Genomic DNA, 72,089 nt, shown 5'->3' on the forward strand with positions numbered 1-72,089 from the left:
GGGATAAGACATGATGCAAGAAATCACATTCAGAGGTGCAAGAACCATACAATTGCGCAAAACCTACATAAGCCACCCTCTGTGGCAGTCCCTAGGCCAACTGGCCTCGTTGGGGCTAGAACGCCCTGAGTCTCAATGTCAGGGGCCTAAACGATGCAGGGGCCCACTACTTGCTGGGCCCCTGGGAACACTCACAAGGGCCTAAACGCTGCAGCTGGCACTAAGTGCTGCGCAGCTGGGAAGGCCTGGCACCACGGTGCCCTCGCTGTCCCACACAGGGACTCTCTCCTGAAATTGCGCCTAAACGGTGCAGCTGCCCACTAACTGCTGGGCAGCTGGAGACAAACTGCGACCGGGCTCTCGCTAGCCCTTAGGAGACAAAACTGCGCCAAACTGTAGGAGCCACACAGGCTCTGGGCAACACTACACAGACGTTGGAGCCACACAGGCTCTGGGCACCCCATGCCCCCCATGCGGGGGCCACACAGGCTCTGCAGGCAATGCCCCCATGTTGGAGCCACACAGGCTCGGCGTCACGTTGGGGCGACCCGCTGCCAACCGGGGTCGCCCTTGAAGCCCTCGGGGCTTCCTCCTGGCGATGCTCGCACTACTGGGGGCGGGGAGTCCCTCTCGGGGGACTCAGAACACAATGCCCCTTGATGCGGCCGCTGGGCTGGCAACCCAATGCCCCCTGGACGTTGGAGCCTCGCTGGCTCAAAGCCCGCAATGCCCCATAACCCTTCTGGGGCTCCATCCTACGTTGGGGCGGCCCACTGCCAACCGGGGCCGCCCTTCCCGTACCTCCATCTCTACGTGGGAGCGGTCCACTGCCATTCGGGACCGCTCTGGACCTGGTGCCCCCCCACCGGCACCGCCAGCAGCCTCACGGAGCCCCCAGCCCTCTCACTCACCGGGCTGTCTTCGGCGGGGCTCCTCTGCTGGGCTCTCCTTCGCCGGCGCTGCTCTCCCGGCTCCTCTCCTCGGCCGGACTTCCTGTCTCTGCAGGGCTCCCTCAGCACACGGGAGCCCTGCCAACCGGCCGCCTCGTCTCCCTGGGGCTCCCTCAGCCGAGAGGAGCCCCGTCCACCGCCGCCATCTCCCGCGCCTTCTTCCTCCCCTTCCCGCCGACTGCGGGGGGGGGGGGCGGGGCTTCCGGCCGGCCGCGACAGGATTGGCCGGCCGGTCAGTCACTTCCGGGTCACCGCGGGTAGCGCGGCGGCCCGATCCTTAGGCAGGCAGGCGGGGGCTGATTCCTTCTATGGGCCAGATACCGGGTGGGCACCGGCCATGGGAATAGAGCGCTTCTAAGCGCTAGGGAAAATGAGCAGAGCGCTACCAGCGCTATAATCGAAAATGGAGCGCTCCTCAGCGCTAGGAAAAGTCCAGACAAAGCGCTCTCAAGCGCTTGGGGAAAATGAAGCGCTCCAAAGCGCTAGACAACAGGCAGAGCACTCCCAGGCGCTCAGGGGGAAGCACAGCGCCTCCAGGCGCTAGGAGTACAGCTCCCGCGCCCCTCCCCAGGAAAATGCAGCTTCTCCATGCTGCCAAAGCCCCAGAGCTTCCCAGGGGGGGCAAAGCCAGGTCCCCCCATCAGCCCAGGCAGGCAGAGGGGTCCCCCAGGAGTCCAGGAAAGTCCATCAGGAGTCCAGGGGCTGGGCAGGACTCAGGGATTCCCCTGAGCTCAAGCAGCAGCACGCCCCTGGCAGATTCAAGTCAGAAAACAAGAACAAATTGGAAGGGAACACAGCCCCTTCTTATACACAGAAAAGGCTTTGAAGTCTTTTGAAGTCTTTGTGTAAGCGAGCCCTAAGCCCTGGGTGTATCTGGTTTCCCTCTCCTGTCAGCCTCAGGTCAGAGGTGACAGGGGGCCATCCGGAGGGAGAGGCAGCAGGGTGGGCTGACAGGCACAGCCTGGCACCCCCAGAGCTCTTCCCTCCCATCCGTGACAGCAGATGGGGGCCTTTCATCTACGGCTGACTCAGACCCCCTCCTCCGGGGCCCTGCAGACCACGTCCTACTCACCAGACAGTCCATCTACCAGCAGGCCCAGGCATGCCTGGGCCAGGCCCATCAGCCAATCACGCGCCAGCAGACTCACTACACAATTATGCCTACTTCTAAAAGTAGCGCTTCTAGACTAGACACAGCCATGCCACATATACCATTCTGCAGCATTCATTCTCACAAGTTTACACATATCAAACTCGACCCTGCACTCCCCATGCATCAGGAATCTACCATGGGCATACATATTCCCCATTCATTCCTATGGGAGGGCAGGTCCCTCACCATCCATACACAGAGAGCACACGCACTTTACACTGTACCACAGTGAAAAAGTGCGCAGAGGCCTAAAATCACCAATCCAGGTTCCGAAAACAGGCTAGGAAAAAGCAAAAAGTCACGGGGTGAACCTGCCCAAAGGACCGGGTCCAACAACGCACTAGCACTATAAATCGAAACATTCTCTTTTAATTACCCCCCGAAATAACTATTGTACTTATAACTCATTGAGTTTATTTAATGTTTTTAATGTATGTATATGTTTTTATTTGCACTTTTATGGTTTCCCAAAAATTAAGGCAACCGAATAAAGAAATTTGAACGAATGAACGTTGCCGGTGACAATTTTCCATTTTCAGTATTGCTTGAAAAACATACCAGCAGGCCTGTATGAAAGGTTGGGTAAAGAATACATTAAGTCAACCTAGAATTTACCATATACACACAAATGTTGGAGTGGGGGAAAATAAGTATTTCTTAGTGGTACACAATGTAACAGCGCACTAGGCGGTACACTTTTATGTCAGAGTATTAATTTACACAGAGCCTGTGATGGTTCTTAAACCAACTTATCCTGCTAACTGCAAGGTTCTCCGGCAGCAGTGATAGATCCAATTTTTAGGCAGCTTTCCAATGGGAGCTACATATTGTTAAATGATCACAGCTGTTGTGGAATGATGCCAGGAATTGCCTATCTCCTAAGTGTGTCAGCCAGGGTCACTTGTTGTATGCAAGTATTGTTTCCTAAAGCAAAGACAGACGGGGAGTCGCCGCTATGGCCTTCACTGAGCATCTTTTCTATTTGAATTGATACTTTAAGCAGAATGGAAGCCATTCTTTTACAAAAAACTGTGCCACTGACCTCGTCCAAAGAGACGTATTATCTGCAGGTTGCAAGGACTTCTGCAGAGACACATGCCCTTTTATCCACAAACTGTCCAATACATTTTGTAGAAATGTTAGGTCGTATCTTAAACATGTCTGATACCAGTGGTATTGTATATGTATTTAAGATGATTTTTTTCGGGACTGTTAGCACCTTTTGAAGCAGTCCTCGGCATATTTCCAAACTTCGTGCTCTCGGTGTTTGGCGGACTGCCTCTTGTTTTGGGACTCGCAGCAGGTATATTATTTTTACGACTTCTGCTTTGATATGGCAAGCCAATCCACCAATGACGCCCAGATTACCATCGAGAACACTCTCCTGGAAATGAAGTGTCGTGAGCGCACAATCCAAATTTTGGGCTAGGCATGTTTAAGAGATCTGAATACCACATGGTTTCTATCATTCAGACCAATCTGGCAAGATGGCATCTTACCTGTTCTACGATGCCTGCTATGTGGAGAAGAATGCGTGCTAGACATCTGTCTAACACTTCCATCACCACATCCAATGAATGTTGACACTTTGCTTGGTTCGGTAACGGCTCATGCATTGTGTTGTCCCCAACGGCTACCAATCCTGATGACGGCATTCATGGAGGTCTCACCGGCACAACCAGCTGACGGTGAGATACGTGGACCAACGGGTGCATAGGTACCATCTACTGCGAACATTGCTAATGCGACTGACGCTGACAGTGATGCTTCTCATCTGTGTACAATTGATCTGCTTAACGAGGTAGTCCAAATTGAACCTACAATAGTAGACAAATTATTTTCAAACTTAGATTTGATGTTTTCTCCCAACAGCGAGAGTGATTTTTGAGTTGGCACACAGCGTTCTGCTGAACTCTGAATTCTAGCTTCACTTTTCAAAACAAAACTTCTAACTTTAGAACTCTATTTTTCTTTGATTTAACTTTTTCCAAATCGAACCTTTTTTTGTGGCACAAAGTAATCTGCTTAACGTAAGGCTATTCTTAGAGAACAAGAATTTTTTGAACACTTTCAAGAGACAATATTTGACATCGCTCACAACCAAAACAGTTTTTATATTCTGCCATGGAATGGTCTTGACTTTTTTCTGTATTTAAGAGCCATTTCATAAATGTAATTTCATAATTAATTCTGCTAAGCATTTTCCACTACATGCTTTGAATGCAAATATTTCTTTTTTAAAATGCGTACAGCACAAATGTTCATTTTCGTGTACAACCATTTCGAATGCATTTTATGTATTTTGGGTGGGATTGTAACCACATGCTTTAGATATGTTTTTGCTTAGTATTTAGTAATATCGAACATAATAAAGTGGAGTGGGTGTTGTATAGCATTTTAGGACCCTAGTGTAATTTTCCAGATTCATGCCCTCATATAGGTATAATTCACATTACCCTTATATAGGCATAGAAATCATACCCATATTTGGACATAACCTATTCAGTCCAAATACGGCATGGCTATTTCCACTAGTTCCAAAAAGCCACAACGATTTCTTGGAAAACTCGGCTTCAGCAGTCAGGAACATCCCCTTTCTTGAATATTGACTTGTCCTAGAAATCATGGCATTTTCAAAGAACTACCATTCCCTTGGGGTTCTTTGGTGATGTTAATATGTCCGACTTTATGTTAAACCAGGCACCTTCAAGGCATACATATGCCCACACTTGCCCTAGCAAGGACACGGTGGTTTGGAGCAGTTCGACTATCTACTTGCCCGAGGCAGCTCGCTACAGCAAGTGCCGAAGGAAGCCGGCCCTCCAGCTGACGCACTGACAGAGAGGTGGCTTTTCTCTTGCTGCGGGGTGTTGGGAAATCAAGTCCCGAGACAGAGTTACCAGACCTCCTTCATTCTAAACCAAGGCACGGAGCTGATTAGACCCTAAGAGAAATCTTGGATAGATTCTTGGCAAAGAAACTAAACCTATGCTACACCACACTTACTTCTTCCCTCGTACTAGACTTAGGTTAGGTACATCAGGGTAGGCGTATTTTAGAAGCAGCAGTTGAGTACTTTTGGTCTTTGTTATTTATGTATGTATTTTATGGCTTAGAAACCATACCATGCTTTTACAGTATTATTTTATAATACTCTTTTTGCTGTACGCATTATACTTTACAGCCAGTAATACGATTGTAGCAGTTCATTTCTTCTGCATGAGAAAGACTGTTCAATAAATACTTTTATTGAAAACGCCCGTAACTCTATTTCTCTGCACCTCTGATGAAACAAAGCATGCATGATTGACTGAGTGAAATATCTATCTACTGTTTCCACGACTCTGAAGATACGTTTTATCTTGGGGAAACAAAGTTGTCATGTTTATGCGGTTGTCAGAAACAAATCCCTTCTTGTGTATTCGAGAAAGTTTCTAGTGACCTCTGAGCTAGCTGGCACTCACAATTAAGTCTAATATATTCGATAGAGACCTAGTCGACTTAAGTCCTACGTCACATGTATAGGATATGTTATTAGATTGTGCAGAGCCTATTGGGAGTATAGGAACTACACTACACTTGTAGTTTGTTTTCTTGTCCAAATTGGAATCATTGCATATGCCTACCGCTGTTTGTACTGGATTACATTGGGGACAGTGAAATTGCAGGTAATATCTTGCCAACTACTACGGGACATGATGGACATGCTGGGGCTTCTACTAACATTTTAGATGCCTCATGCTATGGCACGCACATTCAAATATGGTGGACATGGATAGGAAATATCTTATAGATTGTTTCAGCTGACGGGATCGTTGATATTTGTACTTGTTGTTCAGGTCATGACCATTAAGGCGGGATATGCAGTGGACCTAATGCATTGTATATGTCTAAGTAATAATAGTTGGCTTTTGGACTTGGTTTAGACTGTTTATTGGGGCATACCAGATCATGATTTGTTGTGCATATTTTTGTCAGTGACGGATATACTGATATTTATGGGAGATTCTTAACAAAATCGAGAAGGTTACAAATACGATATTTACAAGCGACTTATCTTCTCTGATCTATGGTTGTTTCTACATGCAGGGGGCTTATCATGGCCCTTCCTCTCCTTTATAAATGCTAACAATTTACAAAAGTGGGCCAAAATCTGATTCCCTGAAAGAACGGTTTTCATGTTCCTGGGTGACAGTGAGATGATTCCTAGGATACATCTGTCTTCAACTACTGCAAACTGTAGGCAATGGGTCACCAACAATGGGAAATGTGTTGAGGTGATGAGGGATACAGGAGTCAGTGTGACTATGGTAAGGAGTCAGCTGGTTTCCTCAGAGCAGAACATTCATAATGCATTCCACCAGGTTGTGGTGGCTGACAATAGAGAGGGTCACTTTCTTATGGTCCTGGTTCCATTAGAGTGGGGGGAGGTTACAGATCTTCTGAAAGTTGCTCTGAGTCCTGCCAAGCCTGCAGAATGCTTGTTGAGTAATGATCACTATTAGGAAAGAGGTGGAAGCTCAAGGCTCACGTGGAGATGTTGGGGTTACTTTATTAGATCTGTGCAACAACAAAGTCCATGGCTGCCCAGATGAAAGTCAAAAAGGACTGGAGCCTGAAACAATGGCACAGTCAGCTGCTAAAATGGGTAAATGTGGAGTGTGTGGTAACCCAGCCCCTGAGTGTCTTTCTACTTAGGTGGATGGGGCAACTGTGATGGAAACCTTGGAGTTCCTTGAGGAGGCCCCTGCTTACCTTGGTGACCTGCCTACACTTGCTGAATAGCTTGAAGAAGGAGGACCCACCAAAAAGGAGTTCTGTAGGACACAGAGGGAGTTATTGATATGAAGACATGTAAGTAGAGTACTTACAAGTCAACAAAGTGTAATAAGGGATTGGTTGATCTTGAAATTGGGCCCTGTTGAAGCCTTGGACCCTCCTGGGTAGCAAAAGGCCGAAACATGTTGACCGTATACGTGTGATGCTGAGGACAACTTACATGTCTGAAAAACATCACCACCTCACCTTTTAATCTTACTCCTATATACTTCACCTATTTTAAATGGCAATTTGTAGATGTAGGAGGTCATTTTATATATTCCCACATGGATCCCACCATTACTTTCCCCCGGAAGGAGTCGGAGCTCACCTATGGAAGTGAGTACCTAGGTGTAAAACCCAATCATGACACCACCCGATACTGCACAATAGTGGTAATTACTTTACGCCACAAATAGCAACTGTTGTTTGAGGGCTTGGGTCAAGAACTGGTACACCTAGACACATGAAAATCATCAAGTTCGCTCTCTTTTGATTAAGATAGGTTGCATCTGTGGAAGCTGAGTGAACTCTCCACATGCTTCACCCCATTTTAATTTTTGCCGCATGAGGAAACAGGCTGAAGCCCAAGCAACAAGTTACATATCTGGAAGTTATCACATTTCCTGGGAGGCCAACCTTCTTTTCACTGAGCCTAAGCTTCCTGCGCCTTGGACAGCAAGGGCCCTGATGCCCCAGCCAGAATTATAGGGCATTCCTATAGGAGCTGGCTCATGCAAAACCCCTAGCCGTACACTTGGGCCAAAACAGGCTTGTCCCACATTTCTTTTGGCCCAAGATCAGGTCATCCTCAGAAGCATTCTGCAGTACATGTGTAACCTGCAAGGCTAGTGGGAAGACAGGGAAAAGTCTTAAAGCCCCCCCTTAGCCCAATGTCAGTTGTAGGCACATCATTTGAAAAGGTGGGCATCAACATTGTATGGCCTATTGATCCCCAGACTACGTCAGACAACAGGTTCTGGTGGATCATGGCACTAGGAACCCTGAGGCAATCCCTCTGAGGACCATGACTGCACTTGCAGTGGCTCAGGCTCTGATGGAAATTTTTACCGAGTGGGTTTACAAAGAAGTTGTGTCTGCCAGGGGCACACACTTCACATCTGCTTATATGCAGTAAAAGTGGAAGGAATGTGAAATAACTGATATGTTCTCCACTCCTTACCATCCCCAAACGAATGGGCTTGTTGAGTGATTCAACAAGACTCTGAAAGGCATGATTAAAGGCCTTTATGATGCCATGAGGAGTAGGTGAGACATCCTCTTACCTGCCCTGTGGTTTGTCTAAAGGGAGGTACCCCAGAAGGGAGTGGGCTCCAGCCTCGTTGAGTTTCTGTACGGGTACCTTTCAGAGGACTTTTGAGTCTAGTGAAGAAATGATAGGAGCACTACTCTCCAGGATGTAGTGGGCTACATGCTGGTCTTCAGAAGCCAGATGGATAAGTTGTAAAAGAAAGCTTCTGACAACTTAGAAGCCTATCAGGCTGTGATGAAAGAATTTCAGAGGTAGACTGAATAATTCCACTGGATACATAAACCACACTTTATGCCCAGGGCACTTCAGAACCATTGGACTGGGTCTTATAAGGTTATTGAGAAGAATAGTAAGGCTACATACCTGGTGGACTATAAGACCCCCTAGCAACCCCACAGGATGCTTCATATCAATCGCCTCAAACCCTACTTTGAGATGTTGGTGCTCACCATGCTGTTGCTGACAGATAGACAGATGGAAGAGGAGAGTGAAACTCCCCCTGACCTCTTGGACGTCAAGGAGAAGGATGGGTCTGTGGATGTAGTGATCCCTTCCCCCACTCTAACTCCAGAACAGCAGATTGACTGCCACTAAGTGTTGAGGCAGTACTCGTCTCTTTTATTCCTTAACCCTGGGACTACCCACCTGTGCAACCATGATGTGAACACAGAGTACAACCTCCTTGTTAGAAAATAATCTTGCAGGTGGTTGGATAACGTGAAGGCCAGCATCAAGAGTGAAGATTCTAAGATGTTGGAGTTGGGGTGGATGAAACATCCAGTAGCCCCTGGTCCAGACCAGTGGTTCTGGTTACCATAAGATGCCCCAGCGGGTACCACACCTGAACTGAGGTTCTGTGTGGAATATAGAGGGCTAAGCTCTGTGACAAAGATAGATGCTCATCGCATACCGAGGGTGGAATGCAGATTGACAGATTAGGGCCTGCCCAGTACTTAAGTACATTTGATTTTACATTAGGGTACTGGCAGATCACACTAACAGGAGGTACCTAGGAGAGGTCAGCATTCTCCATTTCAGAGAGCCACTATCAGTTTAGAGTGATGCCCCTTGCACTCAAGAATGCCCCTGCCACCTTCCAGAGGTTAGTGAATCAGGTACTCATTGGTATGGAGTCCTTCTCTTCTGCTATCTGCATGACATATCTGTCTCAGTAGTAGTTGAAAGGGCCACCTTTTTCACCTAAAGGAAGTGCTTCAGGCTCTTCAACAGGCAGGCCTATAAAGCCCAGTAAGTGCAAGATAGGGCGGGGGCCGGTGGTGTACGTGGGATACATGGCGGTCAGGGGTAAGGTGTGGCCCCTCCAGCCATGTTGGAAATTATCATGGCCAGGGAGCCCCTCATAAACCAGACTGACTATTCTTGGGCTTCCCTGGGTACTACAGGAGGTTGTTCAAGGGATATGGCACCATTGTTGCCCCCTTGACAGAGCTGATGTCTAAGAAGCAGCCCAGAAATGTGATTTGGACGGAGGCATGCAAAACTGTATTTGACTCCCTGAAGCATGCCATGTGTATGACCCCTATGCTCAGGGCCTCCGACTTCTCCAAGGAGTTTATCATTGTAGCATATGCCTCAGAACATGTCATAACTAAATGAAGTGGGCCTGGATCAACCAGCAGCCTTCATCTCCAGGAGATTACTCCCCAGGGAACCGACGTAGAAAGCTTTCACTGTGGTGTGGGCACTAAAGAAGTTGAGGCCATACCTGTTTGGCACTCACTTCCTGATTCAGCCTGACCACAGTCAACTCAGGTGGCTCATGCAAATGAGGGGTGGGAATCCAAAATTGCTTTCTTTACAGTGTATGAACTTCAAGGTGGAACACAACCAGGAGTAGACCACACCAATGCCATGGTCGGTCAAGGTTTTTCCACCTTAGTGATGAGATCTCCCTAGAGGTTGGGTAGATCTCTCCACTTTTGGCTAGGGCAGGGGACATGCTTTAGACCTGTGATCCTTAGGGTGGTCTTCCTTTAACATTTTACCTGCTTACCTCTACTTTTTGCTGTATCTTTTTGTTTGCCTTAAGCCTCTGAGCACTTTACCACTGCTAACCAGTGCTAAAGTGCATGTGCGTCTTCCCTAGACACAGTGACACTGGAATATATCATAATGCCATATTTTGTTTACTGATAGGTCCCTTGTGAAGTGGTGTACCATATACCCAAGGTCTGCAATCGAAATGCTACCAGTGAACCAGAAAAACTGATAATGCCACCTACACAAGCATCCTTTCAAATCTGTCTCAGGTCTACCATAGCAAGATCTGTGTGTGCATTTACTATCACTTTGACTTGGTAATTAAAGCTACATGTCAAGCCTTAAACTCTCATTTTATTACACATTCTCAAGCTTAAGCTAGGCCCTTGGTAATCGTATGGGCAGGGTGCTGTGTAGCTAAAAGGTAGGTCATGTAGTTTTAAGTTTTACATATCCTGGTATTGCCAAAAAGCTAAGTTCATCTTTCACTACTGTGAGGTGTACTCCTCTCATAGGCTAACATTGGGAATTCATTAAAACACTTTTAAGGTGTAATTCCTGATTAGAAAGAAATGGTTAAATAGTTTTTCATAATTTTGGAATAGTAGTGATCCATCTTCTTTTTTTACCAAGTTTTATTTGACATTACTTTTTTTTAGAAATGCCACTTTAGAAAGTGGCACAACATTTATGTCCTCACATTGCTATCAATCTATTTTTAATCTTCCAACACACCATCCACTTGAATCCAGTGTGTTAAGGAATTATCTCATGATTTATTTTCCATTCATTTGTATCAAGAAACTTTTTTTCATTTTCCCATTGGTAACTTCATCTGCCATATATGTACAACATCAAATCGAATACATTAAACCACAAATAATTGTAAAACTTATATACAAAAAAGGAAAAAATAGGAAGAAAAAATCATAACAATTACAGATAACGTATTTAGCATGATCCAAAATTCTCATGAAAATTGGGAAGATGTACAGTGTCCATATTATTTTCAGTTCACTACATCTCATGTGTTTCCCCTCTGGGGATGAAAGAACATTTTTCGGATTGCTTCTCTAGTTATGAACTCTGTTTCATTCTAAGTGACTTATATCTCTGTTTTATATCAGCAAGTGGTGAATTGCACTTATGTATAGAGGAGGATCTCCAAATTATTCCCCAGATCTCGTGCCAAAGCGTTTCAACCTCTGTGAGGATCGAGGATACATGGGCTTTTATGTCGAGGTCATCATCAGGGCGTAAACTTCAATCTTGACCATACTAAAGAGAGTAAATGAGAATTTGGATAACAGTCCTATTTAAGGAAAAAAAATTGTGTATATGCAGACATTTTTTCTGGTGATTATATAGCAAGCATTATCCTTTTTGGTGCTGTACCTTTTTCTTTTCTTTGATTTTTACTTTTAGAAAGTGAACATTTCTTTGCTCTAATCTTTGCTCTGCGTGCCTGCAATATATCTCCAATACACATTTGGGCCGAGTGACAGCTACACTGTATGCAATCCACAAGCACAGGAAGGTGAGACTATTCCACATTCATCTGCATTCTGGTGGGTCTTCCTGGGCAGGGAGGAATGGGAAGGGGCAGACACATACACACACAAAGCACTGATTCAGCCGCCCCCCTGACTCCTCCAAGAATAGCCTGGCATACAGAGCTGGATTGAAAGGGACCCTTATGCAGGAAGGGTTTTGGGGGCCCTGGGCCAAATGTACTTTGGGGCCCTTATTCGTAGCATACTTGAATTGATGATCAAATTTTAGCTTTTTAATGCCCTGTTTGGCCAAGTATCTGACAGTGCACACACACACTCACCCAAATTCTAAATGTGTTTAAATCTAATATTCAGGGGTAGTGACGTGAGTTTTCAGCATTGTAACACAGCAGCAGCTCACTAATATTATTGGAAATATACTTTGTGACAACCTCCCATTTCTCATATGTCTGGTCCTGTTTTAATCTAAAAGAATAATTTTTATGGGTGTTACATAACGTATAAATACAACATTTCTTTGCAAAATATCTGCAATAGACTCTCACACATCACCCGCATTGAAAATAAATGAAAGGAAAGTGATATTTAAAACAATCTGTTTAAAAATTATTCAAGGTTATTGGGCAAGACTCTGCAGAAAAGAGATGGCACTATCGAGGGGCCCCCTGAAAGGCTGGGGCCCTGGGCAAAAGACCACTTTGCCCATGCCTTAAAATATCTCTGAGAGATAGAAGTATAGAAGATATTTTCACCCAACTTCCAATCGTAACCAAAAAGGAATCAAAAGGGAGTGAGTAATTCTTCGACAAAAATCTATGGGGATTGGCTTGCCTCAAGGAAAACTAATCCAGCTTGGAATCCCTTAAGGTTATTTAAGAGACCGTCAGCCACTGTTCTACTTTAGTAGCATGCTTCATCATTGGTCAGCCCTCAGCAATATAATGTGGCTGAGTGGGCTCAACCTCCTCACAGTGGGAACGTTTCTAAACTAGATTACTGCCTCTCCCCTTAGGTTTCTTTGTAGTAGTTTTTTGTGTAGTAGAATTACCCACTCTCGTTTGATTCATTTGTGGCATTTTATACCTGTCACTTGGTTATTACCACCTGCTTCTATCCAGTTGTAATTTTACAAGTACGATTTGCCTTTTATGCATACATTAGCAATATGCATATGCGTTCTGCATTGAAACAGCAATTCACAAAATGAGAATCCAATTTTAAAATAATAAAAGTGGTCGTTATTTTGATTTTCCTTTCCAGTTTCATAAGGAGAATTAGGAAATCCTACTTTTTCGACACTTTAGTTTATTAGAAACCAGCATTTTACCATTTGCTAACTGATTTGCAACTGATTTTCAAATTGCTACTGCTTTGTACATGCCAACCCTAATTTTAAAATGGTATTTAACCTTATAACATACTACCTTAAACATGTATTTTGAAATTTGGGCCACTTGTATTAATTTTCCATGAGCACCAAATAATTGCAGATTTTGCACCAGCATTTTGCAATTTGAATAGGAAATTGAGCACCAATCCTTGTACAAAATACCAAATCAGAGGAGGTCGCAAAACAACCTGCCTAAGTAATATTCATTAGACAGGTTACAATTTGCAATACCCAGTGAATGACTGAGCTCACAGGGCTATTGGCCTGAAAGGGACAGTGGACGACCATTTGTGTGATTAAAATTTAAAATGAAAAACATGTTTTATTTACAAACAGCCTGTCTTCCTTGAAAGAACCAGTGTGCTTTTAAAAAAAGTCTTCTATTTTGGAAAACTTCAGGAGAAGAAGGCAGTGCTCCAAGTCTTCTTCCTGCAAGGCCCCTAAAATTACTCCTAAAGGGAAGGATGTTCTTAAGGAACCACTGACCCTTTGCAATTCAGTTAGCACACCATCTTGGGGTCTTACAGCCTGATTCATGTACGGGCCGTTTTGCGTGGCCCTAATAGCTAATCATAGCGACTCGCTATTGAGGACACGCAAAACGGAATTCATGTAGGAATTGCTAAATCAATAGCGATTCCTACATGTTCTCTATTGGCGAGTAGCAATTTGCTACTCGCAAAAATAGGAATAACTCCCCATTCATTCCTATGGGCCAAAAGGCCAATAGGAATGAATGGGGAGTATCCCTCATTTGCGAGTAGCAATTTGCTACTCGCAAATCAGATAGCGATTTTAAGGGTGCCAGGGGTGTCCAAAGGACACCCTGTAGCACCCCTAAAATGCACAATTGAACAGGTGTTGCGCACACACATGTCCAAAGGACATGTGTGTGTGCAACATGCAACTTAGAAAAATGCTTTTAAAAGCATTTTTCTGAGTTTTTGCTATTTACCGAGAGGTCTGACCTCTCGGTAAATAGCGGCCCAAAAGTGCTAAATCGCAATTTTTTTTTGTGTCATGAATAGCATTTGAGGAATCTCTATTAGAGATTCCTTAAATGCCATTCCTCGCAAATATGCGAATTCTTAAATAGCGATTTTTGCATTTGGGATGATGAATACCAAATGCAAAAATCGCACTCGCAAAGGGCCAGATTCTCAGAATCTGGCCCTTTTGCGAGCGCTTTTAGCTACATGAATCAGGCTGTTAGTGGCTCATCAATGGTTTGCGACTCCCGTTGAATTCATAAAACACTCATATATTCCTTTCTGAACCAGAAAAAGGAGTGGGAACCCCATTTACCCCCCCCTTATAAGAAAATATAGCAAAAAACAATTTTTGAGTTCTAATCAATTTTTTGACTCATGAAAGGGCTTTTGTACATAAAAAATTCCTTTTGCATTTCCAAACCCAGTGATTCTGAGAATCTCAAGGTTTGCAAAAGAATTCTTTGTACGTGAGACCCATTGTCCTTAAATTATCACCTGTCTTGCTTACTGAATAACTGCAAACGAAATCATGTAGACTGGCATTTTTAATATGTCTTATAGTGGTTGTAGGAGTGTTCCGAAGTGCAAAAGAAGTAATGCTTTATTTTAATTTTGATTTATGGGATGTGCAATAAATGTATGATAATTTATTTGACAAAATATGCTAAATTGCCCAAAAAAGATTTTACTCCACTTTATTGCTTTTTCTCTACTTCCAATCTCCCATTCTCAAATTTAAGTTGGCCATTGAACTAAAAGTTAATTTCCACATTGTGCAAATAATTACAGAGATCAACTATGATCTCCTCACAGGAAACCTAAAGTAAATCAGAATTAACTAACATGATTATTTCAATAACATTATAATACTTATTCAATGTAAACCTAGAACTCAAGTACATGTATGTAATTTAAATAATAACCCGTATCATGAGATACATTTGAGTTATTGAGATGTCTCAACTTACCAAAACTAAGGGGCCATTTACATTAGTACAGTCAGTATGCTAGGCTGCAAGGTCACCGGAGGTCATTGCCTCTGCTTTACAGTCAAAGATTACCAACCAAACTTAAAGATCTGTGGCAGGGAGGTAGATATCTCCCTGCCTTCGGTGGGACTACCACTGTGGCTCTGCATTGACGTCAGTGAAGCAATATTTTTACAAAATTAGACTTCCATAGTAGAAGTTTATCCTTGAAAAAATACAAATCAATGAGCTCTAGGCAAAAGAAGATTTCTCCTTGGGGCCGTTGGATAATTTCCCTGCTGAAGAATGTCATTCATAGGGGTGTTGTCTCAGCACCTATCAAGATGGCAGCGCTGCGTTGAGCTCTGATGGACGCTGGAGCCTTCAGCTGTTTTTGGACCGCACTGGCGCTCACTTGGCATGTGAGACTACCATGCATCTTCCTCTGAAGAGTCAGTGAGTCGCTGGGGCCCCTTTACAAGCTCCATTCTTAACATACTCCCGGCCCCTGGGGATTTTATCACAAAGTCAGAGGTCACGCCTGCCATTTTGGATGTTGTTCTCAGAGCTGTCTTGCTCCGTTAAGTAACTCTTCATATCACCGGCTGCATTCAGGAGCACCAATCTCCATTTACCTCATTTTGTTTTTGCTGCAATAAATATGCAGATATTTTTTAATATTTCCATCAACATCAGCTTGTTGTCTCAATGCAGTGCCTCATTTTCTCAACTGGTTAATGGACCATCTTTTTTAATGTTTTTTTATCTCAAATGGATTGCGGACCATCTTTTTTAATGTCATTCATCTCAACTGCTCTTATGCAGGAATATGTAATATCACTTTTCAATACTTTATACGATTATGTTTTATTTAGTACAGCGCCTTGGCTACAGGTTTTCAGTGTGTAACTAATATTTCAGCTGTACTGAGCTCTTTGCCTCCGGTGATTGTAAAGAGTCAGTACTTTCCAGGAACTTACTCCCTCTGGTCCTTTTATTGTATATGGGGTAAATAAAAAACTTTAGGTTTTCTGTTGCCTTCAGCAAAGTTACTCTGTCAGACTGAGATTCTAATCACAGCGATATGGATGGCATTGTCACTCCGAAGTCTGAGTCTCCCTCAGGTACCATCCCTAAGAATCCCTCATTAAGTAAAATGCCAGTGGACCGAAGATCTAAAAGAGATCTTCCTTCTCCACTAAAGTATCTCCTGGCCTCCTTTTTTATATTGTCTACAGGTCTATGCCTTTATCATTTTATATTTTATAAAATGTAGTTACATTATTGCTTCCTTCCCTCCTGTACCCCTCCCCATATCCATATCTATTTATACAGTTATGAACAGCATACTATGTATATTTTCTTAGTCTTATAGATATCTTTAGTAAAATTTCTCTCATGTATTGTATTTATGCCTACGCCCCATGTTTCTAATTTTCAATAGTACGACCTATACTAATTGTTGTATGGCTGTATTTTGCTGTTATTAATAAACTCAACTTAAAAAAAAGAATGTCATCCATAGTGTTCCCACCAGGGAAATTCAAGTTACAGTCTCCCTGCCCTAAATAAGGAAGGACAACTTTCAGTATGGCCTGAATACATATCAGAGGTTTGTAACAATGGAGACAGCAGGGTTTCCTCCACTGCAAATCCAGTACTTGTTCTCACTCTTGATAGAAAGTGATTACCACAGATTTGACTGGGATGGACTACTGATTATCTACAAAGGTCCTCCAGCTCCATCAAACTCCTAAGTGAACCAATGAGTCAAGGGTTTGTTTGCATTGCACCTTGGAAACTTACCTTCCATTTAGAAATTAAACTATACCCTTTAAATGGCAACATATTAACATATATTTGGAACTTTGATCCAGCATAAAAGATAAAAGCAATTTATCAAAGCATACTTAACATACCAAATTGCATAACTCCCCAACTTAAAGTTTTCATTGTAATACCCTTCTCCTTTCCAAGGCAAATGCTTTCCTCCCCTCAAAATTGGCCTATTAGGTGAAGGAAGCTTTGAACAAGTTGCTGCTGCCCGGAAGGTTGTTCACAGCCAGAAACATACTTTGGCTGACTCATTTAATAGGGTCATTTCTTTTTGTATCTACACTTAATTTGCAAAGTGTGTACAGTTCATAATCAACTATATTAAAGGTTCTGTGTGTGACAGGCTATCACAGATATTGGGTTCAGTGGGACTGTAGTACCACTGATTCAGCCCACACCTTGCTACACAAGAACATGCACACTTGAATACGCGTAACCAGTGCACATCCTCTTACTCAAACTGCAAGTAGCAGACCTTGTTTTAAAAGGTGAGCACTGGTGGTAAACACTGTAGTTCATTTTACAAAAACTTACAGTGAGTCAATTAGTGAGACTCATCGAAAAAATGGGTTGTCCAAAATGAAACAATCTAAGGCTATTGAAGCATGTCTGATAGAAAGTGCTATTTTGTGTGGTCACTCCCATGTATGTGTGGAATTAGCCTGTTCGGTTTTTGACTCTGTGCATTGGAACACTGGCCCCAGTGCATGTGCTTCAATGCCTAAAACATGTTGAAATAGGCTTATTCTAATTGGCCAATTTAACTTTTCTATAAAGTCAGTATATGATGTTCTAAAATTCACCGATGACATGCACAATTAAATGTCACCTATGAACTAAACCACTATTGTCACATCCACTAATTTACCAAGGCAAATATGTCTTCAGCCCTGCCAATGTAACCTGACTGCTGTAGTTTTAATACTGCAACCCAACTTGCAAAATGACCCTTTTTGTTAAGAGCACACTCATTTAAATAATAATACCCAAATGTTAGGGTGCATGGTATCTAAAAGTAGTACAAGTAGACTTTTAAAGTTAACTTGTCTTTATAGTGACTATCCATCGATAGTCACTATATAGTGACTAGCTATAAAGAAGTACTGGAAAGCAATAGTACCTATTGATTCTCCTATCTCTGGCCAGGGACCAGCTAGTAAAATGATTAAACAACAATTTTTAATGTTTAATAAGAGCCCGATTTAATGGAGAAACCAGATTTTTGATAAATACGAAGAAAAGGGGACAATTGTAAAGTTACCTGTCCCCTGACTGAAGTTCTTAAAGGCAAATTTGCATTCTCCTACAACTGGTCAATAGTCTTGATGGGATGTGAAAAGTGCTCCCAGAGCAGAGACAACAGCCTGGGTATTGGGAGGTGTTTTTGTCACCCTGGTAGAAAAGATCAGTTGGTCTGTGCCAAGGAATTTAATTTACTTCATAGGATCTGGCCCTGTCATGAGTAGATGTCAGATGGAAACAGGCCCCATTCTTTTTTTTATTTTTTATCTCAGTAAGGCTGGCAATAAACCCAGTGGGGGAACCTCCACAAATAACTCATTTATGTGACCAGAGAGGAGGGTCTGCTCATAACCCTGGGCACACCTCTGGGTGGCACACATGCACTGCTCAAGAGTAGAAGTGCTTCTCCATCTTGGATTTAGCGACTGAGGGGCATTGCAGGATTTTTTGCAGTATGGCCCACAGGAACTGCTCCAAATGTATGTACAGTTACCCCTGGGACCCTTTACCTCATTGGTTAAGATGGGCAGAAGACACCCTCACCCACAAGCCAGTCCCAGATATAAATGTGGTGCCCAAGACACCTTTCTCAGAATGCTTTGGAGCTGTCAAAGAACAAAGGACTGCACATGCTATTTGAGGCCTGTGAGGAGACCTCAATACCTGACCTGCTCCATGCTGTACTCAGAACAATAAATGAAAAATGTAATCTTATTTAGCACTTGATAAACAGCAAGTGCTACGCTGCTGCACCATTGCCCAAAAGTTTTTTCAAATCTGTTTGACCTGTTTGTGATTAATTAGAATAAGGAGTGTGCTTCCAACCCTTCTCATTTATAGGTACTCAGAACAATGACATAAATGTAAAGGGTCAGTTAGCTGACATCCTGATTGGCTACAGGGACACACCAAGCTACAAGAGTCCTATTTTGTGAAGTTACCAGTTTACCAGTACCAACTGAACCTGACCTGGACGATGATGTGGCCTGTGCTGAAGTGAGTCTTGATCACCAAGTACTCTTCCTGCCATAATTTGTGTGCCTTTTGCTTTCTCACTCTAAGTGCGCCATATATGCCCAGACATGGGTCCCGGGCTCACTGTGCCACTGGTTTCAATCTAGCCTGGCTGATGAGGGCTGATTCCCCTAAACCGATCCCAGGATGCTGGTTTCTGGTCCAAGGATGACCTGGCTTGGCAGTTCGGGCTGGACTATTCCCATGATGAGCAGGGTCATACTGGGGTGGCATGGTGAACAATAAAATGATGGCTTTAACCCAGACGCTTGACTTATCTCAATGTTTGGTTTGTTCTGCATTTTGTCCGTCATTTGTGTGTCTTTTGCATTCTCGCTCTATGTGCGCCAGGTACGCCCAGATGTGGGTCCAGGGCTCACTGTGCCACTGGATTCAAGCTAGCCTGGCTGATGAGGGGTGATATCATGAAACCGATCCCAGGGTGCTTATTTCTTGTCCAAGGAGGACTTTGCTTGGCAGTACAGGCTGGACAATTTCCAGGAGGAACAGGGTCAACACCAGTCGCAGCAGGTGCAGGTAAGAGCGGTGGGCATGATGGGGGGGTAGGGCAGGGGGGAAGTCGACAGACAGAATAGGACCAACACCCACATTTCTCACAGTGTGAAACTCAAATTAGCTCTTTGAGTGCTTTTGCTGCCAACACCCGTAGCTAGACCAGTACTTCATCCAACACTTATCTGAAGTTGGGGAGCCTTCTTTAGATACAGCCTGCTGCTTTGCCCCGCTACTAGATTTTGACTTCCAAAAGAAAAGGATGAGACTTCTGACCAGGTCAAGTTTGGTTGGTGTCTCTGATTCAGACTGAAATCTGTCTACCGCGACCATCAGCTACCATTGGCACTCCAATCTTTTAGCAATATTTTTACTTAAATATATGAAAATTCATATCACTGGCTCCCCTTATTTGATCTGCATCATCTTGATATCATTTTGCTCAGTACATTATTCTCTATTTTTTTAATTGAAGTTGGATTTCTTTGTTCTGTATTTTACATTTTTTAATTGTTTTGTGGTGGGTCTGGAGAGGCGAGACTGTGCAGGGGCGGGGGGTGCCTCGTGGGTCTCAGAAAGTTGCAGGCCCGCGCCACCCCGCGTATTCGAGTGAGGCGGAGTGGGGCCTTTCCTCGCGCAGTGGTGATGTCTTTCTCACACGCCTGACCCTAAGATGGCGGCATGGCGGGTCCCGAGGTTGATGGCGGCAGTTGGGGATGAGAGGCGGAATTATAGATTTGATTCCACCAGGGAGGTGAGGAGCCAGCATAAGATGACGTGCCATGGATTATACAACCTTGTGTTCTGTCTGCAGTGGTGCCTAGGCGTTGGAGAGGGCTTGGGTGGGGCTCGTCCTCTCTGGGGGACCCCCTCTTGCGGTCCTTGTTTGAGGGCTTCCGGGGCAGCATTGCACCCTTTGGCTGTTGAGAGTCCTCCTCACAGGAAGGGCTGAGGTTAGTCCTGGTCGCTGTTTAGCCTGGGCGTTCACAGAGCACTGCGCAGGTCGATGGGGGGCCCTATGCCTCCTAAGAAGCAATCCAGCAAGGTTTCTCAATACTTCAGGGCTGCTGAGAAGTCAGCCTCCGTGGGGGATGCAGCACCCTTGCCCGACATGTCGCTGACGCGTGAAGACCTGGTGGCCACCCTCCGGGACCTTAAAGTAGAGCTTTGCTGAGAATTCAAGCAGGACTTGCGCACCTCTGTGGATCAACTGAAGGCTGATCTCACTGAAAATCTCACTACCGTTCGGCAAGATGTGGATGCAGTGGGATCTCGAGTGTTGGAGGTGGAGGGGCAAGCACAGAGTCTGGCGGCAGTTCAGACCACGATGCAGGATCAGCAACAATCCCTTCACACGCAGCTCCAACAGGCCTTACTCAAAGCGGAGGACCTGGACAACAGGACCCGGAGGGAAAATATCCGCGTCCGTAATCTGGAGGAGGGGGCGGAAAGGCCAGACTTGGAGGCCTTTGTGGCTTGTGTCTCCGCTGAGATTCTAGCACCTCAGCAACTCAAAGGACCTAACAGGATAGTGTGTGGGGCCACTACCTGCTCTGAAAAATATTTGTTTTACCATTCCCAAATGGAAAGGGGTACCATGGGGAGCCCTTCCAATTTGCAAATGGTTACCTTTACCTTTCATTAGTCTGTTAAAAATTAATGTTTTGCATACGTAACTCGCTCGCAAAACATGAATACATACTACTGCAAATTATTATTTGGAAGGGACGCCCTAAACATGCCTCTTCCAAATATCAATTCACAAACCCAAACTGCGATTCTGTAGAATCGTAGTTTGGTGTTTGTACATACCAAAAGCCTTTTTCTGGTCACAAATGGCCCAAATCTACAAATCAGGCTGTTTGTAACCTCAAAATTCAAGCACTAAATTCAACATAATGCAAAACTAAGCAGGGTATATAGGCTATGGTGCTTATAAATGATAGAATACCAACATGATTTAATACGTTCTCATATCTGATCGTTAAATAATGCAAATCTATCTTCATTATACTTTCATTCAGTATATGGTATTTTGCAGTTTCACAGGATCATGGAGTCATGGTTGGCTCCAGGAACACAGGTACAGCAGTGGTTATTCAACAGATTTGCATCACTCACCATCCACATATTGAGGCTATGTGTATGCACCTGTCTCTGTAACCTTCTGGTACTGAAATATCCTTGTCACAATTGTTAACATTGTGTCCTAATTATCATCTAGAAACATATTGCCTCATTGGGGTTGACAATATGAAATGTACACACAAGGGGACAATATTGTTATCAACAATATTTAGGATGCAATGTTTATGTCAAATGATATTCTGAAATACAGCCTTTTGTAAATTGCTCCATGACACTGGGATCCTCAGCAGCACATATAGTAGTTTCATGGTGTGGTCAGCACTGATTCGAGAATTAGTAATGTAATTGCCGAGAAGCATTCAGGAGATGCTGGTTGGTGCGAATGTAGACATTTCATATGGGATAACTTACCAGCTGCCGTACATTATAAGGATATTGCAAGTCACCAAGAAGTTCCATAACCATATAGAGGAACGAGGCAGAAGGTTATAAAACTCCGAGGTGACATGCAACATTCTTATCATGAACGCCAATGTTGGATTTTATCCCATATGATGCATGGTCACACCATCACCTTTCCCACAAACCACTTAAAACTTTGGTGCACACCTGATTCTTATGAAGAGTGAGCATGTTTGCACACATGAATAATAAGAAATCTAACACCTAGTTCAAAATTAAACACATTGAAAACCTGTTAAACGTTTGTTGCAAACAGATATGAGAAATCAGTTCAATACAAGTCAGTTTTGAAAATAAAAATCTGCAGTAGCTCAAAATGCGTAGCAACATGCATAGAGATTCCAGCAGGAAATAAACATATCCTCAGTGCTTGTCAATGCAAGCTTTTAAAATAGAGCAAAAGATAGAAAAGAAAAGTTTCCTATAGCTTTTAACATCTACTTTAATTATGCTCTGTGACATACCTGCCTTTCACATTGGCTGCTGGCTCTGGCAGCAGGCTATGTAATGTCATAACTCGACTTTATTAACCCAATAATAGTCAAGATCTGACCTCTTATCTTTATTACTAGTAACCTGGTGAGACACAAGTCGCCCATTATAAAGAAATGAGTGACTGCCTTTTATAAAGCTACTAGCAGCCCATCCCGACGTTGTGCGGGAAGGCTTTGCGAGGTGAAAGGTACTCACCAGCATCGCGCACCCCGGACACGGGCACTCCAGCAGCATTTTTGCAACCCTGGGAATGTGGATGTCGACGCTCCTCCCTGCGCTCGTGTCCGCTACTAAATGTTTGTTATTAATATACCCTTTTTTTAAACTATAATGTTCCCTGTGTACCCGCACTTGACAAAAGCAGTTGTGGCCGAAGTAATGTGTTTTGCACAAGTGTTAAGGTCCGGCACCATGTATTTGCAAACATATCAATCCGTGACTGATAGCTGTAACTTCCCTCCATTGCTACTGCGTCCGCTCCTCAATGTGCTGCGTGGGGCCGACAGGCTGTGTGAGTTAGCTCTCGCCATCGGCCACACGCCTCCGTCAGGTGTCGGCTCTGCTTCCGCACTCCTGTCCGCTCCTCCCCACGGTCCTGTCCGCTCTTACCTCTGGACAGGTCCCATGTAGCCTCTACGCCCTGATGCCATTGGCCACAAGTCTCCGTCAGATGTCGGTTCCGCGCTCCTGGCCGCGTTGTATACAGACACCAATGACGCCAAACGCCGCGTTTACCTAACGCCGCGCCCACACGCCATTGCGCCTCTCGCAAGCTGCGTTCATATCACTGTATGCATACGCCCATGCCCCAACAGACTACTTTTCCCCTAACGTTCTTTCCCCCCCTAATGTATATGGTGTGGTGCTCTATAGCCTATGTCCATCTCCTGGACCTCCCCTTTCCAACGCTGTATTGGGTGTTGTGATTGGTGGTGTACTTCTGGAGTTTACCGGCCTCAAATGTTCACAGTTCTCGCTTTATAATAGTAGTATAGATAACTGAATCCATCTATACTACTATTATAAAGCAAGAACTTTGGACCTTTGAGGCGGGTAAACTCGGGAACCACAGCGCCAATCCACACACCCGATACATCATTGTAATCGTCAGGGTGTGCAGATGGACATAGGGTATATAAATAAATTAAAAAAACGTTATTTAAAAAATTGACGATAAAAAAAAGTAGTCCCTTGCAAGTAGCGCCGGCTGCGACCTGTGTGGTGACATCAGGAGCGCAGGGAAGAGCGGCGTGCAGGAGCGGAAGAGGAGTGGCGGACATCAGCGCGGGGAGGTGCGGCGGACAGGCTGGAAGGAGCGGTGAGGAGAGGCGGACAGGCGGTGAGGAGCGGCGAGGAGCTGCGGGGAGGAGCGGCGGGGAGGAGCGGTGAGCGGCGAATGAGGTAGGTTATTTATTTAATTGGGGTAGAGTCAGTGCGGGTCTGGCAGAGTCAGCGCGGGTGTGGCAGCTGAATTGGGGTAGAGTCAGTGCGGGTCTGGCAGAGTCAGCGCGGGTGTGGAGCTGGATTGGGGTAAAGTCAGTGCGGGTCTGGCAGAGTCAGCGCGGGTTTGGCAGCTGAATTGGGGTAGAGTCAGTGCGGGTCTGGCACAGTCAGCCCGGGTGTGGCAGCTGAATTGGGGTAGAGTCAGTGCGAGTCTGGCAGAGTCAGTGCGGATCTGGCAGTCAGCGCGGGTGTGGCAGTCAGCTAATAGTAGTATAGGGGAGCGGCGGATGACAACATGAGAACATTACAAGTGAGCAAAAAACAAAAGCAAACGTTACATTAAATGAAGCAAAAGCAAAAATGACAATCGTGAGCCAAAAAAATACAAGAGCTAGCAAACGGTGCATTACAAAAGTGACAATCGTGAGCGTAGCAAACGGTGCATTACAGGAGGAAAAAGTGACGTGTGCAGGTTACAAAAGCATACAAAGTAAACATAGAGGTATAATACTGCCATATATGGAGGAAGACTCCGGGGGACCCACGGACAACGTCAGGGCGGCGGGGGGCCTGAAGCCTAATTGCTCCCGGACAATGTCGGGACGGGCTGCTAGTTGTATTATAAAATGATGAAGGCGTCTCCTCATTAACGTGAACCTTTTCTTGCTCCTAAGGGAGGGGGTAATATCTTGTGGCCCTGACTGTGTCCTCATGTCGAAGATGCAATAATAATTTGTATATTTGGTATAGATTGAAGTCATGTTCAATACTCACTTACTCCTGGTGCTGGTTGCGAGTGGGGGTGGGAATGGGCTGCATTTATAGACCCTGTGAGTAATTGTTGTGATGTGCGAACAGGTATTCCCTATTGTGCTATGTTATTCATTGGTGTTTATGGAAGTGTGACAGTATTTCAAGCAAATAAACTTCGATCGGTTTTCATGATGGTATGTGATGACCTTCTACACCCATATGTGTGTGTACCAACGTTAATCTTCGGATTGCTGATATTTTTTTTTAATTCAATGACATTTTATTGAGTTTTCTTACAACACAAAAAACATAAAGAGCCGGCGAAGTATTGTATGTACATCACGTCATTCATGCAACCAGCTAGAAGAAACGAGTTTAATGTTCAGACAACATATCACAATTGGACCGGTCGCCATGCACAGCATATTATCCACGCATTTGCTGGTAGCTCAAATACCGGCAATGGTCGAATTCTGCAGAGTACAAGGCCTGGAAAATAAGGGTAGAGAAACTGAAAAAAAAGGAAAGGAAAGCAGAGAGCAAAGAGGTACAGCAGGACGAGAAATTGGGAGGAGGTAGGTTAGAGCTCGGTGCCAAAGAACTTGAGGTAGTGAATTAAGTAGGATTGCCGATATTTACCACCTGCTCAGAGGTGGAGGAGGACTCTGATAGAATTTTCCTACTTGCTGCTACATACAATTTCTCTTGAGTTATGTTTTTTGCATCTGTTATTGCTGCGTGCAATATTTGTACATATGATAAAATCTCGTGTGTACATACTATCTACTTTAATCCAGAATTGTTGCATGTGTAAACTTTTCAGGTGCAAAATCTTGTAATTGTGTAAAACTCCAAGGAGCGGGCTTAAGAGAGATAAACTCTGGTAGGCTGCTAAACAGACTACCGGAGAGATAGGAAGCAAGACATACGACCAAGCAAGGTAGGCTTATAGTAGTGTAGTGGTTAGATAAACATGACATAAGATAGACAGACAGACAGACAGACGGACGGACGGATGGATAGATAGATAGTTAGTTAGTCCAGGCAATTACGAAATCCAGAAGTGAGGTGAGATGCCGCAGGGCCGATGTACCCTAGTTAGAACACCGGCTCTAGGGCGGTGCAATCAGTGCCACCGCAAGGGCGCTGACATGGGGTGGGGGTGTAATTTTTGCTTGTATATTATCATCTACAAAGCACCTGCTCCCTGTTCCTGGCCTCCAGACATTTCAGGAATCAATTAAAATGTCAAGACAACTCCGGTGATTAATAGACTTCCTGGAAAGTGACGGGGTCTAGTGGAAGCTTTAAATCATCCAAAGGTAGGGCAGAGGGTTAAAATGCGTGCTGCTAAGAACGTGTACCTTGCAGATAACAAAGTGCATGTAATGTAAATAGGTCACTGGGTTACTGCTTATGTAAGAAAGCTCCTTTTGTTACTTGTCGTTTGTAAGTCAAAACCCTAATATAGAACATTGAGTTATTAACTGTCATCAAAGAGCTGAGTGTAAACTGCAAAGTATATGTTAGATTATATGTTTTTTTTGCTCAGCCTTTCATTATCCTAATCTTGCCAAAAGGGTTAATTTGGGTAGAAAAGAATTCTTGTTATTAAAGAGAACCCCTAACGATGTTTCATTTTAAATTCTGAATTTGTGTTTTTCCAGAATAAGGACTTTCAAACTATATTGCCTACCAGTATCGGTGACATGTTACTGCTACACTATACCTTGTAGCCCTGTCAGATGTAACATTTCCTACACACTGGTTTACACACCTATGATTGTCTCGGTGCAATGTGTGTGTGAGAAATAAAGTCTCTGACACCTTACACTAGTATGAGTGGTGCTATAAAACTAATTGAATCCGAGAGATAGTTTTCTGGAGACTTGAAAGGAACTGTTAACGGGCGGTGGTGAGAGAATCCGTGGCAGAGGTGCTCATTGTGTGGGTGGGGGGCGTCAACAAACTGTGTCACACAGGGTGCCACCAGTGTTAAAGCCGGCCCTGTGAGATGGTCTGGAGATTGTGGGGAGTCTGTTGCAGGCCTCTGCTGCGATATGGTAGAAGACAGACAGACAGACAGATGTTGACCACGATGTGCTTTCTACTACCATGATCAGGCAAATACTGAGCTAAAATTGAACGTCGTAATCATCGGAGGTGGTGTCCAATGTTTTTTTGTTTGTTTTTTTGTTAATGATTATAATGCTGCGGCGTGCATGGCAACGACTCCATACATTTTATTTATCCATCCTCTGCCATTCTGTGAGTTTTTGAATAGAGCAGCAGAAAGTTACAAAATAAGACCGTCTGCCTTTCCAGTACATAAATATTCATTTTTAAGGGCCATATTAGAAATCACTGAAGCAAGACAGAATCAAAAAACACAATGAACAATGTGCGCGTGGCAGAAAATGAAAGGTTAATGGTGAAGCACTCGACCCTGGAAAGTTCTGGCTTCCCACACAGTCCATTAGCAACCTAACCATGAGACAGACACATTGGATCAGCAAACTGTCAACAAAACTGTCAGCGCACGCGAAACCTGCCAAAGGGCCAGATGTCACCATGTTTCCCAGATCCGTGCACCTGCGCTTTATGTTTACTATCCAGGAATGAGAGCAAAAGAGACTGAGCTACAATCTGCAGACGAGTTTAACAGTATACTGTATTCACAAACGTGCCTGCAGACACATCCCTTTCTCAAAGATTTAGAAATCAAACATAAACTGGAAATATTAAATTAGTGTTCCATAAGTGGAAAGCAGAGTACGCATCATAATGATTTTGTTGGTGCAGATCTCAAGTTTGCCTGTTACCTCATCTGCAACATTTATCTAATGAAACATTATAAAATAAGAAGTTACTCATGGTAATGGTTTTCAACAACGATGGACACCTCTGGTTTAAGGATAGAGTTATTTAATTCCTGCTATTAATTCCTGCGTATAATTCAGTTGATGTTTTGCATTTGTGTTTTTTCAATGTGGCCTTACATGTTGAGCGCTTGGTAGGTTGGAGTGGCTTGAGGCCTGGGAGGAGGGGAGGATGGGAAATGTAGTAGTATAGAATTCTCGGTGGGAGTTATCTAAGAAGATAAGAAGGCATAAAGGGCAAGAGGAGAGCTGGGGCAAGAGGGCACATTAGCATCGGGGGAAGCAAAATCACTGCCTTTGAGTGATACTTTCGTGAAATCAATCAATCATAGCATTTGTAAAGAGCACTACATACCCATAAGGGTCTGAAGGCGCTGGCGGGATGCTGCTACTGCTCGAAAAGTCAGGTCTTGAGGAGTCTTCTGAAAGTCAGCAGGTCTTGGGTCTGCCGTAGGTGGATGGGGAGGGTGTTCCAGGTCTTGGTGGCGAGGTGGAACAACGATCTGCCGCCGGAGGTTGCTCTTCGGATGCAGGGGACTGTGGTGAGGGCGAGGGCGGCAGAGCGGAGCTGGCGGGTGGGGGTGTAGAATTTGAGTTGTCTGTTGAGGTATGCTGGTCCAGTGTTGTGGAGTGCCGTGTGTGCCTGGGTAAGGAGCTTGAAGGTTATCCTCTTGTTGCTGGGGAGCCAGTGCAGGTCTCTCAGGTGTGGTGTTATGTGGCTGCGGCGAGGGATATCGAGGATCAGGCGTGCAGAGGCATTCTGGATGCGTTGAAGTCATTTCAGGAGTTTGGCCGAGGCTCCTGTGTCGAGGGTGTTTCCGTAGTCCAGTCTGCTGCGGACGAGGGCCTGGGTGACCGTTCTTCCCGTTTCAAAGGGGATCCACTTGTAGATCTTGCGTAGCATGCGGAGGGTGTTGAAGCAGGAGGAAGAGACGGCGTTGACCTGCTTCGTCATGGAGAGGGTGAAGTAGAGGATGCCCCTAGGTTGCGTGCGTGGTCGGTGGGTGTTGGAGCTGTTCCCAGTGCCGTCAGCCACTGAGTCGTCCCAGGCCGAGGGGGTGGAACCGATGATGAGGACCTCCGTCTTGCTCGAGTTCAGCTTCAGTCGGCTGTTCCTCATCCATTTGGCCAGCAATGATGAATGAGATTTTTTCAGAGTGAGTTCACTCCTAGGGAGCTAGTGAGAAGCTAGTGAGACGTTTCAAGCGAGGCTTGTTCTAAGTGAGCGCGTGAGGCTGACTCCCAGACACGACGAGAGTGAGATTTGCCCCCAGAAGTGTGTGACATGCACTGATGGTTTCACCACCAGCTAGAAAATGCGATTAACTCCAGGGAGCAATTCAACTCACAGCAGTGTTGATCAAATTATGTATCACTTAATTCTCTGTTATGTTGATGACATACATAAAATTAAAACAATGGTTCCTCAAGATTCCTTTAGTATACATTGGGGCAGATTTACAAGAAAGTAATGCATCTGTAGAGATGTGTCACTTTCCCTGCACACTCTGAGAAACCCTTGCGCCACCATCAATGCGCCGTATTTACAATACAATACACACAACAGGAGTATGACCTATAGACCAGGTTGAGATCTGGGTAGGTACGTTAAGATTAACAACAATGTCTCAACCGGTATTGTTGAAAAAGACAATTTCATAAGTATGCATAAAACATTACTAGGCAAGGAAAAAGAGAGACTCGTGGTTACATGTAAAATGTGCCCATGGCATCATGTACTAGTGATATAGGGGATTATTTACAAGCCCCTTGCGTTGCCAGTGTGTCACTTTTTTCCAAGTTAAGAGTGACGCATTGGTGGCGCAAGGGGCTTGTGAATAAGCCCCATAGAATTGAATTGCACAAACAATATAAGACAGTTGTATCAGCACTGTAGCAGAAATTGCAGGGGGAACCCAAAATCATGTGCACTAATGTGCTCTTGACAACCAAAGTGACGGCGCAAGCGACAAGTGCGAGAAAAACACCGAACGGTGCAACTTGACCAAGTGACAATTATATACAGGAATATATGGTTCATTAAAGTTAGTCACAGTCATAGATCTTGTAATAAAAGTCATTTGAAATGAACCATAGTTGACTGGGCGCCGTGCATTGCAATGAAATGTCGACGGCTTTTCGATCCTAATAATTCAGGATCATATTCAGGATCATCTTCAGGACGGGGTTGCCGATTTGAGGGTGCTATATAGGGGAGGAAAAAAGGGGGGAAAAAGGGAGGGGAAAAGGGGGCGCAGGGGAGGGGAACCCAGCTTGATAGGACGGGTGTTAAGCATATCTGAAGAGGTAGTGGTGAGAGTAGAGCAGGGCCGCATGGCGAGCCCGTGGGGAGAAATGACCTTATGCAGGAAAGGCATGAGAGGCCAATGAATCAGGGCCACAGGGTTCAGGGGAAAGAAAATGGGAAAAACAATAAGCAGGTCGGGTGAAAGGCTCACCAAGGCTGGTGCTCGACGGGAAGGACGTCACCAGAGGATGAATCCGGTCAGTGCGGGAGACGTTTCTGGGGTAGGTGGAGCTGGAACCGGTGTGGGCGATCTGGAGCAACAGAGAGTTCAGAAGGCCTATGGAAGAGGAGACGAATGAGGTGGACTGTCCTGGAGGAATCCACCAGGGATGTGTAAGCGAGAGAAGGGAAGTTACCCAGCAGTCATGAAGATCGATCTGCCTGGAGTCCGGGTGGCAGGGTCGGAGCCCTGATTAACTGTCACGGAAGAAGGAGTCAGTACGGAGTGTTCATTCTGGAACCAAACAGATGGGGAAACAATTTTAAAAACAACTCAGAAGTATAGTGAGTGGTGTGCGAAGCCGAGGGCTTACCAAGTTGAAAGAGAGGATCCGAAGGCGGGAATAAATGTGTGTACTTCAAAGTGGCCAGAGATCAACGCGGGCCGCCACGGATGTGTACGGCATGCCAGTGTCCTGTCTGTCAATGCTGGGCAGTCATACACATATTGTGCTAGACTTCCTGAGCTGGCGCGGACGTAGGCATCCGAGCATGAGAGAATGGAGTTGTGATGACGTGTCTCAGGTTGGCGGGGATTCGGGATGAAAGTCAAGGTGGGGCTGAGAGCATCTTGGCTGGCCCATGAGGGAAATTAAACTCGTCAATCGGATGGGAGGACTGGGTGAGGAAGGGGGGACTTCAATCGACAGTGAATGATACGGCAATATTAAGCAACAAACCGTAGTGAACATAGATGTACATGAAGAGTAGTAACCATGATAATGAAGTCATAAATACATGTAATTTTTTAATTGTCATACAAATGTAAGGTGTAGATATATACACAATTCAAAATTGGCAATGCATTGTTGCAAAAGCAAACAACTTTTTTTGTAAGAGTTAATAAACCTAGTTGTTAGAAGGAAACAGGGGATATTCTCATTGTGTGATATACGGGAGGAGTGTTATGGCGGTGTCATACAGATCGATCTTCACAACTGCTGGACAAGTTCCCTTCACTCCCTTGCGCATCCCTGGCGGATTCCTCCAGGACCATCCACCTCATTCATCTCCTCTTCCATAGGCCCTCTGAACTCTCTGTTACTTCGGATCGCCCACACCGGTTCCAGCTCCACTTACCCCGGAATCATCTCCGCACTGACTGAACTCATCCTCTGGTGACATCATTCCCGCGGTGCACCAGCCATGGTGAGCCTTTCACTTGACCTGCTTATTATTCTCCCATTTTTTTCCCGCCTGATCCCTGTTGCCCTGAGTCATTGGCCTCTCATGCCTTTTCTGCATAATTTAATTTCTCCCCACGGGCTCGCCATGCTGTCCTGCCCTACTCTCGCCACTACCTCCTCAGATATGCTTAACACCCGTCCTCCCAAGCTGGGTTCCCCTCCGTTGCGCACCCCTCTTCACCTCCCTTTAACCCCACCTGATTTTCCCCCTTTTTTCCTTCCCTTTACAGCACCCACAAATCGGCAACCCTGCCCTCAAGATGATCCTGAATTATTCGGATCGAAATGCAGTCAACATTTCAAGGCAATTCACAGTGTCCAGTCAACTATGGTTCATTTTGAATGACTTTTAATACATAATCTATGACTGTGAATAACTTAATAAACCATATATTCCTGTATATAATTTTCACTTAGTCACGTTGCGTTGCTCGCTGTTTTTCTCGCACTTGTCACTTGCGCCATCACTTTGGTTGTCACGATCACATTAGTGCACAAGATTTTGGGATGCCCCTGCATTTTCTGCCTACAGTGCTGATACAACTGTCTTATATTGTTTGTGCAATTCAATTCTATATCTCTAATACATGATGCCTTGGGCACATTTTACAAGAAACCACAAGTCTCCCTTTTTCCTTGTCTAGTAATGTTTTGTGCATATTGTGAAATTGTCTGTTTTAATAATTCCAGTTGAGACATTCAGGTATGTTTACAAGCCCCTTGTGCCACTTTTGCGTCATTTTTAACATGGGAAAAGTGGCGCAAAAGTGGTGCAAGGGGCTTGTAAATATGCCCTATTGCATTTACAATACAGCGCACCATGGCGCAAGGGTTGACAGATGCTTCAGAAATTCTGACGCAACTGTTGGGGCAAAAGTCACGCATTGCTGGAGTCATGTCGCAAGTATGATGCAACTCCAGCAATGCATTTTGAGGCCGATTTCCACTACACTTCGTCACTCCTTACACCTGTTTCAAGCTGGCGTAAGGTTTTGACGCAGTGGTGTCCTAGAAGTGAAGCAGTGAAATCTTGTAAATTTCAATGCAGCACTTTTTACGAGGCTTTCTAGCGTGGGAACGCCCACCGAGCATACAGTATACCTGATGCAGGTATAATGTGACACAGGGATTTACAAAGTGACACATCTCCACAGATGTGTCACGTTGTAAATTGCTGCATTTTTTACACCGCCTCTGCGTCACAAATGCCACGCAATGGAGTGCAAACGTGTTGCAAGGGGCTTGTAAATCTGCCTCATAGTATATTGAACTAATGTGGATATCTCACAAACACAAAACAGCACTTCACATATGTTTCAGACAAGCATGTAGGAATAGCATCAAAAGATAGATGTGCTTATGACGCCGTGCCCGGGCAAAAACTATATACAGGCCGGGTGATGAAGTGAAGATCAATCAATTACAAGATTTATAACAGAAAACAGTGCATGTTTTTTTTGGGGATGTAAAAAACTCATAATAACACCATTCCAGTAGATGCTGTTGAAGTTTTAATCCTACAGTGGCAAATTTCCCTGGGTGTCATTAGGACATAGGAATGGCACATGCCAATATTTATTTTTTGAGAATAGATTAACATTCCTAATCTAATACGACACACATTTCAGAAGGAAGACAGCCTTACACACTCTACTCGATAATGGACCACTCTGCAAGAATAAAAAAGGGACAAAGGCTCATAGTTAAAGGTGCAAAAGGTGAGCAAAGCACAGCACTGAGAGGGAGAATTCATCCGACACAGCTCACCTTGACGAAAGTGTGACTATAGGGAGCTGTCCTCACTCCTACGCCAGTTCAAGCTTTGATTTTAATAAACTCTGTTTCCCTCAAAGAGCAAGTTACTCTGCCATACTTTCTCTGAGCATTTACTCAGAAGGGTGTCTTCCCTCTTCCCTTGGAACAAGGAGGTAGGGTTAGTACCCTTCGGATCTTTCCTTTGTAAGTCCTGATGAAACCCAGGGTATTTTAGGTAGCTGACTGAAACATGTCGACGTCTTTACAGAGTGGAGGGGTAGGGGACTCATTATAGCCTACCAAATCAACATTTAATGGTCTTCTAGTGACCTATTAACTCTGGTGAGGGACTCCAATATTAAAGTTGGATTTGGAATTCCCGTGGCCAGTTTTAAATTGTTATTTCTGCACCATTTTTCACTTGCGATCCCATATTGTTTCTCTTTGGGTGTTGTATTGTCCTCCCCCTCCCTATTGCTCCACCTCCAGCGTTGGTCTGCGCAGAGGTTTGTTAGCGTACCTATGATGAAGCATGACACAGATTTCTGAGTGTGAGGGCAGTTTTAACACCCTGGTGTGTTTTCCCACCCGTAGATTACAAGCATGGAGCCCTCCTTCTACATTTGTGTGGGTAAGTTGTTTTAGGAGGTCGAAGTGTGGCGATATTTCCTCCTACCCCTTATCCTTTGTGTGTGGCGGGAATCAGGAAATATGTCCTGTGTTAAATGCCTTCCAGTTGTTATAAAAGCACAGTACCCACCAATATTCAAGACTGTCGGTGAGTGGGGGACACACTTTATGGCCCACATATGTCATAAACTGCTCTGGCTATCCAATGATTCATTGACTGCTTCCATAGTAGGGACAAAACATGTAGATGAAGCCTTGTGGGCAGACAAGAGCTCTAGTTTTGTTATGTTCCATATAGGTACCTTACATAGGCGCAGGTAACGTTGCAACCGTTAACCTATATTCTTCTCTACATTACATACATAACGGTTCTTAGGCATCGACCTTATACCTAGATACGACACTGCATTCAGAACGCGGGTTTTCCCTAGGTCAAACCTCATACATTATGCATGAGATTTCTTGGAAGCACAGCATGACTACCATCTCCTGTATAATATCTGTGTATAAAGTTCAGGCCCGACGTCATCTTATAGGCTAACACAGTAACACACGCAAGGTAGGGCCGCTGGGGAGACCTATGGGTATATATATATATATATATATATATATATATATATATATATATATATATATATATATATATATATATATATTCACTGAAAAAAACCATAGGTTTTACATACGTTATAGTTAGGAAGTAGCATTTAAAAAACCTATGAAATTCATCGAAAAAACCATAGGTTTTACACCAGTTATAGTTACCAGGAAATTTTACTCGCATAAAACCATTGACATTCCCACGTTATAGTTAGTTGGACTCACTATAACTTGCGCATGCAATGCACTGCTGATGACGTCACATATTACATCACTCATGACGTGGTCAGTGACATCACTCATGACATCACTGATGACACCATCCAGTGAATGTGTGTCTTTCTGAAAAATAAATATTAGTGAGTAATGTTTAAATTTTTAAACATATGTATTAATGTTTCACTTTGTGTATAAGTGGCTGCATGGGTTGGTGAGTAGCTACATGTGTAGGTATATGGGTTATTAGATGTTTTTTTTAATATCAATATGAGTGTCTATATGTTTGGTGGGGGTGTTACTTAGCACATAGATGCATGAATGACTGACTCTCTGTTTGTATGTGTTTTGAATACAGCATATGTGCAGAACTGTATGGGTGGATGAGTGTGTATATATGTATGTTAGTGAGTGAATCACTGTCTCACTAGTGTCTTTTTCTGTAACTACATATGTTTTAATCTAGTATATGTGAATATTGATGTATATAAGTGAGTATATGTGAGAGTGAGGGATTGTAAGAGTTCCTGTTTAAATAAGTATGTGTTTCTATAAGTGATTGTTTAAGAGAATAAGTATGTGTAATTTTCCTTAGAAGTAAAGTGGTAGTGTGTGTATAGCTGTATATGCAAATAAATGGATGTTTAATAGTTTATTTGCATGTGTGAGTATGTGTGAGAGTATCTTTTGGATGACTGTCGCTGTGTAACAGGATATATAGGTGTATCACTATATATGATGAGTGAGTATATGTATGAGTGACTACATAGAACTGTTGGTGAAAGAGTGGATGTGTATATAGATGGTGGATTTAGTGAATTGGTTGTTGTAACTGGTATGGGTATCTCCATTTTTTTGTAAATTTTAGTTTCTATTTTTGAATATGTGTTTCAAGGGTTACATTACAGTGAAAAGAGGTCTGTCACTCTGTCGCAAGGATGGTGTCATCAGTGATGTCATGAGTGATGTCACTGACCACGTCATTAGTGATGTAATATGTGACGTCATCAGCAGTGCATTGCACACGCAAGTTATAGTGAGTCCAACTAACTATAACGTGGGAATTTCAATGGTTTTATGCGAGTAAAATTTCCTGGTAACTATAACTGGTGTAAAACCTATGGTTTTTTCGATGAATTTCATAGGTTTTTTAAATGCTACTTCCTAACTATAACGTATGTAAAACCTATGGTTTTTTCAGTGAATTTCATAGGTTTTTTAAATGCTACTTCCTAACTATAATGTGTGTAAAACCTATGGTTTTTTCAGTGAATTTCATAGGTTTTTAAAGGCTACTCGTTAACTATAAACTGTTTATAAGTTATATTTTTTCATTATATTTCTTAGCTTTTATTAATTGCGAAATATAAAATATTTTTTAAATCTATAGTTTTATTATAGATTTTCAAGAAATGCTTTCATAGTATTATAAAGTTTTTTTCACTGTCAGAATTGCTTAGGAACTCCTTGCAAGTCTCAAAAGCTTTACAAAGTCTTTACCTTACGTTCATTTCACCATTTACAGACTTGTCAGATGTTAAAAAACGTTCCGAGGTGCGCGACAGAGTGCGCGCACCCCGGTGTTTTGAAACAATTAAAAAAGTTTGATACTTTATCGGCATTGTTCTTGTGACTCCATATGAAGGTATTTAATATTTGAGAATGTATACCTTTCCTCATTTTCACATTTTAAAACTTCATTAAATTAAACCGATACTTCTAATTCACGTACGTGTCCGGATTCCGTCACCGCGTATACGTCCTAATACGCGCATGTCAAATCATGTGACTTGAAAAGAACACTTCCTATTGGTTCATAGTAGTTTCTGTTCCGCAATTTTCCAGAAACCACCAACTTCCCTCACTATCTATTTGGCGCTGAAGAGAGAACAACCTTTTTCATATTTCCAGACACTTTGCTGAAATGGCGGCCGCAGCCAATTCTTCTTCAGAATCTGAAGGAAATGGTTATCTTCCTTTAAAAAAAAAAAAGGAATCTTTTATTTGGCAATTTTTTACCTTTCCTGAGGGGCAAAAAAAAGTAAATGCTCCGAAAGTAACGTGCACAATTTGTGGCTCCGTACTTTCCAGAGGAAATCCAACCAAAAAATATTATTTTTCAATTCATACTATGAAAAGGCATATGAGCCAAGTCCACCCTGTTCAATATGCACAGGCAGCGACAAGAGCTCTGGCCACAGAACTGCCACCATCTCAGGCCAGTACTTCATCGACAGCACGACCTACATCTCCATCGACTGAACAGATGGAGTTGAAACCATTTTTAAAGAAAGTGCATATAAAATGCAACAAGTGCAAAGGATTAATTGTGTACGGGGAGCAAAGCGTCATTCTTATTGAAAGAAGATTTAATCAGCATAAAATGTTCGAATGCATCTAATTTTTTTACACTTCAAATGTTCCTGTTTTACAGTTTAAAAATTTGGTTCCTGTTTCACAAATTTTAAAGAATGAAAAACTTTAAAAAAAACCAAAAAAAAAAAACAGTTCTTTTCAGAACTAACTCATTGTACCAAAAAGAGCTCTATTCATAAGCTAAATTATTGCCGCATTTTAGGAACAATAATTAAAGAATGCGGCAAAACTTGGGACATATTATGAAGACGTGATAATTTCACTTCGCTTTAATCGGCATAACGCTGTTAAACAAGCGCCGATAATCGCCTTCATAATATGAGCCATATTATCAAGGATAGACGATACAATATCGCCGCTTCTATCGACAGCAAACTGACGATAAACCGGCGATAATGGACTTGATAATATGCTGTATGAAATTCCTAACGTAGCCCATATTACATGTTTTCGCATCTTACATGGGCTTTCATTGGATTTCCATAGAGCAAATTATGAAACCCATTATCGCCGCTTTATCGCCAATTTCCTGTTGATAAAAGCGGCTTAAATGTATCGACTGTCCATTATAATATGCCCCTATGTTTTTCAAAATTCAAAATAAAACGTATGTTATATGCCTTTATATCTAACATGACGTTCCACTGCAATTTATAAAGCATATTATGGACTCCGTTTTCGCCTCTATATCGGCAACTTCCTGCCGTTCAAGGCAGCGTTAAACTCTTTTGAATCTTTGTAAATATTCGTCAACATCTTTATAAGAACGTGATAACACCGCCTGCGGTAAAAGCACTTTGCATTTGTGCCGCACAGACAGTTAATGACATGCATAGTAGGGGTATGTTAAACTATAAGCAAAACCTGTTTAAAGGCAAAAATACTATCTCGTACACGACTCCTGTTAGGAAAACAGTTTAAATAAACTTGTTTATCATACGAGTGCCACGGGCAGCTGTGATGAAGCATTTGGCAGCGTTAACGTGGAGGTGTGGAAAATAAAACTAAATCAACCCCCTCTCGTATTTACAAAGCACACATTAGTGCATAAAAGCAACGCTTGTTTTCACGCGACAATATTAAGTGCCGCAGACTGTTACAGGAGTACTATCACATATGTATTAAAATTACGTTAAGACTGCCTCTTTTGTAATTCTCGTCTAACATGCACTCTCATGATTAGAAGTGAAATCATAGTCCTTCTTCTATTTTCATTTTATGTGCCGTTTTTTGCCCTTAGCAATCTACTTACCGTATACAACTAGCAAAAATTATCACTATGTTGGCTTACTTCCAATAATTTTTCGTAGACCAGCGGCGATCTTTAACGCTTAGGAGTGATACAATTATCAAACTTTAATTCTAAAACTAGTGATTCCCGAACTGTGCACCACGGCTCCCCAGTCCGCCTTAATGAGGTGCCAAAAACACGACGCACACTAGGATGCCTAACCGTCTGTAAATTGCACAGACGTCAGTACTCTGTTATGTGTAACTGTATCCATCTCAGAAAGCTGCGCGCTCCTCCCCTGTGATAACGCTGACAGTCCATCCTGAAACGGCCTTGAATTATACTGCAGCAGGAGCACCCGTCCCACGCATTGGAATTCTCAAAGGAGCTTTCTGCCTCAATAAACAGAAGACATTGTTTTAGATAAAAAAAGTTAAACTACCATCAAGGCTTATTATGAAACAGTTTCTTTAAAGTAGTTTATTCAACAAAATTATTAAATCAGAATAACGTTCTTTAATTATCTTATAAATTTAAAACAGCAGTCTTTTTATTAACATATTCAACAATACCATGGTTACTGCTTATGTACATAAAGGAAGTAGGACCTAATCTCAAAGGCAATAGTGTTTGCTTGTTATTTGTGTGAAGGTATTTCCTAAACTACATATCTGCATGCAGTAAGACAAACAACATACCTCCAGTCGAGCACCACACTATACTACACGCATATTTGTAGTTTAGATGCTTTAATCTGCCTACACAATAACAACCAACACCTCCTTTGAAAACACTCCTTCCTTTTTTAAAACAGTGCTAAAAGTCAGGGGCGGATTACCAAGGCGGACATTCAGAGATGGGCCGAAAGGGCAGTGCCTCAGTGCTCTCTGTGGGCCGTTTTTTTCTCCCCTGCCCCAGTCCACACAGACTGCACTTTGAAAGGGGAGAAAAAAATGCCGACCCACAGAGTACACGGAGACAGACAGGGAAAATAAAAGCGACCTCTCTGTGCGGCTGAACACCCCTGCCCTACCAAGCAATAAAGCTAAGGCTGGGCTGGGGATTGTTTTCAAGAATCGACCTCCCTAGAGGGTAGATGTTTCTCAGGCCTTTGAGCCATTTTCACCTAAGCCCCCCTAGGGCCCATGCAGCCCATGCAGCAAGTATGTAAAGTAAACAAAAGTAAAAGGTAGCATACAGTGTGATACCTACAAAAACTGAAGTGTGCAAGTAACAAAAGAGTACCATACACAAGTACAAGGATAATACTACAGTAAATGGTAAAGACTTAATCTGACAGAACACACTGGGATGGTACTTCCCATGCACCAGCTTCACCTCAACCTCCCTCTGCCTACCTGGCTGTGTTTTGTGGTCCCCTGCTAGGACATTTTCCCGAGGCCTGTAGGACTAATTAATTACCTAATTGCAGGGGCCTTACCTCTCTTCAAGTGCTCCTAAGCTAAAGGCCTGGGAAGGACTAAGTAGGTTAGTAATACCAGCGGCTATTCTGCTTTTCAGGTGCTCCTGTGCTGAACGGCTAAAATAATTTTGTGACAAAGGGGCCTTCCTATTTTTTTTAGTTGCTCAGCATATTCCCATTAGCACCTTGGCCCTGTGCCCTATAGAAGAACGGTGTCCTCCCACTTTTATGCTTTGTATGTGCAAATGATGTTTCATGAAAGGGCACACCCCTTGAATATGGACCACACCCATTAAATATGGACCACGCCTCTTGAATGTGGACCACTTTTTTTGCTCAGGGGCAACTATTTGATTTTGATCATTTTCAAATATAGCACAAATATGTTCAAAAGTGAGTAAAAACAAATAGTAATGTTAGCAACTGTTTACAGTCACTTACATCTTGCAATGTTAACTTTCTATGTCAATTATATTAAATTTCACAGACAAACAAAGCACATCCCAATATACTCATTATCTATCAGTAGTTGTCACTAACTGCTGTTAGCATCAGCTACATACTAATAAGACCATTTTTTCTGCACTATCTTGCCTTTTAAAATCAAAAATGCAGAATAAAATTCCTTTGATAATTTCCTGAAAAGTTCTGTAACACATATCATTTACCTGCAATATTTTCACACATCCGCATTAGTGAACTGACTGACTGAAATGTTGTTGATTTCTTAAATTAATTTTTTAGACACTCCTTGTGACCGTGCAGCCAATCCTCCATGGAAATGTTTATATAAAACACAACACTAATATGACCATGATACTCAAAGAAATAACACAGGGTGTAAAAAGTATTTTTATTATTTATACTTACCTAAGCAATAGTAACAAAGAAAATATTGAAAAATTTGAAAAACATGGTATCTGTGAAAGATAAGTAAAAATATGGTTATAGTGTTATTTCATTAAACAAAACAAAGTAGAAGTGATTGAAGCAGAAAGTGAAAGAAAAGAAGACAGAGGCACAGAAAGAGACCAAGACAGAATATTTTCAAAGAAATAAAAGCACTCAAACAATGACAGTCTAAAGGAAACTAATGTGACAGGCAAAATAGGAGTATGATCAGTGATAATACACAAAACAAATAGTCTCTGAAATAAACAGACTAAGAGTACCTACATATCTTAAAGAGATAGATAAAATAAAGAACCAACACTAAGAGAAAACGAGTCAAAAAGTTAGAGTAACAGAAGAGAAATAAAATACAAACAGACATGGAGTATAACAGAGACATATAAACAAAAATAAAGTAGGATGACAAAACTAAACTATAGATTTTAGATTGGAAAGTGTTCATAATTAAAGAAAGCAGAGTAAGGGAACACATTGTAAGGTATAGTAAGACAAACAAATTAAGATTCAGGAAACAATGCCAATAAAACATCAATGAAGCTAACTCTCTGTAAAGCAACGTAGGTAACAAACTGAAGACTAAGAAAGACTGAATAGAATACTAACAAAAACAATGTAAAAGTAAAAGGATGAGTTAAAGAAAATAACCATATCTAAACACCATTATCAAAGGAAGAGGATGAAGAAAATTAGAGTAAGAGATAGGTACACGAAACTTTCAGATATGATTAGTTGTTCTTACCTTAAAAATATAATATCTGTGGAAGACAATAAAGAAATCTGTTATAATACATACTTCCAAATCCAATATAACAAAATATCTTAAACAACATATTTACTGGTTTATTTTTGCTGTCTTCAGATAAATTGATTTTCACTATAAACAGTGATTTCAATAGTAATCATCATGTAACAGCGGGGAAAAAAAACACAATCAAAATGATTGTATTTAAAAAACCCATATAAGATCTCTATATATACTATAAATATTTAGAAAAAAACATGTCTTAAATGTTTTTCTCTAATTCGCAATTTCTTGAGTAAGCACACCACATATTCCACAATTATAAACTAACTAAAGTATACCAGTTACTTTTAAATACCGCTCCACAAATAACCGTGCAACTATGTTCTTAAAACATGAATCTCAAAACAACATTTTTATATCTGATTTTTTTCCACATGGCCAAATACTATGAGATAATTCCTTATTTTTTTGAGTACCTCTCAACAAACTCGCGAGTAAGTATGTTCTAGAAACATTTATCTGTATTTCACATTTACATATCTCATACATTTCCGCAAGGCCAAATGGTATGAGTTAATTCTTGACTACCTCTCCACAAACTTCCAAGTAAGTGTACTCTAAAAACATTTATCGTAAGTCAACATTTCCATATCTGATTGTTTTCCGTGTTGCCAAATAGTATAAGTTAATTCCAACATATCCTGTACCAGAAACATTAAGGAAACCTTACCTGATGCTATCACTTTGGCACATAATAGTCTCATTTCCATATTTGAACACCCTTAATCACATCATATTTCTAAAGAACACATTTTCATATCTTTACAGTATTACTCTGACTCGACCAAGTAATTTCACTGAAATTTTGGTTGCAAAAATATCAAATAAGAATTTCTTAACTCAGAAGGCAAACGTTTCTTAAAACTTAATTGACTATCATTGCACAGCGTCCAACCAGTTGTACTCTTCAAATAAGCTATGTAATGTCCTGATGATATAGATAACCCTTCATGAAAAATAATTGCTACAGTTACAAATGTTCTTCTAGAAATAGATATTTGAGAAGCCACATAATTTTTAATTAAAGTTGACAATTTACTTCCATCAGCTCTGCATCGTTGAAGCATTAAAATAACATACTGTCAATATCTATGGATAAATAAGGTAGATAACATTTCTGAATTACATTGAGAACAGACCATGTTCTGATATACATCTTTAACTAGTTTATTAAAGGACACTGTTTTACAATCTGGTAATGTTAAATATATAAATCTTTCTGTGTGTATGTCAGTAGTACTTGTAAAAGAGCAATTATCGCAAATATGTTCCCATTTATAAGAAAGGCCAAATAGACTATCAATACCTACACCTTCTTCTTCCAAAACTGTAAGCATATACATAATAAATTCCTGACAATCTTGCTGAATATTCGGAGAAAATTGATTTAGTTCTGCACATATATCTAAAACATTCCTTACTTCTGAAACACTTGCTACTTCACTATTACCACTAGTACATTTTTCAAACACAGAATTTAAAGAACAACAAAATGTTTGCTCCTGATTTTCTCTAATTTGTTCCTGTAACTTTTTTAGAAAAAAAACCACATTAACCACTACATTTGCATAGCAGTTGACAACAGACCTATTTTCAAATTTAAATCCAACAATCTCTGTAGAACTAACGTTTTTCTGACTCTTATCAATGACAGTCTCATCTTTTTTTCTTCGTTTCTCTAATACTTCACTACGTTGTTTCTCATTTCTATTTTTCTGACCAACTATACTCTTTTTAATTAAAAGATATTGAGGTAAATGTGGAGCGTATTCTCTTCTTAACCTATTATACTCCTGTACACATTTTAAATCTGCACTGATCTTTGTCTCATCAAAATCAATTAGATAAACCCAGATAAAGTTCTAACTCGTGATAAAGCAACATATCCCATACCCTCTTTGAATACACTATTTCCAATATTTACCAAAGCACAATCTACACTTAAACCTTGCGATTTGTGAATAGTCACTGCATATGCCAAACAAATTGGAAATTGTTTCCGACGGACATACAAGTCTTTTACAAGTAAAAAACGACTTGAGCAGCGACTGATTAGTTGAACTTCCTCTATTTCATCAAATTTTATTCGTAAAAATTCAATCTCATCTCTATTTGGATAATTTACAAAACTAACAACATTACCCATTGCTCCATTCACCAGACCTCTTTCTTCAAGAAAATTTCTCCGTAAAATAATCCGACAATTTAAACATACATACAGATTCTTCTCTAAACCAGCAGTTTTAGATATAGAAGTCTGTAGACTATCCAATTTTAACTTTAATTTATCAGACAAAACAATAGTACTTCCTTCATACTCTATTTTATCTTTTGCTTCCAGTTTCTTAATTTCTTCATTTTCCAACTTCAACATTTTCTCATTGAAAACTGAGCATTCTTTTAGAGTTGGCATCAAGCATATAACTGACTTATCTTTTACCTCTTTACTATATATTTTCTCAGGTACATTATCTTCATTGGGAAACAACTTACATATTAATCGAGTTTGTAGAGCTTCTTTTGCATCTTCAGTTAGTCTTCCAATCCTTATATCTTGAAGAATCTCTCCATATTTAGTATCCTTTGCCTGTCGCATATTTTGAATCAGTTCAGTATATTTGAAATGTGACCATATATTTACATTTCCAATACTGCCAAGGCACTTTCTCGTGTCTTCATGTGTCACAGTTTCAAATACAGATTGTCCTTTTACAGGAGTTAGTTGCAGTAGATCTCCAAAAACTATGACATGTTTCCCTCCAAATAAAACATCATAGTCAGTTTTAAGTATCTGCTGCATTCTTAAATGTACAAAAGCAAGCATTAAATTGGATACCATGCTTACCTCATCAATAATAATAAGTTTCATTTCTTTAAGAACTCTTGAAACTTCATAACAAGCATCTCCAGATAGCTTGTGATATTGTAATTTGTTTTCATGTTCAACTGGCAGCATTAATAAACGATGTAAAGTAATACCTTTAATATTATGTGCTGCCAATCCAGTTGGAGCTGTCACAACACAAGACAATGGTGACTGAGTTTTTTGCTGTAGATATGCAGTAATTCCTTTTATAAGAAAACTTTTCCCTGTACCAGCTTCTCCACTTACATATAGTCTTATAGGTTGAAATGACATACATGAGCATTCTTTTTTCTCATGACGAAAACCATGCTCAATGTGCTCTGTCACTTCCACATATATTTGTCTTTGCTCAAGATTAAATTCATTCTCCAATTATTCTAAGTTTATTATATCCTCTTGAGCTTGCTCCATTACTGTTTGTACCTCATCCATATCAGTGGCTGCTTCTTTTCGGATAATTGGTTCTCCCAGTGGATCCTGACTCAACGATGCTGAACTTTGTGTATCTTGTGAACTTTCTCTTGCAATCTCCGCTGCAATTGTTGCTTCTTGCTCTATTTCGTCGTTCAACATTTTCAGATAGTTACTAAAAGCAGGACATTCTATACTACTTTTAGATGCGTTAAAAGAATCTTCATAACTTATAAACTCTCCAAGTAGTTCCTCTTCGGTACGCCATGGTTTAAAGAGTTGCAAAAGAGCTAAATAGTAAAATTCTCTTTTTGTCTGGATTTTCGCAACTCAGTTTTCGGTGATTAATCAAATGTCCTTTTGTTTGTTTCACCAGACATCCTTCCTGTCCAATTACAGCGTACATACCTTTTTCAACATTCTCTCCAACATTCCTTTTAAAAGTGTATTTTTCAAGAACTTCATACAGACAAATATTTTCTAGCAGAGTACTTCTATTTGGATAGTATGTATCCAACATATTTGTTTTCAAAATGTCTGTACTGTTTGGTTCTTTCTGTGCTAAATATTCAATTTCTTGCACAGTTTTCAAAACACGGTTTCGTGTTCCTGCTAGACCTAAGCTCACCCACAGGATACTTCGAGATTTCGCATAAAGACTTGCTGATGATAATCGATCACAGCATTCATATGCTCCAATTTCTCGATGTGATAACATCTTCAAACTGTATGTATACAATTTCTTGCTTAGGCTCTTTCATGAGAAACATCTTCCCACATCTCCTTCAGTTCCGTCTTTTCAGATTTTGTGATGTAAGACGTTACATATCGAGCCACAGCAATAGAGTTATCCGCAACATATTGTATATCCATGTTAGCATTCCACATGGACAAAATGACAGGGTTGTAGTCATTTATGTATTTGGACTCTTCTCCTCTTCTTAAATTATAAGTATTTTTGGGTGATCTTCTACTGATGTTATGTCGCAAAGATGACATCAAATTATTCTCTCTTCCTTTTGAAAGCACTGGTCGTGCAAATCCAAAACGACATTTTGTATAGAACTTATCCTTTGTTTTGAATTTTCGCAGACAATATTACCCACAACGATGTCTTTGAAACCGTAACACTTTTCCTCTTAAGTCTTTATCACTTGTACTGTTAGGTATGTCACAAGTGGCATATTCCTCAATAAAAGACAGTACAGTTTCATCGGAGTCTTTTCCAAATTTGGGAGCATCCTTAATCCATAGTAACATATGAATATGTGGAGCACCTCTAGCTTGATACTCTTTTCTCCAGGAGAAATCCAAAACTTCACCAAGTGGTGGATTCTTCTTGTTTGTAAGAAACGACATCATTGCTTCAAATCGATGATTAAAATATCGGCAAACATTAACCGGATCCAACGAACACAATTCTCCTGGTGTCTTGTAGTTTATATTTTCAATATTTACATTCGCCTCTCGAAGATATTCAAGTAAACCTTCCCAGGCGTACTCTGCACAGCTTAGAGTTACAAACCATGTTGGTGCTCCCAAGTTTCGTAGCATGCATTTTAAATCTCCATGACGACGGTACCAATAATCATTAGTACCACGCTGACATGCCATTAAATTAATTAGATGAGAATCCAAAACACTATCTTTCTGTTGCACTTTATCCATGAAATCCTTTGCAGAAACATTATGCAGATGCACTCCACTTTTTAAGACATGGTTTACTGCATAAGAAAGACCAGATAAGTCACTCTCAAAGAGAAGATGAAACAAATATGGAATACATTGACGAAATCTGGGATCTTCTGCATATAACCTTGTAGTCCGGTACTCAGAAGCAGGAATCTGCATAGGTCGATCATCATATCGCGCACCTTCACCTGTTGGGAATAAGTGTGGGAAACAACGACCTTCCAAACTTTTTTCCCACACACTAATAGGACTTCCTTCTGCTTTTTCATCTGAAATAACTCAATTGCATTCCCCATTGCTTCTTTGGAATGCAGTGGATGAACACTATAATGTTCATAAATTTCTTCACTTCTGGACATGTCAACTTTTTCAATTTGTCCAATAGACAAATCATTATTCTCTTCATCACTTACATCTTCTTGTTCTACATACACATTTTTATAGTATTTATTATTTTTAACTAAATACAACGTTGCCTTCTTCACTTTCCTAACATCCACTAAATCTTGCCAGATTTTCTTACTCTTTGTAGATACACCATTAACTAGAATAACAAGAGGTTCCTCTTCTACATTTTCAATACCAATTGTCTCCATATTTTTTTTTAAATCAAGTGGAAAATATACAACTCTACCCTTTAATTCTCTTTGTAAATCTGTAGGATTTAATTTCCCAGTCTTAGGCTACATACGAACAATAGCCTGAAAAGGATGTACACATTGAATCAAAATAGTCTCATAAGTATTTAAATCCTTCAGTTCCGATGGAATATTTATCAACTCAAGATTATTATGAACAGCTCTAGCAGGCATTTTATTTTCATTCAATTTATTATAACAATATTTACAAATACGTTGTTCAAAACCCAAATCAAAATAGTTTTCTACCAGCAAATAAGTCGCAAACTCTCTCCACTGAGTATTATCTTCATCTTCACTTTTTAAATATAAATCAACTAACCTAGTTTGACTTTTATAATGAATGCGTCGACAACACACACAAGTTAAATTTGGTTTTTCACCTGCAATGACCTTAAATTTTGTTATTTCCTGTTCAAATTCTTCAGTATTAAAGTGTCCAACATTTTCTAACACATTTCCTTCTCTAACTATATCAGTTTCTACATTCTCTTCATCTCGACCAAAATAACTTACCTCAATTTCTGCACAAATACTCTTCACATCTAATACAGACCCATGCAAAAGAGCACTATTTAACTCTTTAAGTTTAAGTGCTGGACTTTTTGCATAATACATATTTCTGACTAATTTTCTCATTTTGGTATGATGCACTGCTAACATCCTAAAGTGATGAAAAACACTCTGGCATATTTTTTTTGAAAGACAAGCCAAAGAATGTCCTTCCAACCCCGTTTTTCCTCTCACTCTGCAACGATCTAATTCTTGCAACAGTCCAATTTTTTTTAAAAAACTTTCCTTAGTGTACTTACGTAAGAAATTGCGAAAGAAATCAATTGAATCCTGTCGCACACTGCAAATACTGCTACAATTCCAACTATAAACAGGAGCATGAACACGTCCCTGTAAAACTTGTCCACCTATTTCCCCTTCTGTATTTCTCACCTCAATTTTCTCTTTCTCAATAGGACAGCCATCCTTCACTTCATACGCTCGACCACTGGTGTCAACTGCATGCAACAAATCATTACTTTGAAAGTAACTCTCTTCATTAAAAAATGGCTCAGAATTTGAACTATGCATCCATTTACCAGAAAAGATTTTACAAAAATTAGTTCTATTTATGTGTCTCTTTCATTTACTCTTAGCTTTCAAAACTCTGATTGCCTTATTTAGTGTATTTATTCTTTTAAGCAATAAAATAAAATAAAAAATTTCGTCTCGAACGCATCATCCACAACTTCCTCTATATACTTTTTTTTCTTATAAATAGCAGATTTCCTTTTTGAAACTTTTTCCTTTTGTAATAAATTCATAACAACTCTCTTATGAAACATACGTTTCCCTATTTCCGCAAACTGATTTGTACGTCTTTTACTGTACATATTTTCCTCACCACTCTTTTCCAACACAGTTTTCTTTTTTCGTCCATTTCTCCTTGTAGATCCTGAAAACTGGTTTTCCTTTGCAACATTATCCAATTGACTTTTCCTCTGACACAATTTTTTTTTAAATTCCTTACTGCTCTTACCAGGAGCACTCTTGTTTTTGTCCGTCCTTTCTTGATTACGTAAATCTTGTCCCTCTTTTCTCTTCAAATGATATGTCTTTTTATACAGCTTTCTTTTTTCATTTCTCATCGGCATACTGATTGATGTTTCTGATATTAATGATAACCTGTTTGGAAAAAAGTTAAAAAATATTATAGATCCCTACTACCATATACCATACAAATTATAACCAAGGCTTGATTTTATAACTTGAATAAAAACAAAGAAACAGTCTCTGGTCAGAGTAGGAAATCCTATAGTGAATATTGTTTCTAAATTTGTGACACTCCATATCTATGTTATCCTTACACATGTATTGTATGAATGTAATTTTTGAGAGATATAAGTACTATTCTAACTTTCAAGCATTATCGATGTTCATAATGCTTTTTATTTTTATAACTTTAATCTTTTATCCACCTTATCACAACTTTTACTGTCATTCTTAAAAAGATAATACTGATTAACGGTACAATAATAATATTTTCCAATTTTTTTTTATTTAATCAAAAATAATTTTATTCATTTAATAATTCATATTCCAGAATCACATTTAGCATAATTTCATCTGATATTTCATTACTATTTTGCTCTTCCAAATTCTCTTCTTCCACCATCTCTAAGTATGCACTATCAAAAGTACTGTCCAAAAAGTCCTCATTTTCAGTTGGAATTTCATCGTCAAATACTCCTTCAATTAATTCTTCTAGGACTTCTTTTGCCTTTTCAAAATTGATAAACTCATTTTCACAGTAATCTTCCATCTTTTTATTAATTGTCTATCTTCTTTCTCCTTTTAAAAAAATATAAAGACTAATTTAAATATTTTTTATTATTAGTTAGCCAATGATTACCTTGAGTAACCTTTTAACTACATACACTTTCATACTTTTAAAGACATTAACTACATTGATTATAACACCTTCCTCTTTATTTTTCTAAAAAACAGATACTTTCATGCTAGACATTAACAGTTTCCTATTTAATTTTTTTAATTAAAATTGTGCTATAAAAACACATTTCACTGTGAAATTTGCTTTCTGCATTTCGTGCTGTAGAACTATTTATACACTTTCTAATTTTATTGTAGAGATCTATTTTCTAACTTCACCACTATAAACTATGATTCAAACTGTATGCAAACTGAAGGAATAACTCACAACATACCAATTAAACATTCACTAAACCGATTGCTACTTCCCACAGAGACAGTTGCTTTTACCTTTAACAGCATACTCATCATGTAAATTTCATCTAATGTAAAACATTTCATCATAGTCATATAAAACCACAATGAGCCGCAACTCGTGGAGGCAATTATGGTGCGACAGGGAGACAAGGAGGGAAGATCTTTGCTGGAGGGACCTAAAAAGCAGTATACAGATAATTTGTAGTAAATACATAATTTAATTATTTAAATGAATTTTACAGTGTGCACTACATTCCAAAATGCGATGCTGTATACACTGTAAAAATGTTTTTATTAATTAAAATATATACTTTCCTACATTTATCTATATACCATATTTTAGATCTCTCTACCCTACACCTCCCCCTCCCTCCCTCCCTGCCCTACCATTACTCCCTCGATGGCGTCCAACTGACCTCATCATAATACACCTGTGCAAATGCATATAATAGAATGCAAATACATAGTACTGTCACAAAAAAGCATCTGAAATGTCCATCACGCCAACAGCCATGTCATAATATACCTCTATAATTTCTCAAAAATTACTGTACACCAATGATACAGCATAAAGTTGAAAGATAATGATGACTTAGCACAAATTAACCAAGGTAAACAGCAAACTCTTACAGTCAAAGAATAGATGAACCCAAACTGTATACAAAATAACACATTAACCCGGCCCATCAAAAGATTGTAACAATTAACAATAAAACCGTATTTCAAAATACATATGTACTACAAGCATGTTCAGACATGTTGAAAGTACAAATTAAAACCCTCATGTATAAGAGAAGCAGTGTTAATATTTTTTTAACAAACATGCATATTATGATAATCTTTTCCAAAATAAGTTATCATTTTAAATTTATCAACTCACCTGTAAAAAAGGATTTTCTGGTTCTATACTCTCACGTTCAACCTCTGGTTGTTGCTTTTCAGCACCAAACACTCTTTAAAAAAAAAACAGAACTGAATTTTAGTTATCATAATACACACATATGTATTACACAACATACACCCATTTTACCAAATATGATGCCTACCATATACATTCCCTAATTTTCTATCCAATATATATCGTAAAGCCTAAGTTTAAGGGACCTTATTTATGAAATCCTTGCACCACCGGTGCGTCACTTTTTCCCATGTTAAAAGTAACGCACCAGCGACGCAAGACCTTCATAAATGAGACCCAAGATGTCTTTGTGAACCACATTTATTTATCAAATTTTTCCCCCTACCATTTTTTTTAAATCAATCATTATATACAATATAATCTACCATACATTACCAGGATACTACATGCAATATTTTTGATATACACTACTACACAACCTTACTTTCTATATTTTTTACGTAAATACATATACATTATGTGCAGGGAGTTTTTTAACATAATGGCGCTCAACACTTTCTGAATTCCCCCAAATTGGGCATATTATCAAAGGAGTTTATCTCCACTTTTTTGCCTTCAACTGCCAACAAAGCGAATATAAAATTATTTCCCTATTACGTAGCTGTCGCTAACACCAGTTAGCGACACCTAGTAGCAGATAGCAACCATCTAGTGCGCCACTTTGCATGTCAGTAATACTTATCACTAATGATATCCTAAAGTGAGCGTTGTAAGATGAGAGCAACTGGAAACAGTCACTAACATCACTATCGCCTATTACCAATTTTGAAGATATTCGCGCTAAGCGTGAATATCTCCAAAAGTTAACATCTGCCCTGAGCAGTTTTTAGTCATGTTATCCAATGGAACCTCGATAACATAGCTAAGAGCATTAGCTCGGTATAGCATGAATATCGCTAACTTTTTAACATTATGCATGCATTGCAGCCGTTTTTATACCATTTATTATAATTAGCTGCTGAACGTCTCTCAACATTCCATTCGGAGGAAATAAGGAAGTGTTGCCGCCATTTTGTTAATACGACTGCATATATTCTACCGAACAAACGGTAACTACTTGGAAAGAGAAAAAGGCACAGATTATCTAACCGAGTACGTTTTCTCAGGGAGTGCACTATAAACACTGAACGCCAGAACAACATTTTTTTTTCTAAAAAAAGTTACGGGGTGCGCGCACTCGATCGCGCAACCCTATTTACAAGACTGTGATTCACATGCTTTATAAGTAAAATTTAATGCTGGAAATACAGACGACACTTGAAGATCGTTTCAGATCTTTAAGTTTACTTATTTTGCCTATTATTTAAAATTAAAAAAATATACAGTTTATAGAATTCTCATTTGCTGTTTAACATCTGTTAACATTAGAATCAGTGCAAATCAGAAAGTATTGGCCACCATTTTGTAACTGCGAGTGAATATATTGTACTGATCAAAGGGTTAGAACATGAAAAGGACAAAAGTTACAGATTATGTAACCCAGTACGTTTTTTCAGGAAGTCCAGTATAGACCCTGAACGTGAATGAAACTTTTTTTTTCAATGTAAACAGTTACGTGGTGCGCGCATTGGATCGCTGAATATTGCTAACTTTTTAACAATATGCATGCATTGTAGCCGTTTTTGATACCATTTATTATAAATAGCTGCTGAACGTCTCTCAACATTCCATTCGGAGGAAATAAGGAAGTGTTGCCGCCATTTTGTTAATACGACTCCATATATTCTACCGAACAAACGGTGAGAACATGGAAATAGAAAAAGGTATAGATTATCTAAGCGAGTACGTTTTCTCAGGGAGTGCACTAAAGACCCTGAACGCCACAACAACATTTTTTTTTTCTTAAAAAAGTTACGGGGTGCGCGCACTCGATCGCGCAACCCTATTTACAAGACTGTGATTCACATGCTTTATAAGTAAAATTTAATGCTGCAAATGCAGACGACACTTGAAGATCGTTTCAGATCTTTAAGTTTACTTATTTTGCCTATTATGTAAAATTACAAAAATATACAGTTTATAGAATTCTCATTTGCTGTTTAACATCTGTTAACATTAGAATCAGTTCAAATCAGAAAGTATTGGCCGCCATTTTGTAACTGCGAGTGAATATATTGTACTGATCAAAAGGTTAGAACATGACAAGGACAAAAGGTACAGATTATGTAACCCAGTACGTTCTCTCAGGAAGTCCAGTATAGACCCTGAACGTGAATGACATTTTTTTTTCTCCGTAAAAAATTACGTGATGCGCGCATTGGATCGCGCACCCCTATTTACAAGACTGTGCACTATTACCTTTTCTCACAGATTATTAGCTGCACATATTAAATACACCATAATTTACTTATTTCACTAATCTTTATTAAACTTTACGTAACAGTTCCGTTAACACTGTTACAATATTCTCATACGTTAGTTTGTGAAAAAAATAAAAACTATTCCATACTAAATGTAACTCTCTTTAAAAGTTTTCCGTTCCGTAACTACACTACACTCACCTAACATCATTTCATTGCGTCACTTCTCCACTAGTCATAAGTACACAGAGCCTTATTTATGAAGCCCTTGCGCCGCCGGTGTGTCACTTTTAACATAGGAAAAAGTAACGCATCTATGGTGCAAAATTTTCATAAATGAGGCCCACAGTGTCAAAAATATCAATGCCGCACATAATCGTTCACATCCAGGCACTACCAATTGCATAACTTGTTTAACATGAAGCGCTGTAATGTTGCATGTGTCTTTAATGATACACCGGTATCTCCTATTATGCCTAATTTTACCATAACACTCAGCAGTAATTATTTATTTTCAAGCAATGTTAATTACTATGACTTTTTAATAAACGACAAACTTTAATCTGAAATAGTCACTCTGCAAATGTTTCTCTGTAAAAATGAACTTCACCCACCCACGCATGGGAACCTTGATGTTTGCATCTGGCCGCGAAATACGGCCTTGAACTCAAAGTTCCATCCCAAGACTTGAACAACAGCCTTATTGTCCCAAAATCAAGCTACCCGAGCATCTGTTCACAAACACATCTCAGTCACTTAGCTAACAGTCGCAGAAAACTGCATATCTTATTAAATAGTGACCTTCCTTTATAATTTTCTAACGTGACTCTCATAATCTTTAAGGCTCCTCCACTTTCCAGCTGCACTATTTTTTTTACAACTACTAACCAATGCTTTGGTGCTTTTTTTGCACCAAATCATTTAAAGGCATTCTGCTACTCTCACTCCATACTGTCTGATCTATGTTTCTGGACATCCTCATCTATTACCAGCAGCTGCAACCTTTGTATTCCTATTTTCGTTATAACAAAATGGATGTCCGTCCCGCCTTTGGAAACGAGCTGGAACACTTACAACTATTTCGCCACAGAATGCTTGACGAGTATGGCATTCTGCCACTCGTGACTTTGAGTGCATCATATGGATTATCGTTTCGATTTACCTATTTCACCTGTGTGCAGCCTGTATTTCATTGCCTGAGCTGTGATTTCATGTGGGCCCTGGACTTATGTCTCTGCAACTCTGTACCTCCTGAAGTGAATTACAATCATCTCATGAATCCGTTACTTGATCATGAACAGCTTTGTTCCGACGGAGGGATTATGGCCTTTGCAGCGATACATGGAGTTCTGGGTCATTGGAATATTTTCGCAGCGGCGCAAGATTTCTTGGCACACAGCTACATTGAAAATTCACAGAGTTCTCCTCTGATGCTACTAGAGGCTCCGGTGATTAATGACCATGTATGTTCATTTCCTCTTCTCAATTGGATGGCTGACTTGTTTTCGGATGATAACAATGACTTTCTTTTAGAAGCAGTTGCCACTTACTTTGCCTATTCAATGGAAGAATAGCTGTTCTGCAAACCATTGACATCTTGACTGTTTTTTCCCTTCCTAATTTTTCTTATTTTTTTTTTCTTATTATATTTTATATAAACTGACCTATTGGCTTTACTAACATTGGACATTGTAATTTCCTACTGGTGTGAATTTTTTAAGTTAAGTGGAGTTAATTTTTTTTCCACACCTCCTCCATTTTGTTCAAAACATTTCATGATGCTCTAATTTCAACAAATCACTACCTTATGTTATCTTATCTGATTTAAAATATTCTCGAACCAAGGCTGCGTAAAATATGATTAAATGTGCCCTGAGAAATGTGTAAAGTTACAATGACTTTTTATATGATTTTATATGGTTTATCACCATTCTCCCTTTCTACTCCTTATTTCCGGCTCACACACATGTGCTGCTTTTAATTTATGCCTATTGAAAGATTTTTGATTCATAACTAAAAAGTTTATGATTACCCTGATATTACCATTGCTTATCAACCTGTATGAGACATTGTGTACTGAAACCTTTCAAAAAATTATATCAATACAATAGTTGTTCTGAGTACTGATTTTCGAATGTCCCTGCACATAACATACATGCACCTCGAGCCAAATTCTCCCTTTTGGCGCGTTTTTCATTTCCTTTCACAATACCACACAACAAGCTTGTTACTGCTTCGTATGCTGTAAACTAACTGTAAATGAAGTGATGTTTAACCATTACTATTTTCATATATGATTACTGAACTTAAAATCAAAACACACCTTCTTGCATGCAATATAATGAAATATATTTGATTGCGGGGCTGTACAATGTTTTTTAAACGATATTCATTTTGCTTCATACTACATTTCCATCATTTGTGTTCTATGAACTAGTAACTATACCCACTATTTTCTTTAGATTATGTTTACTTGTATTAAATAAAAAACTTTCTCTCCAAACACTGCATCATTGAATAAAAATTTGAAATTTATACGTTCCCTCTTTTAACCCATATTCACAACTGAAATAATTTATACTAAAACTGTATTCATGTGTTTTACATAATCTCAGCTGCACTCAATTCATGTTTTCTTATGTCAACCTGAATTTTTCATACTTCAACCCGCTGGCCTGTGACGGTCAGTCAACCCTTTCTTTACGAGTTGTGAACCATAGCATCAATCGTACCTCTAGCAAAAAAAGTATTTATTACTGTAACAAAACTCCGCCGCAGTTGTGCTTCACTCACAGTATTAATCACTGCTCCCTCGCTTCCACAGAGCACATGCTATATCCTATTTCAATACTTATTACCCTTTCATCTCCACTATAACAACTGTGTCTGCCTGCAGAACAAACTTCCTTAGCTCAGATTGAACGCACACATAAACATATACACACACTAACATAACACAAAGCAACTAATATAGAAAGCAGGAGTGAGATGAAAATGGAGTCACACTGTGGTACACAGAAACCTCTATATATATTTGCTCTTCTACATCAATTTATAAAAGGCATATACTCCACGAACCTGTCTACAACCTCATGGTCACAATTTTTCATTTAATTGTACTGGGACACCTCTCCTTCTCACCCCACCCCCACCACTGCATTCCTCTGCCGCAAACCGCACTGTAATTTTTTCCTCAAACTTAAAGTTTAAAATACCAAAACCATTACCACTTTTTTTCGACAATATCACATTTAATCAACTATTTTTCTCTCTACCTGCATTATCTGTACTCTACCAATTCCTTTTTTTTTTATCTGTAACCAACTTTACAAATTATGTGCAAACGCTCCCAAACGTTTATTAACTTCTGTCTATTTCATTACATTTTATTTTCTATTTATTCAGTTTTCCACAAATACATTCAAAACTATAATTCAGACTTGAAAGAAAGTGAAGAAACGGCGAACAACCCCCATTAACTTCACAGAACTTCAGCCCCTCCCCCCTCTCATGTCTGCTGTGGAAGCCCAAGATAACACACATCCCAGATACACACAGAGCCGCACCTGAACGTTTCACATCTCTATAAAGAACCATTTCAATATTAATTAGGCCTCGCACTTGTTATACCCATTCTAAGAGCCCCTCCACCTTAACTCTACCTACTGATTACACGTTCATGTCCCCCTACAAAAAATAATTTTTTATCGTCCTTCCCCCCCCAAATTTCGTTGCAGATCCGTCTCTAAGTAACATTTAATTCATAGACCTAACACTAGCTCATAACTTCAAAACATGACTGAACTCCACTATCCTTAATCACATTAATTAATCGTAATTTTAAACTAATAATTACAAAGAAACAATGTTCCAAAACATTGATGTAATAAAATGGAACATTAGTTGAAAACATATCAAACTGTATCAAAGTCAAAAATGTGCTTCCTTTGACACAGTAACTCACATAATCAAATATATTGATCAAACCACATTTAACGGTACATCATAAAACAAACAGTTATACACTCACCTTTACCAATGCTTTATCAGATGTAGAACAATGATAGTTGTACAACGATAGCCGTTTGATGGAGCTCTCAATAATACTTCTATCACTGCAACCAAAGAATAATGGCATAGATTTTCTGTCAATACACACTCATATATGTCTCTTCAACCAATCATATTTGTTCCCGCACAATTTCATATTCAAATTAACATTTCAGTTGGTTATCCTTTCAATATTTTCAAAGTCACATAACGGTCACCCTTCACCCTCTGCCTTCTCTGGCTGTTACCATGGTAACAGCTCAATCTGCACCTGCCTGAAGGCACAGGTCAAAAGTTCATATCTCAACGTTCTAAATCCAAGCAAAAAGGATAATTTCCCTCCAAACACACCTGCCTATCCACTCTTGTTTTACATTTCTTTTTTTTTCCACGACCAATAGAAGATTTGTTTGTAATAAAACTATAACATACAGCGTAGTCTTCAATCTTGAAGTATATCAATTAACCAATCATGTTCAGTTTTTCTTTAACACCAAACCTCACACACTTTCTTTATCGTGACTTTCACCATCTACTTGCCATTCCACTTCAAGAACCCATCGGAGTACTACTGCATCTACCTTGAAAATGAAGGTTTGGCTTGTAGGACACAGTTATATTCACTGGAGTGAAAAATATGCTGCAAACAGACGAATTTCTAACCTTGATTTACCAAATGTGCAGATTACGTGGATTGGCCAAAGAGGATTGAGATGTCACCAATTGATACCATTGGTGAAAACTTTTACGCATCTCCCTGAACCTAACCTGATAATTGTGCACTGTGGTGGGAATGATCTAGGCACATTAACAGGTGTAGGTCTAGAAATGCTTCTAAAAGACACCTTTCGTCAATTGATGTCACTTTTTCCTCGAACTGTCTTGGTGTATTCAAATATATGCCAAAGACAAAAATGGAATTGGTCCAATGAACGTTGTCCACAGATTGAGAAAGCAAGGAAACATGTAAATAAATCTGTTTCTGCTTTCCTCAGAGAATATAACATGGGTTCTATATACAACAACATGGAAGGCATCTATCGGAGAGATGGTGTTCATTTCACGGATGAGGGAAATAGAATTTTCCTCTGTAACATGAGACTCTGCATCAGAACTTACTTATAAGTTCAGCAAAAACTCAATTAACACAAGGGCTCTTTTAAGAGCCACCTTAGATCTAAACACTCAAACTTGTAATTTATCTCCATCTTTCTTTATGTTTTTTGATCGCCGTGCGCGACCGAGTGCGCGCACCTCGTAACTTATTTGCGAAAAAAAGCTACTTTTAGACTTTCGTCATCCTTAATAAACCCCTCAAGAAACCTACGAAATCAAACACTCTCGACCCTGCTCCCTTTCCATTCTCACCACTATAGTTTTTCACACTCTTGTAAATAGGGGTGCGCGACCGAATGCATGCACCCCACACATTTTTTCTCCCCCAAAAAAATGGTATTTTCGCTTTCAGGGTCCATACTGTACCCCCTTAGAAAACCTACCCAGCCAGACAATCACTACCTTCTCCCCTTTCCATGTACTAACCCTTTGTTCTGTATTATATATTCACTCGCACTAACAAAATGGAGGACAACACTTCCTGGTTTCCTCTGAATCGAATGTTGACAGACGTTAAACAGCAAATCACAATGCCGCTCGCGCACACCCGCATAGGTGCGCGCACCCGTGCTCGCTTATAGATATATAACTGATTTCAACTTTAATTTTCTCAGCAACTACTGAACGGATTTACACCATTTAAACAAAAGCGTGATCTGCGACCCACACTCTACCTTTCTACCAAATTTCTTATAAATCCATTCAGCCGTTCGAGCTGTAGCCGTGTCTAAACGTCCTATGGAAAATAACATGGGAAAACACGTTTTGGGACCCCCCTTTTATCTCAGCCCCCACTTCAACAATCCCCCCAAAACTTTCACAGAATGAGCGCAGCTGACCTAGCCATCTTCTTTGAGAAATTCGCAAACATTCGTCCACCAGGGCCAAAGTTATTCCCAATAGAATGTTGCGGATTTCCTATGGAAACTAGGTCCTAACTATAACTACCTACTGGCGACCGCCAGTAGGTAATATATATATATATATATATATGTCTGAAAGGGTTTCTCACTCGATGTAGTCAGAGGAAACACAAAAGACTCGCACTCCAGGGTCCGTGTGAAGATTTGTTTATTGGCGACGCGTTTCGACCAGGCGGTCTTCTTCGTTAGCCAGCCACATAAACTCACAATCACCATTTTAAAGTGCACAAAGGAAAAAGTGGAAATAGACATAGGACCACATTTCGAGAAAAACTACAAATGAGGTAGAGAAAAGACTCTGTTGTGCAACTGCTTAGTAAACTTATGCTTGCTAAATAAAAAGACATTTCTTGTTTACATAGGCAAATGTTAAATTCATAACACAATGCAAATTAAATTAAAATCTATGTTTCTGCCAAGTGGCCTCGTTTAAACACAAAGGAAGCATTAAGTGTCAAGTTCATAAAACAATGCACTATAAATTAGCAAAGATCAACATAGATGTAGGCCAGGTGGCCTTGTTCCACCTCTCGGAAAGGATTGCCACATTATAAGTTTGATTCGGAATATAATTTCTCATGGAGAAATTGTGCGTGTCCTGGCCAAGTGGCCAAATGTCCTCAAATAGTGAAATTTTTACTATAAAGCCAATAGTGATTTGACTGTTATTGTGTACAAGTTCCCAGTTTTCCAAGAATCATTCTAGTAAGCTTCTAAGTCATGGCAGGTGGTGCTACGTCATAAGGGGGTGAACGGGGTGAGGAGGAAATAAAGCTGATCCGCAGATATAGCTAAATAAAATCTTACAGTACTAAAATAGATCTTTTAGCACCGTGATTAGTGCAAAAAAGTGAACCCTATACTATCTGTTGACAGTCTATTCAGACCTACCTCAAAGAGTACAGTTGTGGGTGTGATTGTGCAGTGAAAAAGTGGAGTATGGGTTAAGAGCAAAAAAGGGGGGGGGGATATAACCAAAAGTGAGATGGTGGTGGGTTCTTCGCAGAGCGCGTACTACCACACGTGCGGGACCAGGTGGGTTGTCCCGAGGTCGTTGTATCTAAGCTATTCTGCGAAGTTCCTGGCACACAGCTATCACCAGAGAGAGCCCTCTCCAGTAGGATAGTATGGTATAGGAAGTGGTAATCACAACAGCTGGGGGTGGAGGCAGGTAGAGGGTTGGGTGCAAAGGCTGGGCAGAGTAGTTCCATGGCCATACCTAAGATCTTTAGCCAATATGCACATGTAACTCCTCTTCCTCATTCATGCCAAAGGGGTTTCTTGAATCCAGACGGATGATGTACTGGGATTCCAGGACTCGTAGCTGCTTTAGTCTGTTACCCCCTCTCGGATTGCAGGAACTCTGTCAATACCAAAAAACGAGAAATGATTAATATCACTGTCATGGAATCACAACCAGTGGCGTGCAGTAGCATAACTCATATCAGCATTTTTGATAGCCCTCATGTGTTCCAATATTCGTTTTTTGATTGGGAAGATGGTGCTCCCAATATAAAATTTGGCACATGGACATACAATCACATACACACAAAAATCAGTGTTGCAATTCATAAATTTCCCAATCTGTTCACTTTTGCCAGTAGGAAGGGGATATGATTTGACATTCTTGCTGGTACCACAGGCTTTGCACTTGCCACATTTGTAAAAGCCTTTCTGTTCCTTGAGCCAAGTCTTTTTCTTCTTATGTGCCTCAAAATAACTTCTCACTAACATGTCTTTCAGTGATCGTGCTTTCCTGTAAGTGATCTGGGGTTGACTGTTAACTGCTTTCCCTATGATAGGATCACTCTTGATAATGTGCCAGTGTCTCTTAAGTATCTCACGTACTCTGCCTGCTTCTACATTAAAGGTGGTTATCAACCTGACATTGTTGGATTTGAGGTTCTCTGTGGTTCTTCCGATTCTCTTTGTCAAGAGTGTCTCTCTATTCCTGGCTTTAGCTTTTTCTTTTGCCACCAACAGTACCTGGTCGGAATAGCCCCTAGCCTTGAGTCTTTTGGTCATAAAGGCCTGTTCTTTCTCAAATGCTGTCTCTGAGCTACAATTGCGCTTTGCCCTCAGGAACTCCCCGTACGGGATGCTATCCTTGAGACTGGTGGGGTGGTGACTTCTCGCATGCAGGACGCTGTTGCCTGAGGTGGGTTTTCTGTATAGGCTGGTTTGTATGACTCCCTTCTCAATTTTGACTGTTATATCTAGGAAGTCCATTTCTGTCTGATCTGTTTTGCTAGTGAACTTCAGATTGACATCATTTCTATTGAGAGAGGCAAGGAATCTGTTCAATTCTGACTTGGAACCATCCCAGGTCAGAAAAATATCATCGATATAACGGGTGTAAAAAGCAATGTGGCGTGTGAGGTTGGCATTTTCATCAGACCATAATACTTGTTCCCATCAGCATACAGGCAAACCTTGGAGCAAAGCAGCTTCCCATCGCTGTGCCCACCTCTTGTTTGAACCAATTGTCCTCAAACAGAAAAAAATTGTTAAGTAAACAAAATTCCAACATTTCAAGCAACATTTCAGTTTGTTGGAGAAAAAAGACAGATCTGTCCCCCAGAAAATGTTTGCATGCCTTCAAGCCGTCAGAGTGTCTGATACACGTATATAGGGAGACTACGTCTATCGTGACTAGCCAGAAATTGTCCTCCCATCTGATCCCATCTATTTTAGTAATGAAATCTGTACTGTCCCTGCAGTATGATGGGAGGTTGAGGACATAGGGAAAAAGGAATGTGTCTAGGAAAATAGAGGTATTCTCGAGAAGACTGCCGTTGGCAGAAACAATGGGCCTACCAGGTGGGTTTGTGTCATCCTTGTGCACCTTCGGCATCATGTAGAAACAGGGGGAGACTGGTTGTTTAACACATAGAAATCTGAACTCTGATTCCGCTAGCAAGTCTCTTTCTCTCCAACCCTGTAGTTTATCATGGTAGGTGGTGATACTGGAGACATATTCCTCTCTGTTAGATTTCCTATAATTGCCGGATAGCCCCAGTTGTCTGTTGGCCTCCTGTTTGTACAGATTTACGTCCCACAGGACAATATTTCCTCCCTTGTCAGATGGCTATATTACACAGCAGGGGTCGGCATTAAGTGTACCAAGGGTTCTTCTCTGGTCTGGCATCAGGTTGTGTGCGTGTTTATTCTTGCTGTTTTCCCAGAGAAGTAATAGATCTCTAACTACAATGTCATGGAAAGTCTCTAAGTGGTCGTGTGGTGTGATAGGGTTGAAGGTTGATTTGGGTCTGTGGTTGGTCACGTTGCGCCCTCCTAGTGTCAATCCCATTTTACCAAGTATTTCAGAATCACTCAAACCATTCACATCTTCAACACATAATTCCATAGCGCATGCCAGACTCTCAACATCCTGTATACTGAGAACATTTGACACCTGTGTGCTCCAATCTGGTTCATTAAACCTCTGTTCTAGAGCCCGTTTTTTCTTTAGCATAAACATTTTCATCAATTGCGCACAAAAAGAAAAACATCAATCCTAGTCCGGCTGTAATCGAAATTGGCCATTGGGCAAAATGTCAGGCCCAATTCCAATACCGATCTCTCAGCCAAAGTCAAGACATGAGAAGAAAGGTTTATGATAGTCAGATTGGGCTCCCCATCATTGCTGCTTGGTCTGTCGTGTTGTCTTCCCATGCGACATTGCTCCTCTTGTGTTTCTTTCCTCCCCGCCTCGTTGTTTTCCTCTTGCGTTTGCACCTCTTCCTCTTCCGTATGACTGCTCCGGTGGTCTCGCCCGCAGTGTCATTGCTGATTGTAAAAAATCATACACCTCCAGTGGTTTGAAAGAAAGTAAGTTTCTCCCGCTAGCATCCATCAGTTCTTCCATATCTGAATAGGTTTCTGAGCCTGATTCTGAGATAGTGATGTTACGTTGTTGTGTACTTGCTCCAAGCTGTTTAAATTGTCTTATGGCACCATCGTATTTCTTGCCAAATGTTAAAATCCGCCCACTGGCATAGTCCTGCTTGTCCCTCAGGAATTTGCTTTTCTTCTTCTGTTTGATTTCGTCCTCATATTTGTCAAGCCTTTTCTCCATTTGTTCAATTGCTTTCGTTATCTCATCTTTGGCGTCATGCTTGTCAAGTTCCTCCTTTAGTTTGCCAATGTCTTTGATGACCTGTTCCCGTTCCATGGCTGCATGTTTGCACAGTAGGCCAAGCATGTTCTTACATGTCCCTGCCATGAGCTCGGACCATTCAACTATCAGCTTGGGATGGGGGTTCTGGTAAGTTGGTGTGATCATAATTCGTAGTCCTCTCGGGACCCTGCCCACTTCTATATAATTTTCCAGAGAAGTTACCTCCCACCAACGGTTAATTTATTTTTTCAAAAGTTTTTCATAGTGGAACAGGTACTGCTTCTACCACCTTATTGTAGCGCGCTGCTACGAGCGCTGTGTTTTTAAATTCTCCAGTTTTCATACTGGTTGTATTTTAGCTCTAATTTTCCCTGCTCTCTGCAGGACCTGGGTAGAGATTCCCCACCTCCCTCTTACCGCACATAAAAGCCAACAACGCACCGCCGTTTTGGCAGGTCCGGGTCCCGAGGGTGGTCCAGTTTTGCAGTTTTAGGCGCCATCTTGGATTGGGGCTTTGGCGTTTTTGGCGGGCGCCATCTTGGAGCTTATCGACGCTCGCTCGGCTCCAAGGAACGCCTATTTAAGGCGGACTCGGTCATTTGGACTTTGGTCAGGTACTGCTTCTACCACCTTATTGTAGCGCGCTGCTACGAGCGCTGTGTTTTTAAATTCTCCAGTTTTCATACTGGTTGTATTTTAGCTCTAATTTTCCCTGCTCTCTGCAGGACCTGGGTAGAGATTCCCCACCTCCCTCTTACCGCACATAAAAGCCAACAACGCACCGCCGTTTTGGCGGGTCCGGGTCCCGAGGGTGGTCCAGTTTTGCAGTTTTAGGCGCCATCTTGGATTGGGGCTTTGGCGTTTTTGGCGGGCGCCATCTTGGAGCGTATCGACGCTCGCTCGGCTCCAAGGAACGCCTATTTAAAGTCGTCCTTTCCGCGCAGCGGGATGCCGTCGCTTAGCCGGAGTCGTGCCTGAGTCCTGCCCGTCTGCGCCCGTCCGCGCTAAGGACGCGCAGGGCTCAGGACCGACCCTGCTGGTTTTGAGAGGGGGCTGCGGCTCTTTCTGCCATGTTGGTGTACTCCAGTGATACTCTGCGGGACATCGGACGCCTGACTGTAAGTTGTAGTCTTCCTCCTATTCATCCTCTAGCTGGCCCCTACCATTGCGCTTGTTGCAGGTGGACTTTGGATCTTCCTACCTCAATTTTACATGCAAACCCTGCGGTTGCTCTTTGTAGCAATCGCCCCGAGCATGCCCTTCGCATCTTCAGTCTTAATGCCAGGTCTCTGGTGCTGCATCATCAGGCCGTGTTTGACCTGATACAGGATGAGGCCCCGGACATCGTGGCCATCACAGAGACGTGGCTTAAGGATGACGATGCGGCTATTATCAATCTGGCATTCCCCGCTGACTTTTCTGTCTTCACCCTTAATCGATCTACTAGGGGAGGGGGTATTGCTCTTGCTATGCGATCCAGTTTTACTTGCAGCTGGTCGGGTTTGACCATTGCGGGGTGTGAAAGTGCGGTGTTTAAGATTCTAGTCACCCCACATTTTTCACTCTCGGGGATGGTGGTTTACTGTCCCCCTGGGAGCGATGTGGCGTTTAGAGCTGCCTTCCCCGATGTGGTCAGCTCTTTGGTGGTAGGCTGTTCCAACTTTTCCATCTTGGGAGACCTTAACTTACACTTCGATAAACTTAACATCCCTACGGTAAGCGGTATTCTTGCTGACTTGGAGGCCCTTCAGCTTGTGCAATTGGTTCGGCAGCCTACTCACACTGGTGGCCACATTTTAGATCCTTTTTTCACCAACTTGGCAGATGCTTCTGTCACTGCCGTTTCACCCCTTGGCTGGACGGACCATTCTTTGGTTGCCATCTGTACCCCCTTGCCGGGAAGGACTACTACTCCCCCTGCAAAGTTGGTCGCGAGGCGGCATTGGAGTAAATTACGGCTGGAGGACTTACATCGTGTCCTTGCCGCGGAGCCATTAGAACCTTTTGTAACTGTTGACATTGGTTACGATAGATTCTGTGCCTGGATCTCCAAGGCGCTTGACGCCCTTATTCCAATCACCGCTTGTAAGATCAGCTCTAGGGACTCAAGTCCGTGGTACGATGGCGCCTTACGTACACTTAAGGGTAGTTGTAGGCGAGCAGAGAGGGCTTGGCGGAAGGCGTACGATAACGGGAAAAAAGCTATTTATCTCGCCTCCGTCAAAATTTACCATCGGGCTGTCTGCCGAGCTCGGGCAGCCTATTATGCTGCTGAAGTTGGCAACAGCTCCAACACCTCTAAAACCATCTTCAAAGTGATGAAGGATCTTTTAGCAAAACAAGCCTGTGCCCCGACGACTGGCTCCATCACTCACTGTGAGGCCCTTGCTCTGTTTTTTCTGGAAAAGGTCCAAAACATCTATAAGACGTTCCCCTTCACAGGGCCTCCAGTTGAGTCTCCGATTAACATCTATGGAGATACCGTTTTGCACGTGCTGCCCCCGTTGACATCTGAGGGGTTTGACCTCCTGGCTCAGCAGGTTAAATCGGGGTCCCCCGCTGATCCGCTCAGTTCGACTCTTTTTAGAGATCAGTCGTTCGTGGGACGGGCCGTGGTACACTTCTTGATTAACATCTCGCTGGAGTCCGGCACGGTACCCGCTAGCTGTAAGCGGGCGGTGGTTTCTCCCATTTTAAAGAAACCTTCTCTGGACCCTGATAAACCTGAAAACTATCGGCCTATCTCCCTGCTCCCTTGGCCGACCAAAGTGTTGGAGGCCCATGTCAACAAAGTTCTTTCGGCCCACCTCATCCATGCTAATATCTTGGACTCCACCCAGAACGGGTTCCGTGCTGGTCACAGCACGGAGACCGCCCGTCTCTCCATGGCTGAACATCTCCGCACAGTGATGAATGCGGGGCAGACAGCGGCGCTCGTTTTATTAGATCTGAGCGCCGCGTTTGATACTGTCTCACATCCCATCCTGTTGCATTGCCTGGAGGAGATTGGGCTGGGCGGCCCTGCCCTCCAGTGGTTCCGGTCCTTCCTAGACGATCGTTTCTTTAGCGTTGCCGTGCCACTGTTCCAGTCCCAATTCCATCCTTTGAAACAGGGGGTGCCGCAAGGCTCCTCGCTGAGTCCCACGTTGTTAAATCTTTACGTGAGACCGCTGGCTGAGGTCGTCAAGCAATGGGACATGACTATGGTCTCATATGCCGACGACACTCAGCTAGCGGTTACGATCAGCGGGGATGGGGACCGGGATGCCCCCAGGTTTCAGAGTGGACTTAGGGCGGTGGCGAGCTGGATGAAGAACAACTGTCTCCAGCTCAACGCTAAGAAAACGGAGATCATGATCGCCGGTAGGAGGGCGGAACTATGGGGGGACAGGTGGTGGCCCGCTGAGCTGGGGCCGGCCCCCCTTCCGGTCACTGAATTAAAGAACTTGGGAGTATGGATGGACCCCGCTCTCAGTTTTGTGGGCCATTCGAAGAAAACCGCGGCCTGTTGCTTTGGCATCCTACGGTTGCTGCGTCCCATCCTGAAGTTCTTTGACCATCGTACCAGGCAGCTGATATTCCAGGCTACTGTGTTATCTCGCCTGGACTATGCAAGCTCTCTCTTGGTAGGGTCCAATCTGGCTGAGGTTACCCGCCTCCAACGCGTTCAGAATGCCGCGGCGAGAGCCATTGTTGGCTTACCCCGAACTAGTTCCGTGTCCGGCACATTGAGATCACTGCATTGGTTGCCTATCAGGGCAAGAATCCAGTTTAAAGTGCTGTGTCTGGCGTTCAGGATTTTGAGGGGAGGGGGTCCTCAAATTCTTGCGGACCTTCTGTCCTGGTATGTGCCTACCCGGTCCTTGAGATCTTTGGGCCAAGCACTTACTGTGATCCCCCGTTACAGGCTGTGTCGGGTCGGTGGCCGTTCCTTCCGGGTCAGAGCGGCCGAGCTATGGAACTCTCTTCCTGTAGAGTTGCGGCTACTAGATGATCTTTTAGCTTTTCATAAAGCTTTAAAAACCTTTTTGTTTTAATAATCAAGCTCTTTGTCTCTCTTTCTGTTGTGTTCTCTGTAGGTGTTGCATATTACCTGCCATGCGCCAGGACGCCCCTTAGCTGGGGCAGCTGTGCGCAATACAAATGTATGTAACATAACATAACATAACAGCATTTGTTTTAAGGTTTTATCAGGTGGTGTAGTCGTTACCCCCGCCTCATTAGTCGATTCTGCTGTGACTTCTGTTTCACAGAATAGGGACCTCGCCTCAGATGCTCTGTCTGCACGGCGGTTCCTGGCTGTGGTGGTATCGGCAGTTGTGGTGGTATTAGCAGTCGCGGCCGCCGCAGCCGCCGCCGTCGCCACCGCCGTCTGTTTACCTCTAGTCATGTTATTAGCCTACTTTTGGTAAGTCCTTAGTTGCACAAAGTCTTTTGGGGACACGGAAATGTTATCCCTGTATCCCTCTATATATATTCACTGAAAAAACCATAGGTTTCAGGCATTATATAGTTAGGAATTAGCATATAAAAAACCTTTGAAATTCACTGAAAAAACCATAGGTTTCAGGCCTTATATAGTTAGGAATTAGCATTTAAAAAAACATTGAAATTGCTCCTATATAGTTAGTTGGACTAACTATATTTCGCGCACCCGCAATCCACTGCTGATGATGTCACATATTACATCATTCATGACATGGTCAGTGACATCACTGATGACATCTCAAATGACATCACTGATAACATCACTGATGACATCATCCACGTGACAATCACATACACCTTTTCATACACTATTAAAATCTTTTATCACTCTTTGTAAAATACAGAGTATCATATTTCAATCCATTGTCACAGCAATATAAGTATCTCAAAACCCACTCAGTGATTCATAGATGTGTACACACATTTAATCACTTACCTGTAGATTCACTCATACATGCTGTTAATGAACAATACAACACTATCAAAAATACTTATACACCTATATCGACATTACACACCAGCACACATCCTATTAACATATGAAGTCATCCTACTCACTTATGCAAACAATGGATCATACTTACATATTTACTTAGCTACACACTTATACAAACACCACTTCATCTATTCATTTAGATAGTAAGTCATACTTAGTGAATTATAAAATCACTATTACAAGTATACAGTTATTCATACAGTCACTCACACAATCATTGAGTCTTATGTATACTTATTTATTTACAACAACTGACACATACACTGCCTTTTATTTTTCGAGTTTGTTGGACATGTACCATTGAGAAATATATTTGCTCATCACCATAACCAAAAAGATATTCACTCAACCAAACAACTGTTAGAATATGTAGTTTTAACTTCATATATCTAATGAATCAACTATTCACACATCTTTGGGCAGTCACACAACCCCCACCGAACCACACACACATTCACTCTCCCATACAAATACTCAGTTAACTAATCAATAACTAATATAGACTTTCACATAGCTAGTAACCAACTGGAGAACCAGTTTACACAAAAACTGACAAAGTGATACCGATATTCACACAGTTTAATCACTATCCACTATATTTAGTGAGACACTATAAATTGGTAAAGTAAACAGTAAATTACACTGCTACTAAATCCACCATCCAATGCTAATTCTTAACTATATAAGGCCTGAAACCTTTGTTTTTTTCAGTGAATTTGCAAGTTTTTTTTAATGCTAATTCCTAACTATATCAGGCCTGAAACCTATGGTTTGTTCAGTGAATTCGCAAGGTTTTTTAAATGCTAATTCTATCAGCGGATAACGTTTAAATATCCTTGTGGGACCACCTGAGCAGCCCTAGCGAGTCAGGTTGTTTCTACCCTGTCCCCTTTTTGCATTCTACACGTTTGTTTTTCTGTTTCTTTTGTGCCTCGGTCTACCTAGCACAAGATGAACGCCAACACTTCCTGGTTAGAAGTGTTGACAGCCAATGAGCATTCTGCTTTCCTGTGAAAGGCACGCTGATTGGCTGCCACTGTCTGTCAACACTCCAAACCAGGAAATGTTGGGAGCCATCTTGTGCCTCGGTAGAACCAAGGCACAAGAAAGCAGTGAAACGAAGGAGCAAAACACGCAAAGGGGGCAGGGTAGAAGCACCCTGACCCCCTAGGCCTGCTCAGGGGGTCCCACAAGGACCCCCCAGGCCCAAAAATAATTTTTTATTTTTGCTTTTCCCCGTGGTACGCTCAGGGTACGCGTACCTGTAAGCGTACATGGACTCGCACCCAGCGCGTACTCCGCGAAATTTTCAAAATAAAATATTAGTTTTTTTGCCCTTCGGGGTCCTCCTAGGCCCCCCTGAGAAAACCTAGGGGGTCAGGGGGTCTCTACCCTGCCCCCTTTTATAGTTTTCCCCTTTTGTTTTCCACCTCTTGTGTCTCGGTTCTACCGAGACACAAGATGGCGGACTCTCCGGACCGTTTGGAATGTTCAAAGACACCCGAGAGCCAATCAGCTTTCCGCTCGCGCACTTCTGTGGCGCGCCCGGTGCGCTCCCCGGTACGCGTACCTGTAAGCGCTCAAAGCGCGCATATAGATATATCTATGTGTTTTTGAAGTTAATTTTCATAAAAACCACTGGAGCAATTTTCACCAAATATAGAAAAGGCACTTCTGCGGACCAGTCCCTACAATTTTGCAAAGTTTGGTGTAATTCCATTCAGCGGTTCGGGCTGTAGCCTTGTCTATTCGTCCCATGGAAATTAACATGGGGAAAACACGTTTTGGGGCCCCCTTTTTTCTCGGCCCCCGCATGACGAATCCCCCCGAAACTTCCAGGGAAGAAGCGGAGCAGAGCTGGCCTAAATTTTGAAAAATTACACGCAAATTCCTCAACCGGCGCCAAAGTTATTCCCAATAGACTGTTGCGGATTCCCTATGGTAGCTAGGTCCTAACTATATATACCTACTGGCTATCGCCAGTAGGTAATATATATATATATATATATATATGTCCGTGCACCCAGTCCAACACCACAAGCTCCCAATCAACTTGGAGCTCAAACACGGTAAGGAAAGAGGAGCCGACCCAGATTGCAGCGAGCAATTTAGAAGTTTATTTCGTGAAGCTCGCCCGCCAGCATATATATATATATATATTACCTACTGGCGGTCGCCAGTAGGTATATATAGTTAGGATTTTTTCTCTATGGGATTTTTGAAAATTCTATGTCTAATAACTTTGGCGTTTGTGGACGGAATTGGCTGAAATTTTCAGGAAAATGGAACATTTCGTTTCTGAGCAGCCCCTGAAAATTTGGGGGGGGTTCGTCAAGGGGGGGCCGAGAAAAAAGGGGGGTCCCAAAACGCGTTTTTCCAATGTTAATTTCCATGGGGCGGTTGGCCTCACTTTTAGCCCGAACGGCTGAATGGATTTGCACGAAACTTGGCAAAATTGTAGGGACTGTCAGCCCGATGTGCCTTTGCTAGGTCTCAATATAGGTGCTCCAGTGGATTTTGAGAAATTAACGTTCAAAAAAAGATATATATCTGTGACAGCGTCCCGGGTAGCACTCCGGTTCGCGTACTTGACGCGTAACGGAACTTCGCGAAGCGAAGCTGATTGGCTCTCCGGTGTCTGTCAACATTCTAAACAGTCCGGAGCGGCCGCCATCTTGTCTCTCGGTAGGATCGAGAGACAAGAGGAGGCCAAAACAAAGGGGGAAATGACCATAAGGGGGCATAGTAGATCCTCCCTGACCCCCTAGGTTTGATGTGGAGGCTTTAAAAGGGCCCCGCGGGGCAAAAAAAGAAATCAATTTTTTTTTGTTTTTCTCCGGTGTCTGTCAACATTCTAAACAGTCCGGAGCGGCCGCCATCTTGTCTCTCTGTAGGATCGAGAATCAAGAGGAGGCCAAAACAAAGGGGGAAATGACCATAAGGGGGCATAGTAGATCCTCCCTGACCCCCTAGGTTTGATGTGGAGGCTTTAAAAGGGCCCCGCGGGGCAAAAAAACAAACAAAAAAAAAACGCTTTTTTTCGTGGGGTGCGCCCGGTACGCGTAACGGAAAGCGGACTGGGGAGCGTACTACAAGGAAACAAGAATGATTGACTTTTAACTTATTGTATGTTTATAGACTTTTTTTTTTTTTTTTTTCTGATGAGTGACGTCTCGGCCTATCTCCACGGGATGCAGTCCCTACCATCTCGGCGTTTAAGCCCAGGGGGACCGGTAGTGTGGGAGAGATAACGTCTGTTAACGTTCGATTCGAAGGAAATCAGGAAGTGTTGAAAAACATTGTCTGCGCCATCTTGCCTTTTTTCAAATGCCACATTTTTGTCGTGCACGGCAGCCATTTTAGATGCCTTGACCAGACCCACTCTCTGCACGCTGTCGATCCTTAGCATGGCTCCCCACCCTCGCAAGCATCTCCCCCAGGCACTGGTCACCCCCGCTCTCTGTCTTATGCATGGGCAATAAACCTCCCCCCATCTGCGCTGCTCTTTGTGGTAAATGAATGTTACACAGTCCACTGTAATGTTAAGATCCTTTATTGTAAGTTCTTTCCAAGTCAGGTAGACAGGTTAAGATCATAAGTAAAATCCCACCAGGAGCCAGCTGTTAGCAGCTCAGCCTAAGATGACCAACTGCCACAACAGGTTAGAGAGAGGCACTGTGAGACAGAGGGACACTCAGGTATTCTATGATGTCACAGATATCATAGTACAGTCTATCCAGAGAAGAACAGTGGAGAGGACATTTACTACACATCCTCTTCCCTTATGGAGTAAGAACAGAATAAGGAAACAATCGGCAAAATACCTTAAATGCAACATCAGCAGGGAAGTACACAATTGAGATGAACTAAAAGTAAAAATGTACT

This window comes from Lissotriton helveticus, chromosome 6 (genome assembly GCF_964261635.1).
Source record: "Lissotriton helveticus chromosome 6, aLisHel1.1, whole genome shotgun sequence".
Lineage (NCBI taxonomy): Eukaryota > Metazoa > Chordata > Amphibia > Caudata > Salamandridae > Lissotriton > Lissotriton helveticus.